The 60,948-nt window shown below is 32.3% G+C and overlaps 2 protein-coding genes across 2 annotated transcripts; both read left to right on the top strand.

The window, feature by feature from the left end:
* The first annotated feature begins 6,434 nt into the window (after window positions 1–6,434).
* LOC149911082 (LIM/homeobox protein Lhx2-like) lies at window positions 6,435–36,504 on the top strand. Its single transcript, XM_090102606.1, has 7 exons — window positions 6,435–6,544; window positions 18,357–18,598; window positions 19,022–19,156; window positions 21,236–21,469; window positions 21,876–22,027; window positions 34,403–34,638; window positions 34,960–36,504. Exons 2-7 carry the CDS (start codon window positions 18,516–18,518, stop codon window positions 35,188–35,190), a joined length of 1,071 nt encoding a protein of 356 aa, XP_089958732.1. The 5' UTR covers window positions 6,435–6,544; window positions 18,357–18,515; the 3' UTR covers window positions 35,191–36,504.
* A 3,347-nt stretch (window positions 36,505–39,851) lies between these two features.
* Window positions 39,852–54,291, top strand: LOC149911081 (otoferlin-like). The gene is made up of 29 exons (XM_090109095.1): window positions 39,852–39,956; window positions 40,245–40,385; window positions 41,243–41,387; window positions 41,869–42,019; window positions 42,173–42,332; window positions 42,611–42,797; window positions 42,919–43,103; window positions 43,590–43,731; window positions 43,951–44,098; window positions 44,341–44,530; window positions 45,987–46,142; window positions 46,292–46,468; window positions 46,690–46,806; window positions 47,020–47,151; window positions 47,766–47,915; window positions 48,547–48,683; window positions 48,785–49,134; window positions 49,483–49,753; window positions 49,827–49,863; window positions 49,934–50,148; window positions 50,384–50,575; window positions 51,020–51,190; window positions 51,391–51,539; window positions 51,707–51,879; window positions 52,324–52,493; window positions 53,202–53,262; window positions 53,509–53,614; window positions 53,772–53,941; window positions 54,187–54,291. The coding sequence occupies exons 1-29, from the start codon at window positions 39,852–39,854 to the stop codon at window positions 54,289–54,291; spliced, it is 4,593 nt and encodes a 1,530-aa protein (XP_089965221.1).
* The last annotated feature ends 6,657 nt before the right edge of the window (window positions 54,292–60,948 follow it).

Raw genomic sequence — 60,948 nt, 5'->3', positions numbered from 1 at the left:
CTGAGAATCGGCCAACATCTATTTTTCATATGTACCACGGGCGAAGCCGGGGCGGACCGCTAGTATTATATAATATTTTTATTTAACGCCATGTTTACCGATACACAACTGAAAGTTCATGAAAACGGCATTAAAATTTAAATTGAAATACAAGCTATTGTTGGACGAAGGATGTTACGAGAAACAAAGGTCCATTGTAAAAGAAGCGGCTATATAGTAATGCATAAATATTTTGAAACTGTTTATATTGTTTTAATATAAATTGAATATTTTCCTGTAAATTTTATTGTTAGCGCAACGTGTTTACGAATGAGGTAAATATTTTCAGACTTATCAGCAATAAAAGTTCATCAATGTCATTTACTAATTTAGTTTTTCCTTAATTTTGTTGTTTGGCTTAGAATGAATATTTTATTAGTGTGGTAGAGCTTATCACGAGGAAAATAACTGGTGGTCTAGTAAAGTTTTTGTTTATCTTGTACACGTTTCCTTATTTAATTGAGGGCAATAGAGACGCAACGTAATGATTTAGAAAAATAAAATTTAGTCAATCAACATTGTATTATTAAATTATTCTAGCAAATTGACTTGTAAAATATTACTATTTTTATAAATTTTTCCAATAAACTGAATAAAACAAAAATCGTAAATACAATTTCGAGGAAAAGACAATACCTTTTAACTTTTAAGAAGCTTTTTAACGATTAAAGCGTCTAGACTTGACAAATTATCTAGAACGGTCTGGGAGGAGGATATCTCTATTATTCGATTCATTACAACGGGTAATTCTCAATTTTCTCTTTTTGTTTTCTATGTTTTCTTCGATGATACTTCGTAAGCTATAAAATAATGGGGAACGTCCGCGTCTAAAAACAATTACCGGAAATGTATGAAATCAAGGAATAGGCATGACGAAAAATTTTGAAATCCTCTTCCATAATGTGTGTATACGTTTACTATACAAGAAAAACCCTATATTTCGGTAATATACTTAAACGAAGATAAAAGCCATTTTTCAAAAAATATTTATTAACTGTGCAAAAACTGCTCGCAGGTGTCATGGCGCAGTAAAATTTCTGATTACGAATTTTCGGCATAATTTTACAAAATGCCGTTTGTAATACAATCCGTCTGCGACATGTATACACACCCCCCCGTCTTGCGTACCTTCCAATATCTTAGATGTTTTACATTTCCGATTGCTATTTAGGAAATGTATAGATTTCCTAGGAAATGTGTATAAAATAATTTATTTCACACTTTTCCGTGCGATTGTAGGAATTACATACATTTCCGTTAACATATACATTGTTTTAAGTTTGTTGCAATTATTGGAAGGTACCTACCTACATGAGAATATGTGTCACCTGTTCAGATCGATATCAAAGATGATATGTATCTAGTAATTATATTGGTAATTATCCATTAGTTAGACGATTTAGAGGTCGTAGAAAAATGGAACTTGAATTAATATCATTTTGAGCTCTTTTACATTTCTAATTAATTTAAAATTGCATGCATCTGCATAAAAATTGAAACAACACACGGGAGTTATAAAAAAGACTATTCCTGTATTGATAGCATCGCAGTGTTAAAACAACTGAGCTTAAACAAGTGTAGGTATGTGTTTCGTTAGGATGTACTGTAGTAGTATTTGTGGTCATCTACTATTAGGTATATAATTTGAGTGATACAGTCCTCCAATAAAGGGGTTAAGCCATAATCCACCACGCTGGCCTTAGATATAGATCATAGATTTGCTAGAAAGTGTCACATTATTTTAGTGGGAAATAATGTAGTAGGTAGATACTTTTAGTTGAATTTACGAACTGCCAATAAATCAATAAAAAGCTATCATGTTCTATTTCATTAATAGTCTTCATAATAAGTTCAAGTCGATATTGGCTTACCAGGAAATATACATGAATGATGAATCGAAGCAATTACTAGATATATCTATATTACTAGCACAATAATCCTGTAGATACCTACCCGTAGTTCGTTAAGCCTGGATACATTGCAGTTTATAAAGCTCGTATGTAAGCAGGCTTCCGATTGACAGCTGTCGGTCATTGTACCTTCAAGTTGTCATAAGAACAGCCTCTGTCTTGGCCTCTGTGCATCATAACTCATAGCAGCATGAGAATTTCGAAAAGGCAAACCTCGCAATCCGGTCGGCATCGGCCCTGCTCACAATGAAGACTTGTTTTTATACCATCATGGTGAAAGGCGGGTCCATAATTGATATTAATTTCATGAGGTAATATTGAAATAAAAACCCCCGGCCGTAGCGGCCGAATGATGACAAGATAGCCATGTTCTGTTTTTGCTACAATCCCGATTAATACTCGATTATTCCGCTTCGTTTATGGTAGTTGTACGTGACTTAATATAGCACCACTGGCCACTACCTATTTGTAAAGTATGAATCCGTTGTTAATTTATTTAGAGCTCTATCAATTAATATATAATACTTTTCTTACGTTGCCAATAAATAACATGGTTATCTTATTTGTCATTGTGTACGAAAGTGCAATAATTATTTACAAATTAGTGTAAAAATAGCGGGTGATCTATTATGTCGTATGTTTGGGATAGAAGTGGCGCCGTCAGTCAACGGGGGCGTAATAATTGTCGATGTAGAACGAGATGAAAGCGAAGGGGTTCTATTTTAGGCACAGATTTTAGGCAACTAGATAAGCGACGACACATGTCCTGTTTGATGAGCTTTACCTATTGCAAATATTATCAAGTCCTTAAACGTATAAATCATGTATAAATATATCATTAAAGGTACTTTGTCAAAAGGATTTATGAATCCACATATTTCATATTAGAGTCATTTAGCATAGTTAATATTTCAACAGTTTTAATCATGAGATGCGACCGATACCTACGTTCTAAATGAAAACAATACGTTATTATAACGATGGGTCACATTAATAAAATTTATTTTTCAATGGCAGCGACCGTGTGTGGTATTTCTAATTATTATAAATCTGTCGGCGATGTTGGGACGTGACATTGTGTAGTTTTATTTGTAAAGAAGTGAGTAAATTCACACGAACAAGTGTTAGGGATGTTAATTATATGTTTTCGTATTTTTCCTGGCAATGAATTCGAATGTTTTGTTGCGTATCTGAAATATTGAGAGAGTGATTTGTTGTGTACACAATTGTTTTATATTTGTATAGAATTGGATTGGATTTTGGATAAAGAGTGCTGATTGAGATACATATTTTGATTCACAAAACAATGAGAAATATTTTTATAATATTGAAATTAGAAAATAGGTAAAAAGCGAAAATATTATTTTAGTATCACTCAAAAGCCATATTTATCTCTATTTCATCCACATCATTAAATTACCTTGTTTTTTAATTTGATTGTGATAAGTTTGCAAAATTTCATAGTTTCTTTATTATAACATTGTATCGCTTAATTTGTACCACGTTGTCAATACACAAGCAAATAAGCTAATTAGATGGTAATATTATAAAGCGTATTACTAAAGATTAGTTCTAGTTCCGAGCCACTAATGTAGGGAAATTAGACGTACTACATACACACAGTACAGTACTATATTTATTATAGAATTATAGCATAATAAGGTGAGGATTCGGTATAGATTAGAGAAACATCGATATGCATTAATATACAGGGTGTCCCACTGTTGGTATACTAAGCCCAAAGGAGGTTATAGATTTGCATACGCTAAGTACGTAAAAAATACTTAAAAAATTCCAGACGCATTTTTTTTTCAAGTAGATGAATTCTTAAAACTCTATGTGTACACCCATAACAAGCAACCCGCCCAACTTTGTCACCAGCACATGAGCTATCGTTTAATATTATGTTTTCATAGACAAAATGCTCACATTAGAGAAGCGGTATATGCCGGCTGCGCGAAGCTAGAGAAGAAAACATGGATTTTCAGGAAAAATTTAGCAAAAAATTTTTGACGTAATTTTGTTGTTTAAGTATTTTTTACGTGATCAGTGTATGCAAAACTACAAGTCTCTTCGCGCTTAGTATACCAATAGTGGGACACCCTGTATAGCGTACACTCTGAACTGTTTCATCGTGATTATGAGTGATTTACGGTTTGAAATTTACCACCTCTAAGTTCGTGTATTAATGTAGGTATGAATATTATTGACTCTACATCTGTTTTAAGACAAATTAGTAACTTTTTATTGACCTTATAATAATTCAAATTATTAAAGAAAGCTTTGCTGGTATTATACTGTATTATCTTTATTCACTTATTTACTTTTTATTTATAATAAAAATCTTGATATAGGTATACTTAAATAAAAATGAGTGGAACAAGTGATTTGTGTGTTTTTTTTAAACATGTTAACTATTAAATTCAGTTCTATTACCTAAGAGGTAACATTACAAAGCATAAGTAAATTAATAAAAGATATAACTTTATTTTTATACTTAACTATGTCATTTTCTTGTGTGTTATTCACAAAATGAAATTAAATTTGCCCATTTATTAATCGGATACTGAACTAAAATTATAAATGACAATACAACAGGTTACATGGTTTTTATTTATTATATTACCTATGACTATTGCGCTAAACACTAGCAAAACCAGTTTCAGATTTTTTTGGTAGATACAAAAAAATACTATTCAACGCTAGTTTAATTTCTTATTATAGGTATGTTATAGAATAAACCGTCAGAGAGACACTTTCTTCCCAGTTGCAATGTTAGACAGTGGCGCCATTTGCCACAGCGGGGATTAAAAGAACTATGATATTTACTGTTACTTCGACAGACTCTATATTGAAAATAATTATTTGAATTGCCAAATGTTCACTGATTTTCATTTTTCTAATCAAAGTAAACTGTATGTGGGTGAAAAATTACAAAGCTCATGCAAATGTAGAGAAAATATATTTATACATGTTTATAATTTAATTTATGTAAGTACTAAAAATATATATTTTTACATCAATATTTTTATTTCAATAAAACACAAGGAATTGAGTTTTACATAGTTCGTCTATAGATGGCGCTGGTTGAAATTTTATTTATTTACCATTCTAATAGGAGACTCATTCCCAAACTATATTTACCTTTGTAGGTATCCATTGAGGAAAATCCGATAAAATATCTATAAATGTCCGGTAATTTAGGTAAAGTTTAGTTAATTATCATTGAGTCGATGACTTCTGTCTATTTTTATCTACTCAAAAATAATAAATTCAATAGGGTTGACTTCTATAAAAACTTGCCTATATAGTCTTATATTATCTGTGCCTATATTTAATTATTATCATTACTTGCGTTGGACACACTATACCTACTGAGAAATGATATATTGGTTCGTCATACGATATATTGTCATCTTCAAATTGCATTTTGGTAATGATGTGCATGTACAATCTACTGTCAACCATTAATTGGTAAACGTATTGTGTTACCTACAATAGCATGAAATCAATATTATATGCATTTGGATTAATTACTGTAACTCGAGGAATCGAATTGAATTTACTTGATAGCCAAGTACATATAGGTAATTATTTCTGTTATAATTATTATAACAGAAATTATTATTTTCTTTCAGTCTTCTATAGGTACCTAAAATTTATTGAAACACCAAAATGTCATTTATGACCGCCTCCTTGGTTGACGCGTGAGCGTAGAACCGAGGGGTCCTGGGTTCGATTCCCGGTGGAGACGAAGAAAAAAAAATGTCTCGGTCTGGCAGGACACAGAAGGCTGATCACCTACTTGTCCCTAAAGAAAATCGATCAGTGAAACAGATGTATGAATAATGCATCTGCCCCTTACCCCACTACGGGGACACGGGACTTCACTACTAAAATGTCATTTGTAAATAAAATAATATTTGCCTAGTAGGCTAGTAATATTATTGTACTGGCAGTAACGATCTATTCCTGGCTTATATTTTGTCATTTGTGTAGAGTTATTCGTATAATAAAACGATCATACAAGAGTATCATTTCATAACAAAGAGTATCTTTTTATACTATTGCAGACTCCGGAACTCTATCTCGCATTTAAGCATAATCGATGCTCAACCGCGTGGAGGCATATTATACTTAAACTTGCCATTTCATAACATTGATACTTTTATCTTATAACTCAAATCAATTCAAAATAAAATCACGCCTATATCCACACCTTACAGTAGCAAATATCTAACTCCGATTTTAGCCATAGGCCGTTTTGAACGACGTCAATTCGAACATTTGAAATTAATTTCAAATAGCGAGCACATGTCATCTCGCTCTGTGATGTCAATTTTCGAGAACGCTGAAAGAGACAAAATGTACGAACCAGTTTGTATTCAGAACCACATGTGATGAGGTGACGGATGATTGGTGTACACTGGGAAAGAGGCGTGGCAACGTCGCAGCATCGTTTCGCCTCCTCAGATGTCCGACAAACTCTTGCAGTGCCGCGTTCAAATTTCGAACAGTTGAATGCGTATTGTAACTGTTTGGCGGCAATTTTAACGTGCCGCGCGACGTTGCCACTTCGCGCTTCGAATTAGGAGGTAACTAATTGAATTACGATATTTTAATACTCATGCTGCTAGTAGCGGTTGTCTTAAGTGATATGCTGTAGTTATGTTAGTAGCAATGTCGATTTAATTCCTTCGCTAAATGCGTGGGTTGACAACGTGTTTAAACAAACGTTAATTTATTGGATCTAGTGAAAATAATTTCGTTTTATGGGAACTTTCGAAATATTCTGCGAAAATTTTTCATTACATTTTATTTAAAATAAGATTTAAAAATAATCACATTATTTTGTTATTTTAGAGTGGAACATTTTTTAAAATTATTCAGGATAGTGGCTACTGAATAGATAAGAACAGAGGTGAGGTTAGATAGAGTTTTTTTTTTTTTTTGACGACTTTATTTTATAATAGTTAATCTCACTACCTATTTGGACAAATTTGAATTGAAAATTTGAGTTAAGAGTTTTGTTTGAGATTTTGAAATTTAAGAATTTTGGATTATGAATAATTTAGCTCAGACCAATAAAAATTTTATTGGTCTGAGTAATTTAGCTAACTTTTTTTTAAAAGTGCATCCCTTACTCTGAGTAGGTACTTACTCAGCTATTATCTCATGTTCGTCTATACCCACCACAGATACCCACTTAAATAGATGTCTATACCTATCTACCTAGTACCTATAGGTAGATAGAGATATTTTTTTATTGCGGTAGGGAGATTAACCTTTTGAACGCCAATGACATCTATAGATGTCATGCGCAATCGTGCCCTGTGCGCCAACGACACCTATACATGCCAAGAAACAGATCATAGATAAATACAAAATAAACATATTAAACCTTTACTTTTCCGTGTTTTATTTATACAGTTTATGAACTGAATCCCCAGTTATTACATAATTGTACACAGTAAACAAAATTGCCAAGTAGTTACTCAAATATTTGATGACAAAAATTAACTTAATTAATGGCTAAAAAAGCATGTTCTCTCGCGCCAATGACATGTATACGTGCCTACTAGTGATGTAGTGTAATATTCAAGTAACTTCATTAAAATTTCAGCGAAATTACTCTAATTCGCTTAATTTTTGTAATAACTACAAAAAAAATATATAAGCTTAGTCACTGAGAAAAAAGGTAAATACTACATTCTTTGGTATAATACCATATTGTCTATATTGTGGATATTGTTGATTTGAATATTTTCCTTTTCGCCAATCATGCGCATCCCTAGCACAGTATCGATATGCAATCCCTTCTGCGCCATTGACATGAATAGATGTCGGACTGGTGACGTCGTAAGCGCGTGCCGTGTTGTTAAGTGCGGAAAGTTGTAAAAATATTTTATCGAGTATTGCCGAGAGTGTGAGTGCCTTTATTAGAATATTCTTATGATACAAATTGTCGCTATGTCATATCAAAATATGGTAACCTACATATAATTAGTATTTGTAATAACTCAAGTATTAAACTAAATGACTGGAAAATAAATATGTAGTTTTAGAGCTATTACGCACTGTCGACAAGTCGACTGTGTGACTTACTATAGTATAAATAGGGGCTTGCGCACTGTCGTCGGAGTAAGTCCAGTCGCCGGCGACTGGTCGACAGTGCGTAATAGCTCATAATGCAATTCCCTTTATTTAAAGGTAATAGTTGTTTTGATATTTACAAATAAACACTCCACAATAATACCTATAGTTCATATAAACTTAATAAATAAACTCGATAAGTTATAATAATATACAGCTACACATCCCTAATCAGAAGCGAGAGATTATAAAAAAAAGGATGGTTGCCCGCGCCATTGGCATGTATACATGCCAATGGGGCGTAACTGATAGAGAATAGTGCTGTAACTTGCTGCAATTTTATATGTATTTTTGTATCTCAAAAGGTTGATTTTTTTTGTTGATAGTTGCTATTTAATGTGGTCTTAAGTTTTTACAGTAGGAGATGAGGTTAAATAAATATTATTTTTGTGTTATAAGCTGTTTATTCAAATATTCAGACGTGAATTATTATGTTTATCGATAACATTTTGGAATCCCTACTATTTTCAAGGTTATCTCATTGAATTTGTGGCTTGGCGTGGAGGGCACGGCGATGCGTTTTTGCTCTGGCGGTCAAAAGGTTAAGTTGTATTATTAATCTGAAGTAGGTATCTATGGTTATATACTAGGTATATACCGATAGGCTTATATGTAGTAATAGAAAAAAGGATACTTAACATGTTTTTTTCTCAGAATAATAATTTTATCAATAGGTAGTAGGTAGGTAAATACCAAACTTTCACTTGCTTTGATTTCTTTTTCAGTAATAAATTATCTATAGGTCTTTTGTGGAAATTTAAGCAGATATTGATTACAAAGCCAGGATATATTATTACCATGATTTTCCAAACCTAGGTAACTAATTACCTAGGTTTGGAAAATCATACCAATATATGGAAATACCTAAGTATTTCCATATTGCTATTTCCATAGTTTTATTATTATAACGATGTAGGTAAATAGAAATAAAAAAATTATATTGAATTTGTAGTGGATGTTTTCAGGAAAATAATTCATTTTGACATGGGATTTTTTAAAAGAATATAAATTGCCTATTCGAGTAGAGAATTTCAATTACTTGTATTCACGTTTTAAAACACTGTTAATTTTTTGATGACGCAGTAATTTTCAGTGTAAAATTGACTTTTACCTGTCCCAAAAAATATTCTTACTACTAAAAAATATTCAATTTTTATTCACATAAGAATCTATATATTTTTTTACACAAAGAACACACATCCCGACCTCAGATTATACCTAAGTATGTATGTACCTACCTAACTACTACAAAAACACTTACCTACAAAAAGATCAAACGAAAAATTTCACTTATCCACTTAACATTGAAAGAGTAAACAAATACAAAGTCGTAATTCAGGGAAGATCTCGAGTATTTTTGTTCAATTGTATTTAAAAAATTACTAGAATACCTCCTACAGATATACATAGCAATATGACATAAGCCGCGTTCACATTGTAAGCGTACCTACACGAATTTAGTAGGTATATACCCAGTGTAAGCTCACTGTCTCACCCATTCAGTAAGTAAGGCATTCTGTTGCTGGATACCAACATGTAATTGAAGAACACTTACTGGCTTGTTAATTACAATGTAAACTCTTGTACTATGTCCCTTAACAATCTAATTACCTACTCGTGCGAATGTAATTATGTAACAGCATACCTATAAAAAGATACGGATTATAAAATTTATTTCACTTACCGTCTTGCGTTAATGTGGGGCTTAATGCCAGAAGGGTATGAGAGATTTAAAATAAACACGTGTGTAATTGTTGCAAGGAAAAGAGATTTGTTTAGACTAGACGATCGAGTCTAAAACTGTATGAGAGTTGCCGCTTATCTCGAAGTGCTAAGCTGTAATTAATCTCAAGGCTTAATCCGTTAATTATAGTTTTCAATGGCAAATAGTTTGAGAGCTTTATGCAGAATTTAATTCTCTGAATACATGGTATGAAAGTGCTATTAATGTCGACGTGGAGTTAACATTTCGTAAGCTACGTTAAGTGTCCAAAGTTACAATTTTAATTACCTATGAGAGGTATATTAATTACGTTTATTTTGCAAACAAAGAGTAAAATGTATAGTAAATATTTTAAAATGTAAAATACGGCATCACAATATTTTGGTTCATTTTCTGAAGAAGCTTAAAATCGTAATTAATCCGACTCTGATTCAACACCCACAGAGTATCGAGATGCTTGTAAAAACTGTTAATATTTTATTTCGAGAATTTTGTGTAGGTGTTTTTTTGTATATTTTTTTGAAACTTCTTTATCGGGTTTGGAAAAAAATTTAGTGTACTTAACATTTTTTCGTTACGCGTGACATTTTTCCGTTACGCGCCATCTTTTTCTTATCCCTACCACGCGTGATTCGACGTATTTCTTTAAAGTCTTTAAATTATTTTTTGAAAAATAAGGTCATAAAGAAGTTTCACTTCTTACGTGTGTAACTAGTAGGTACACGCACACATTTTTTTATTTAACTTAAATTTATTATTTTTACTTAGAAATTTATTTATACTTAGAAATATTCTTCACCCTTTCATGATATAGATATAATGTATTTTAATTTTAAAGTCGGTCAAGTAAATCTACCTATTCCCTTTAAAATGACTTTTAAATGCGGCTTCTCTCGTAGTCCAAAGGAATTCCCATGGGAAAAGGATGCTTCAATGTGGTAAAAAGTAGCCGAAGTCACTTTCTAGCTTCCTTACTTACTTACCTTACTTTATCTCTGCTGCAACATGAAACAAATAGAAACAAACACACTTTGATACAAAAGCATTATTTATTAAAAAATATTAAAAGCAATAATGATTCATTGCTACTTAACATAAGCACAAGTAAAGCTCTCACTTTCATATATTGGTAGAGTTTATATGAAAACCTTTGAGATTAAATCCTCATTTATAATATCTGTAAAGTACCAAAACTAGCTGTTTACTTCATAATTACAGATTCAATTGACATCCCTTTCACTGATACCTACATTCAAAGTCGTCCTAACCTTGCTATAACTTTACTAAGTTTTTGAAAAGCTCATGATGCAAATGTTTTTTTTTCTTTCAATTTTATAGTCGTTCATTTTATAGTTGGGTATTTATTTTTCAAGTAATAAATAATTGTGTTTTAAGGAACTTTACAATTAATTAACATAGTGATGTCAGTGTACCTTTTGAATCAAAATTATTATTTTTCTGTATTTTGACTCAAAAGTGCTTCTAAGCCAAGGTTAGTTTAAAGAATTCAAACAGAAATTGAGTTTATTTGAAAATATACATTTAATTAATTGGGCACATTTAAAAAAAAAAAAAACATTTTTTTTTAAATACGATATGCGCGAAAAAAGGTTGAATACCGTATACACCAATAATATACTCAAACTGAATCACTCAAAAACTCAAACTGAAACTAAATGCTAGAAATTTCCTTGATTCCCGCGCGTTTCTCTATACCTACTAGTACCATTAGTACCTATATGCCTTAATCGTTCCGTATAAGCTTTAGTTTTCTCGGAATATGATGGCGGTACCTATTGAGAAGATTAATAACTCAACAATATAATATCCAGCCTTTCGACGCGTGTTAAATCCATCCACATCAATGACTTTGTACGTGTACAAATAATCTATATTACATAAAATTCGAAGAAAAACTATTTTCCTAATTCTTATCTTCCCCTATCTTCCCTTTTACTCGTAGGTAGGATGTTGTGTCATACTATTAAGTATTAATATAGGTTGATATGCCACATTTTATGTACCTATAATTTTTACTTGTATCTTTGTTTTAAATCTTCTTATATTATATAAAAATGAATCGCAAAATGTTTTGGTAAGCGCATAACTCGAGAATGGCTGAACCGATTTCGATAATTCTTTTTGTATTATATTCCTTGAAGTACGAGGATGGTTCTTATGTAGAGAAAACGTAAATATGTACCACGGGCGAAGCCGGGGTGGACCGCTAGTTTATAAATAAAACTACTTAAAGTTAAGTCAAACATAAAAATTATGTCTAGTTTACTGTCAGTTACTATATTCATGTAGTAGTAGCAAACTATTAGTTTTGAGTATAGTAGGTACCTAATGATAATACTGAAAAAAAAAAAGTAATTAAAAATATTAATTAATAAAATCGCAGAACTAATACAGCTTGGATAATACATATAATAAGAGACTATAGACATAGCATTTATACACAATTAACTAAAAAAAAATATATATATATATATATATATATATATATATATATATATATATATATATATATATATATATATATATATTTTAATTATTTTTATTAAAAAAATTATTAAAAAATTATTTTCAATTTTTTAAAATATTTTTTTTAATAAATTTATACACAATTAACTAAAAATAATTTTGTCTGAATGTTAGTCGAAAACAAGTGAAATTAAATTCAAACAGTGAAACTAAATTGCGTTGCGTCCTGTGAACAGTGAAATAGGAAAAAAATCCTCGAACACGGTTTGTTTTCGTTTCACAGACTGATAATAAACTTTTTATTTTTATTTTTAGCCATTCCTGTATTCCCTTCCTCGTTCTCTCGTTAATAATTAAAAAGTTACTGAACGTTTGTTTGGATTTTTTGATGTTCGCAGTCTTTTGTTATTTTTTATTCAATAATAAACAATTGTTATTTGCTTCGAACAGTTCGTTTAATTCTTGACATTATTTGAGTCAGGTGTGTCCCGTTTGATCGAGACTTCTGTAGGCTCTGATTGAAAAAAAAAAACCGTGAATTGTAGCACAATTTAGGGAGCGTATTACAACCAAATAGGCATTAAATGGGACAGGTATTATAATTTTTTTCTTATCAATATACTTAGACTCATTATATCGTGCTTCTGTAAGCTTACACGTTACCCGGGTGAAATATCATTACATTCAAAAATCTACATACGCGAATAAGCATTCCGGTATGTCATAATCATAAAGTTATGATTCCTCTTTGGTATTAAGTACAAGAGTCTAGAGGTCCGCCCGTGGTACATATTTCGCAATAAAATTCCTTTAAAATTTCCTTTCTCGAGTATCAAAATATCTCCATACCAAATTTCATGCAAATTGGTTCAGTAGTTTAGGCGTGATTGAGTAACAGACAGACAGACAGAGTTACTTTCGCATTTATAATATTAGTATGGAAGTATGGATTAACGATAATGGCCTGAATTTTACCATCTCTTTACAATAATATAGCGTTGTTAATGTTATGTAATATTAAGCCTACAAAGAGGAACATCGATAGGGTTTATGTAATGTCAAACTAATCTGCTTACCGCCAAGGGTTTTACCATAGCAACACCTTTGATTTGGCGAAATACGCGAAGGTGAAATAAATCCTGAACATAACCTTTTTAAACATATCAAAGGATTCAATATAGCTACATAATGATTAAACATTGCTAACAATAATTAGAAATCACTTTATTTTTTGTCCTTGCATATTCTGCATAATCACAATAATCCATAATTTATGTATCGTATGAATTATGTATTTAATTGATAATTTATATTGTTCATATTTACTCAAATACCTTATAAATAAATATATCGTCATAATTGTCACTTAGTCAATGATATATTTTTTTCATACGTTTTATGTAAGTTGGTACCTAATACAATTTTATGGTAGGATTACTTTGACTATTACTTGTCTCATGACATGAAGTACAGTAGATACTCCCAAACTGATAATGCGCATAGAAAAATTCGTCACTTTTCGGCAACTTTCATATTCCCCGAGCCTCCGAAGACGATATGTATATAGAGTGGATAAATGTATTTTCTTCAAACATAGTTTATTAGAATTATGAGTTTTATTGTGATTTTATTGTAAAAGAGATAAGTAACGAAATTTGTTTCGATAATTCAATGTAAGTTAATAGCGAGGATAAGCCACACGATTGCGAATATATAATATATTTTGTTGTATTGATTTACTTGGAAAATTCTATACTTAGAACTATTGAAGTGTCTTACTGAAGCTGGCGTAGTGATGGATGTATGGAAGGTTGAAATAAGACAAAGTTTATATTTAAAAAAAATATTTTCAAACACTGGTTTACATTTAAATTGTGAAATCTAATCATTAAAATCTCAGTCCAAAGGATTTACAGAATCAGGGATTATCTCTTTCTCTGATATCGTAGAATGATCAGAACTTTCATTATGCGCTTATTAATGTTCACTTTCCCCACTGCTATCTGCTACCTGTGTAAATAATCATTTTACCGGAAAATTCAACTTTGAAACAAAACTAAGAAGGGTATGTAACTGGTAACTGCAGATCTATATAATTCCATACAGAGATAATACGTGCGGTCACCACCAATATATAAAGACGACTGACGGATTTTTGATTTTTTTTACTGACAGGCTACCGTCACCTATCGCCCGAATTGTTTTCGAATGTGTATGACTCTGAATTGATTCCTATTTATTTCGAACAAGGTGCAAGATGCAAGTGCATTGTTTAGGGCACTTACGATTCAATGATTCGTGGTGATTCGGCTATTTCTGGAAATACGATAATTAGCGAAGATCTGCATGCGCATTATTAATTTTGGAGTACTTACTGTAGGTACTTTTGACAATTCAAATAGCTAAGCTTCTAAATTCTATTGCACAGGATTAAAATTCTGCATAACTTCTAATAACATTAGTGTCGTAGATATCACAGCGTTATCAGAAATAACAAGTCGCTCCCGGAAAGTTACCCCATTCTAACCGCTGGGTTTTCTTAGCAACAAGCGCTCAGTTCTCGCATTTCGAAGGGAGTGGTGAGGAGGGGAGTCTGCGAGGGATTCCGCCCAAAGGGGTCGAGGGCGTACTTTTTGCAACCCTCATTCGCGCGAATGCGTTGCAGTTGCAAATTGCGTACTCCAATATTTTATACGTTTCCCTCCGTAATAATTTCGCTGTAAAGTGATTTGTATAGCTCTAAGCCCAGTGTGTGCACATAGAACTTTTTCAATGAGCTGTAGTGATAGTGTTTTAATGAAGCAATGTTTTTATTATGTGACACTTAATTATCTCCAGGTAACGCCGAGATTTAATTATATATTTTCAATTTTGTTAACGTTTTCCTTTAGCCGCTGTGCTGTGTAATTACAAAATATTAATTTCAAAAGTCAGTGAGTACACAACGATATCTATAACGGAACCGAAACTTTAATTATATGTCGATAGTAAATAACGCGTATTGCTATTAATAAAACAGAACAAAAGAACAGTAAACGTTACGAGTTTATTGCACTTAATTTTAAAACCGAAACTTTAGAACCCCGATATCGAAACCACGAGTTAAAACGGCCATAAAACTATTAACGGTCAGCGGTTAATAAACGCAATAAATGATAAAATTTTAGGAGTTATTTTGTTTTTGATTAGATAAAGGTTGAAACTTTTATGTTACGAACAATTCCTGTACGGCTCGCTTTTTCTATTTTTCTGCATTTATTGCCCATCGTATTACAATTACGTCTTTATTCATAGTCACGACATACCTAATTGGCTTTATTTCAACAGAAGGTAAGGAATTTTTTAATAGAACCATTCTGTGATTTAGTGTAGAGAAATAAAAATGCAGAATGTATTTTATAAATTATCTTATGCAAATTATGAAAAAAGGTTTATTGCTTTAATATTTTCAAGAATATAAGTACCTAATTGTTATTGTTATTTCCAACCAACAACCAACCCCCAAACGGAATTGAGATAAAAAATATTGCGTTAATACTGCGTTTTATTATGATTAATTCGTTATAATGCGCGATACTTTAACAATTGCACCTGCTTATGAAAAACTTGATCGCTCCTTGAACTTAATGTACCACCCACTGCTACCGACCCAATAATATATACTTTAGTAGTCACATCTATTATAGTTTTAGAAAAACCCTCCATATATTACTCATTTCTTCTAATTGTCGATTGTCGAACTTCACACCCCCGTAGGTACAATTCGTACCTATAATTTTGTACGTAAGATTTCATCCTGTAATTAAAAATGTCAGCCCGTTACGCACCGTAAGCGACGGTATGAATTACATTTAATTAGAATCGTATAATTATATTATTTATGACCAGTTTTGTCAGTTTTAATTAGCTATATCACAAACTTTGTCGGTTTTTGTGGGTATCAGCTCGAAGACTTTCAGTAGTTGCATTCTTTAAGTGCTACCATGACGGTAACATGTCTCTTGTACACGATAAGTTATTAATTAGTGATCCATGTGCATGTGGAAACGTGTGGCAACAATGAGTCATAAATTTGATATATTTTTTCTCGAGTGAAGTCTGAAAAATTTCATTCCTAGTAGAATAAAGGGCATATAACGGAATAAAGATTTAATTTATGATTTATTGTGAACAGTCGGCTAGTGGTGGGATAAAGCCACCGGGAGTTGATTCTCTTGGTGGGTTTTAATAATTTGTTATCGCACCAAATTTTGGGGTACCTAATATAAAACTTGTGATGAAAAATGTCAAGTTCTCTCTATTAAAACTCAGCTCAGGAAAATATCCAAATTTAATATCTATGCCCTTCGAATTCCACCACTCCAATACTATCTTTATTATATTATTCTCTATAATGTTATCTCTCCAAACTTACCTATAACATCCGAATTCTCAACATCAACGTCACAACCGAATTCCTGTGTAGAAATGGACTCTCAGGTCCATTAATTTTCTCAATATAATTCCAAAAAATCGATGCCGTTAATTAATATCAATATCATTGAAGTTATACCTAACTACGTGGAAGTAGTTATTGAATTCCCGTTTCTAGCGTACAGAGCTATTCATGCAGTTAGCACGACAGCATATATCGCTCGATTGGTCATTTACGGCCCTGCAAATTGCTATATTAATTGCCTCTTTGTTACGCTTTGGCGTTTCGCAGCCTATTCATGGAATAATTCCCGTGTAAGATTTATTAAATTCCTTTTGCTGTTGCAGTGTACCGAGTTTACGTGGAAGTTGGTACGGTGCTGTTATTTTTGCATTATTTTTTATTCAAATTAGTAATTTTGAAAATTTTACGTGTTCTGAATTGGTATTGTAATAGTATAATTGCCTTTTTTAACAGTGTGTTCTTATCAAGGATTGTAATTTTTTTATTTTGCAGTTTTCAAACAATCTCTGCTGATTAGTGATTACAAAGGTATTTCAAATTTAGATTTGTTTAGGTATTATCTCATTGAAAGTCTGATGTGAACATAGTCTAAAATAAGGACTTTATTTTTCTTTAATTAGGCAAATAGGTACGGCTTACGGCTTAGCGTGGACGTGGCAGTCACGACTTTCGCCTTGTGTTTACGAAAAAATTATCTGCGACAAAGACAAAGATTCTATAGAAGAGGATATTAGTTTTAAAATACGGTTGGAACATTTTAATTAATAAATAAATAAATAGCTAAAAATATAGCCCATGGTTGTTCCCACAACTGGTAGGTACCTAAATAGGCAGGATATGTCATATGAGGATACAGTTAGTTACTCAAATCAAATAAAATATACAACAAAAACAATTAGAACAGCTATGATCAAATTAAGTAAAATATTCAAAAACAGTATTTATTATTTATGATGATTAAGATTGTTCTGTGCGTTTTTTTTTATCATTTTATATTTTTACCAAGTAAAGGTAGGTAAATATGACTGGAACATAATAAAACCGGTATCGCAATATAAACCATTGAGATTTAATATTTGACATAGCAGCGCAGGAGCTGATTACAAAAAAAAAGACGAAAAAAGAACTAAGTTCCATTGTCTCTTCCAATAAAACGGCGGCGCAGACTTGCACAGGAATCTTTAGAAAACCCATTGTATACTGTTTCTACAGTCAACAGCGGAGAATAATAAATGATATGCTAAGAGGGAACACGCTATGTGTTCCCGTTTATATGGAAACCATACAGTTTACAATTCAAATGTAACTTGCAGAACATATTTTATTGTGTTTTTCTTTCAAATGTCAGGACATGCGTATACATATTACAATATTCATGTTGCCTCTCTTTTTCAACTTTTTGCGACGCGCTTGCTTATAGATACGAAAATTGTGCAATTTTTTTAATTAAAACTTTTAAAGAAAATCGAATAAATCAAATTTTTTATAAAAAGTAAAATGTTACTTCAATTTTCGATCACACATGATATCTTGATGGTGAATCATATTGCAATCATATCTCATCACATATATACCTAACATTGTATGTTTTGTTGATTCCTAACAGGTTCCATCCATAAGGAATCCAGCCCTGATTCAATCAAGCAAAAACATAACAGCTATGTCTGTCCCAAACTCCGTCGAAGAGGGAATGATGCAAGATGAAATGAGCCTTGTTATTTGAGACAAAGAGTCGTGTCCAGAAGGCAGGACGGATCCAGAAACAATGCTCAAGGAGCGGGAGAGCTCGGAGGGGTCGCCCGCTACCCCTGACGAGTGCGCGGGTTGCGGGGGTAGGATACAGGACAGGTGAGATTGCCAATTCAGCTGTTAACTGTATATTTATTAACTCTGCTATTGAAAACGTGGGACTACGTACGAAAGCATACACAAATTATCAAACATGTTAATGACAGAACAAAAATAGCTTGTTAACAATTAACACAATGACGACGTCTGTTATGGTATACCGTATTTTAATTATCTTCTAGCATGAATGTTGATTAAGGCTATATTGGGTTTAATTGTTTTAAGTTAAAAAAGATCACTACAAAAAGTATCTACATTCTTAGCAATTCTTAAATGTGTTATCTTTTTGATCTTAGATCATTAACGCGTAGGATATAGCGTTCTTTTCCTGTTTTTTAAGTAAATAAATTGTTTATTGTGAAAATTTTAATAAATTTTACCAATTAAAACTATCTTTTGTTTGATATTTCAATGTTTGTACAGGTATTATCTCCTCGCTGTAGACCGTCAGTGGCATGGTTCCTGCCTGCGATGCTGCGAGTGTCGTTTGCCTCTGGACTCAGAATTAACCTGTTTTTCGCGAGATGGCAATATTTATTGCAAGGAAGACTATTACAGGTGAGAATTTCAGTGATCTCAGTATGTTCTAGAATTTTCCATTAAGATTCTTCCAGAAAGATGTTTCTAAATTGGGAGTGATAAATTTAGATATTTGTAGAGGATGTTTATAGGTATAAATCCTCTTATGAATATTTAAAGCATTTATGAAAATACCCTTTGAGTACGTCTAAAACAAAACAAGATTTTCACAGTTGTGATTTTAACAAGACGCAATTAATTAGTCACTCATTCAGTGAAACCGGTCGAAGGTAAGTTATTTTATTTAGGTGGTTGACACAGGTAAGCCTCAAATATCACTGAAACGGCGTATGTTCTCCCAATATTTAGCGGTTGGCGAAACCTTAATTAACCAGTCTCTGATGTTTTCTGCAACTGCGAAAGTGGATAGCAAATAGCGAATTTATTATATTTATTCAGACGTCATTATGGTCGCATTAATTATTGTGCTAGCGATACGATATTCCTTTAAATATTATGTATTTCAGGTAATCCAAAACGCATTTAACAACTTTTATTCCACGTTATGGAATATTGTATTAACCTTTTGTTTTGTGGTTTGTACAATTATTTTGTAAAAGAGCCAGTATTGGTTACACTCGTATAATGGAATTTTCATTTAATTAATTGACGTAACTTCATTATGGTTTCAGGATTGTTCAACAATCAACAATATTATCGTAATTGTTCAAAAATCTTATTAGTTTGATTGACTATGGCCCTCTTCGAAATTTATGCCATTTTTTTATTTGTTTTATATATGAAAATTACCGTGTAGCCGTATGTAATGCTTATCGTCAACGATAGCTAGTGATGATTACCCAATTATACTGTGTACCTACTATACAGTATACAATATACAAGTGAGTCGGACGCACATTGTGGCAGTTGTCACGTGTCAACTCACGTAATTATGGTGAAGTGCGTTTGTACTGTCCGTCAAACCGAACACACTTGTGAGTTTCACACACCTGTCGAACCAAATACATTTTACATCTGTTTTTGTACTCGCGTCCCGCTACACTTTACCAGGAAAATGATATACGTGATACTATTTTGCACTTATGCACCTCATTTAAATGAAAATAGACGAGCATGTTAACTATGTTTGTTATTCGAATTTTCGCTACGAAGATGGGATGGTCGTGAAGTAATTGCATTTTCAAACTATTATAAGTCTGTATGGGAATACAATGTGAAGGAAGTGTGATCGTTTTTGAGCAATTCATTTTATTTTATTACGTACGTATTTTCAATTTTATTACGTACAATCGTCTTTAGATGGCTACATGTTGCGTTCTATATTGATCAAATTATATATACCTAATATAATTTGATCAATAGATTCTTTTAAATTTTACCTAAAAAAACACCTGCCTAATCAAAAGTAAACTCTCTTACATTTTTACAAAACATAAATATTTATCGACTGTCATCTCTTTTCCGATATAATAATAAATTTATTGACAAATTTCTTGACATAACCGCACCCTCAAGTTTGGGTTATTACACCATATGCCCTTAATAAACCGAGGGCCAGTGATTGTTTACCAAATTATGTCAGATTTAACCCCTAACGTCAACAATGTCAAGAATTCCATATGCTTTCACTGATGCACACTAACCCCAATGTTTAAGCCACTATGAGCTTTCAATTGTCACACAATAATTATAACCAATAAACATCAGCCCATATTTATGCGGAATACTTAACTTACAACCATGCAAATATTTAATCAAATAATAAACCATTCATCATTAACATTAACGATTATTATTTATCATAAAACATATAAGTATAATAAGCAATACCTACTTTGCAAGAAATAGAATACCAAATCATTAAAAAATATCTGGTTGTTGGTCAATAATAATTATTCATAATTTAGAGCGTTATTTGATTGACTTGATTAATAAACTAATTCATAATAATCAGGCAATATTTCAATCGTTTGCAAATATTAAAACTTGTATCTATTTGCATAAATAATTCCGAATAATTAATTATAACATAGCAATAGACACGTTTAGAGGCAATTATGCCCTGTTATTATCACAACGGAGGTTCATTTGTTCCAGACTGTTCTGTGTGAAGCGCTGCGCTAGGTGCGGGAACGGGATTACTGCCAATGAGCTGGTGATGCGAGCCAGGGACATGGTGTACCACCTGACGTGCTTCACGTGCGTGGCCTGCGGCAGCCTGCTGTCCAAGGGTGATGTCTTCGGCATGCGAGACGGCCTTGTGTACTGCAGACCGCACTACGACAGCGCATGCTTGGACGAATATTGCGACGAGGAGATGAACATGTATAGGTGAAGTACAGACAATATCGTCTAATGAGCGCTAAGCGTAATTAAACACGAGGTTCAAACCACAATTATGGGATGCTATTCATTATCATCCCCGGTGCTCATGTTGAATTTAATGTTACATTTATTTGATGAAATTGTTGTTACATTAAATATTGAAACGTGTTGTGTAGGTGTTGTTTTGTCGTCGTCAAGTTAATTGTCGATTGTTAAGCTTTTCTGCACGAATTAAAGTAAATAATAACAAAACAGTTCATCGACATCTAAATGCAACTTTCAATTTTTCTTCTGCAATTCTCGGTCTTTAAATGTAGGTACTCTACACTTTTATAATTTTTATTCGGGAAATGAAAACGCAAGCGTTCAATTAAATTCAACATATAATATTAAGCTTATATTTGTACTACAGATGTCAAGAAATGCATAGTGAAGGCGATTCCCCTTCTCAGTACTACTCAGGTGGGCCAAGCCAAAAAGGACGCCCAAGAAAAAGAAAAGTCGCCCAAGGGTCTCCTGAAGACATGCAAGTACAAACTATGAGAATGGCGAGCACAGCATTAGGTAAGTCACGTTTCTTACTTACACCAAAGCTAAGCCCTGCGAATATATATTTTCTTCTGCGAATTTTTATTACAAAGAATTACTGTAATTAAAAACCGTTTATTCATTATACTTTTCGTCTAATCGAAAGCTTCTTTTAGAAAGCTTATTTAATTCCCTCATTTCGTAATTCAAGTCTTCGCTTTTTATTTTCCTTTGAGACGTAGTTCTTAGATGGCCACAGAGAAAGAAAAAAAAGCCAGCCAATAAATAAATATTGGTGTATTACGAACGAGCTTGGGGAAATTTTCAGTTTTTGACAGTCGTTTAAAATTTATCAGAGACCTCAGAAGGGAAAACACGACGATTCACTCGATTCATCCCAGTCCGACCGTAATCACGACTAATGAATAGATGACGCGCTGTCAAAAGTGGTATCGTCTCTTTCCCGCGCGCTTTTTTCCACTCAGGATAGAATGAGAAAAGTAGGGTCGAAAATGTTCAGCCCGTTCTTGGGGTCGTTTGGATTATTCTTTGTAGCGTTGAAATACGAGGCACTCGTCGAGGTGAATTCAGGTTGTGTGACTTCTCGACCCCGATTAATCATTGCGAGCCTGAATGGACCATGGAACGTTACTTCGTTATAGCAGTCTAGACGCAGCGACAGTTGTATGGGATGTCACTACAACTTTTGGCTGCGTGAAGACACGGTTGTTACGTTTTGCATATGGACTTGGCACAATTTTGAATTTTGAAAAGTTGTATAGGTAGGTACTCTCTTTTGATTTGTAACCTTTAAACTAGTTTTGAAGTGTTGGTTTATATACTGATTATATAAAACGAGTTAATACTTAAAATGCCTGAGCTTTGAATGAGCGGCAGATGTAGTACGTACTTATTAGTTATTTTAATATCTAGGTACCTATAATCATAATAGTTTTAGATGTTGTACAGATTTATTTTAATTCTCCTGGGTATTGAAGGTATATAAATTACTTTTTTTTTTTTGGAATGCTAAAGAAGTATCCCCTAGATAGAATATATTTTTATCATCAACATAAACGCTACAAATTAAATAACTAGGTACGTAATGCTTAGCTAAAACAATGCTACACGCTTAATTCCAATGAATTTATCATCATTATTATAATGAATAAAAATAATCAATGAATACAGATATTAAATTCCATAGACATTTAAAAATTAAAAATAAAAGTGGGCGGCAATTTTCCCGCGCTATGTTGACAAAACAACGCCAGCGAAGAGCGCGCGTGACAGCGATAATGCAAACTTACTAGACCCTTGAAAACTTTTCGTGCCCTATCTGTTATCGTGCCATCATTATGCTCATTTTGCACCTTTGCATAAAAACCCTATCATTATTGGCCGAGCAGTCAAGATATTAGACTAGACTCAATTAAAAAGATACTCGATAAGCGCAAATTTTTGGCAGTATGGATAGTTACTATTTGTTAATAACTGGGTATTTGACCTTGATGAATTTGGTATAGACATGACTTACTCCAAATCCAGACTTAATATTCGCTTATCACGCTTATCTAGGTAATAAGCACAGGTAATAAGGCAATTTTTGTTATTATACAAAAAAAACTTTATACCCATTAAAGTTTACAAATATTCAAAAACTAATTACATCTGTGTCTCGGAAGTTTATCCTATCATTGTATCAAATAATAACTAAACGTCTTTAAACTACAAAGAAACATGCAAACAAAGTAACCTCTTCGCTTTCCCATTAACAATCAATTATAAGAACATAACCGCGGACCTCCCACTAGCCCAAAATTTATTAATTAGGCCATCACCTTCGAACAAAAGCAGATGCACGTTGTATTACGCGAAACCGGGACTATAAGTTAAGTCGAAATTTTAATTAACGAAATTTAATAAAACTGTGTAATAGACCGAACGTTGCGTGGAACTAGGAACGACATTCTTAACTTTATCTGATATCCGATCAACGAATAGGAACAGAAAATTGGGTATTCCTTTGAAATTAAAGTTAACTGTATAATTAAATACGGTCATTAAGAATTTATGCGATTATTGGAAGTCTGATTTACCTAACTTTTGTCGATCTAAATAGGTATAGGTGCGGTTGCTATTATTGACTAGGTATTTGTATTTTGGACTAGGTATATTATTATTATTTATATTGCACAAAAATAATTAAAATTGTTTGTTGTTTTTGGTAAATTTGAAAACTTCAGTATTTTTTTAATTAGACAGAACTTCGAAAAAATGGTTTTGTGAAAATTATAGTTTGCCCTAATAACATTAATTCACTTACACTGAAATGTTAACTATTAGGCAATTTATTTATTCTTTATTTTATCATTTATTCTCTTTTTCATATTAATTTTATTATTTGTAAGTGATTTGTAAGAATGTTGTAAATTATTGTTAATAATTTTTTAAACGTAAACGTTATGAATTTTCTTCAACAAACTTTAAAATAATATAATACCTAAATACACTGACAAGTTTATTTGAACTAAAATTCGTTCAATATCAAAAGCAAAACAACAAAGAACTTTCTTTTACATTTTTCTGCAAATTTTTCTCAACTTTAATTAATTTTATCGATAACAAGAACGGAAACTGTTTTTTAAAAGATCCTTTGTAAGAAAAAAGCATAACTCATAAACAACTTTCCATTAATTAATAAAGTTAGTTATTATTTATTCTTTGGACATCATTTACGTACCTTTATTTTTGCTATGTTGCAACAAGATGAAAAATAATAATCATTTTCCGACTCTATATGAAATATCTAACTGCAAGTAGGTTCCTTCGTTGCTTAGTGCAAGACCAACAAAAAATCAATTTGTAATCTATACTAATATTATAAGGCTGAAGAGTTTGTTTGTTTGTTTGTTTGAACGCACTAATCTCGGGAACTACTGGTCCGATTTGAAAAATTCTTTCGGTGTTAGATAGCCCATTTATCGAGGAAGGTTATAGGCTATATTTCATCACGCTACGGGCAACAGGAGTGGAGCCACGGGGGTGAAACCGCGCGGAGCAGCTAGTCTACAATAAATTGCATGCTGTAAATGTAATGTTATTTTGTTATTCCATGTTACATCATAAGATTTAACGATAAATAAATGGAAATATTAGTTCATTTTCCAAACGACCTGTACAGTTGTAACGTGTTACAAAGCCCGGCATTTTCATGTTTACATTTATCTTGATTAACCTTCCACCCACACTGCGTTAAGAATTAATCGTGTCTAAAGAGCCGCCAATACAAAAACTGTATTCAATATCATCAATCGTTTGACTTTACAAAGATAGTTAAATACCCAGTCACCTGTCGTGCCACAAAAACTACATTTCCGTTACTTTCTTTTTAATCAACAAGTTAATAATTAGCTGTGTATACTATTAGTTGTAATTAATTGGATTATGTTCAGTTATTATAGCCAGTGAGCGCGATTAGTTATATTTTATATCCATGTTTGTGTGAATGTTTTCCTTATGAGAGTGGAAGGCAAATAAATAAAAAATGTTATCGTAATTAAAATTTATGTCAATGTTTAACCACAGTAAACGAAACAAAACTTAATAGGATTAAAAACTGACGTAGTTTTTTCGCTCTACATAGAAATAAATGAGCTTGTGGAAAGTTCAAGGTGTCGATTTATAATACAAATATTAATGCTGCCATTTCTTTGCGAAGATGTGAATATAATAGATAATATTAAAAAACCACTTAAATCAAAGTGCGTAAAAAATTACTCATAACATTGAGATTGATTGATATATGCAAGTAAATAAAGATTGATACACATACATGATAAAATTTTGTTTCTATTTATAAGTGACTTGACGGACGGCTTTCGTTTCACATCAATAACTCTTTACAAGGTTTACCAAAAATTTATTAGACTTCGTGTCCGAAGTTATAGAAAGAAGCGGAAAAAATCAATAATAGCGCCGCAACAAATATTATTGAAAAAAAAATAACATCAAAATCTGATTAGTATAATTATTATAGCTCTGATTCCCATTGGTACCTAGTATCTATTCTATCTACCTACCTGATAAAAATCTCACTCATTGATGACATATGAATTCGTAAAATCAACTTTTAATTGAAATAATATGACATCTAGAAATTTCGTAATCATTAGCAAGAATTTTTTTTCAACACAATGCAAAGTCCTTAATCTAATCAATACACAATTGAAATCAGAACAAAGACCGCGCACCAACTTATTTTCATAATTTGTACACGCTAGTGCTCGCCAACGAGGGCATAACATTGGGGCGCCTGTCGGCGCAATAAAACACGTATGCCTCTAAAGCTCCTTTATTTTTTTTATAACCAGTCATTAATATCGAAGCCTTTACGACCGCGATGCTTTATTACTGGATTTTCGAGAGTAAAAAAGAACACTTTTACGTAAAGTCGGTAACATGTTAATTCGGCCCATAAAATGAAACATCAACATCCAGTCGTTTGAATCTAATTCGTCAATTTTATAGCGTGGATAACTGCTCTCGATAGCGACATGTTATCTGAGTTCTTAAATCGAACGGTCTCGTAGAATTTATAATTATTCGGTATATAACTTGTCCCTTACAGATATACTTATATGGGTATTTATAGCTCTGATTCCCATCGATTCGAGCTTGGTTAATCTTGGTTAATCTTTATGTTAATACTTGATTATGGTTGGAAGACTTATTTAGCAATCGTATAATTCGAACAGTAATTTTAAAGTAAAGTCAATTTCAATAATATCAAGAATTTAGAATGTTGACAAGTACTTGCGAAGAGTAAATTAAAATTGAAATTTAAGAACGAACAGATAATGTTTTTTCTGTTATTTCTTATGAATGATTTGCATCCAAAGGCACGAATTTTTATTTAGAACGTTGCCAAATCTAGCGTGTCGCCTGCGAAGCCACATCCTATAGGTTTTTTCTTGGTGACGGGAAATTTAGATCGACGCTACAATTGTAGATCCGGTTGTGGTCAACTATCGCGGAGTAAACTTTTTAAGATTTCAGAAGGCTCTTAGCAGAATCAATAGACTGTATCGAAAAAACTGCTCTCAATTTTTTATTTCAATATCTCTTTATCGTGAGGAATTATGATTTTTTAAATGCCAGTACCGGTACCCTAATAACATCTTTAAAGAACTATGAAACATAACCTTAAATTATATTTAATTTGAATGAATAAATTTATGAAATATGATGTGTCATTCTGACGCAGTACCAAACTATTATAAACTAACTAGAGATATCTTAGGTGCAGCGCTAATAGACATTAACAAAATGGACCTTAATTATTTAATAGTATTTTACAATTCCGATGTAAATTGATAGATAAAACAAAAGCTGTCTAAGTTTTGGATTCCCTTATCGATCCTACATTTACGTGCGAGGCACCTAACCATCACTTATATGCCTGTCAAAACAAATAGGACGAAATGATAAATGCGATGATAATTTGACATGTTCTTGATTTCCGACGATACCACAAAACAGTGGAGCTAAAAATACCATTTATTAAATGTTCTCCCCAACTAAATTGAATTCGTGATAGTAACGGGTGGGATGACACAGGCTGCACGCGGCCTATGCGACCAGCGATGCAAGGAAATATTATTATTATTATGAGGAAATTAAGTGTGCTTAATAGAAGGCAATTATAGTAGTACAACTCTTGTTGCATTGTCTACTGTTCAAAAGCTTTGTTCGTTTGATCAAAGTCGTCGAAAATGGAATTTCAAATAAATATTCCCGATATTTTAAAATACATTTTCAACAATACACCTCGAAATAAATAAGACTTAAATCCGTATAAATGCAAATATATATCATATTATATGTAAAATTGTTTCATAGTAAAAAGTCAAGAGTAAAAGCCTGTATAATATGAAACAAATAAAGAATGTTAAATAAAACTTTACTCGTTCACCGTTATAAGGTATTAAGGTATTATTGAAGATAATAAGTAACCGAGAAATCACGAGCATCTGTAATAAACACATCAACATTGCACTTAAACCTTGTTCAATGAATAACATCGGACTGCAAAAATATTTAATTTTCTATATCATTCGTAGTTTCTTTATGGATGGAATTCCAACTTTGGCGTAATAATATTTTATTACTTGGAAGGTTTTATAAGCATGTAGGTATATAAAACCTAAGAGGTATCGTTAGATTCATTTGATTGTGGGAGTGACACTGAACGTTTCTGATGATAAATGTTTTTTCAAAAATGAATTTGATGTGTTATATTTTCAGGCAGTGGGGTTGATTTTCGAGTAACTTTTCGTAATTTAAACTATCGCTTGTTCAATGTGTTCTTTGAAACACATTGAACAAACGAGGTCTATAAAAAAGCGAAAAATAAGAAGTATAGGTAAACCAGAATCTGATGGCAATTAGGGAAATCAAAATTTTGAGTGTGCAACCCTAGGGAAAATGGACTGAACGATCTTGATATTGCTTATTTTTTATTTTTTTATCAATATCATTAGTCACATTACATAAGTGGACAATACTCTACTTTATAATGAGATATCCACTTAATATTATGTAGGTACCTACATACTTACATGTACATATAATATACATATTACTTTTATATAGGTAATACATATTATTATTTACACATACCTATATTTTTATATTCATTATCGTTATGCCGTTTGAAAGTATGGATGTAATGATAATGCAGATCAAATCTAGATTGCTTATAATTTTTTTATAAAATAAAATAAAAATAAAATAAAACTATGTTTATTTTCGTAAGTATTATCAGATACACACATTATAAAATTGATTTGGACAGCTTGGACTTGACGAATAGCCGTATTGGAAACTCCTGTAATAGGTTTTCATAAAATTATATTGTAAACAACAAACAATATTATAGTGACCTACATATAATATTTTTAATTTAAAGTATCAAAACGGGTAAGTTCAATTTACCAATAAAATTTTCAAAATTGAAAATTGTGATGTGTTTGACCCTTCTTCATAGAATGTTTTTCTGTACACATTATAAACAACACCTCTTGCTTGTGATCGCAGCGGCTTTTTCGACATTTTCGAAGATTTTTTAGACAAAATCCTTATAATTATTCATCAATTACAAAGAAGACAAATAATTTGACAACCAATTTGATGGTTGTCAAATAAAGTTGCCACATGAAAATCCTTTATTTATTAAATATAAATATGCCATCAGATTCTGGTAGACCTATACTTACTGTGAATTTTGTCTATTTTGTTTTGATATAAAAATTGACTATTTTGGCGTCTAATACCTTTTTAAATAGATATTAAAGTTTTGAGTGAAATATTTTAAAGCTATATTATATTCATTCATTTTATATTCTTGTCATATAATGGAGGATTTGCAGGCTTATTCCAAAACGTGTTATCCAATTATTCACTGATCAAAGTTCAACACAGAATACTATTATCTACCGATCGGAGTATTAGTAAACAATATCTCAACTAGTTGTTCAGTTGATCAAATGTATTGTAATTAATACGAGTTATTACATTGCTAATTGGTAATTGAAAATGTTTTGATATTTAAAATGTAACAAATTATTGAACATGGAGTTTATTTAAATTACTAGCTGTTGCCCGCGACTTCGTCCGCGATTACGTCGTTTTTCGTCATTCGTCGTTTAAAAAAAATACGTGACACTTTATTTTTGAATGTTCTTAATTGTCTCTTATAAAAATAAACTACATTAAAATTGAATACTCTGATAAGAAAATCTTAAAATCGGAGGACATCGAAAATCTGAGGAAAACATGAGTGAATTTGATTTAAATTCTACATTACTTAGTAATTCAAATAATAATCTAAATTAAATGTAGATTAACAGTTTGAGCGCATCATTATATAATATGTACCTAAGTATTAAATTACGTTAGTTTACATAGTAATTTTACTAAAAACACGATGACTTTCTTTCGCGCTCGGTACAACAAACTAAGCATGTTTGTGGTACGTGGCCCGCGTCACTTGACCCCCTGCGAGTTCCCCTCCGTTACTATGCGAAAATACATTCGTCGCCCTACTGTAGGAAAAATTGCAAAATTTTAAATTCGAGAAATATTGATTTCTTGTATTCGACTATTCGTTGTAGTCGAATATAAAATATATTTGAAGAAACTTAGGTTGGCCTTCAGGCAAAAGGGATCCTATCAAATGATAAACTTGACCTTGTATCTTAAAAGTAAGCATGAAAGGATCCTCTGATAATTGTTGAGCACCAAAGGATAATTTAAAACGCACTACTATAAGAGCGAATATTGTCTAAGAACTGTTTAGATTGCACATGTTCCTCTAAAAGTAGTGATTTCAAAGGTTCTGGTGTATATTCAAACGAAAGCCGACTCCTTACTCCTCTTTAAAGCATTACAAAAAGAACATACTACGTTAATATCGCCTATACAGAAGATGATCTGTAATCAATTGTGAGGTTATAAGCAAACCCACTTTTATATTTGTCGGACCACACCACCGAATTCGTAGATTGATCTTCTATGTTTACCTCTTAAGTCATTAAGACTGTCGAAATCTGTCTACAGTAAGACGGGCCTCTCGCTATTCGTCCGTTTCAAGAGACCAAATAGTTTCAATTCTTAATCTTTCATTAAACAAACTTATTAATCGTACTTGTCTCAAATAATCTTGTCTCAAATAATGGTAATATTCGCGTCCCTACTCTAGTCATTGCTTATGCTCATGTTCATCTTCAAGAGATCGAATAATATTATGGTGCACCCTATCGGTCCTATTTGTCAATCGGTCTTCATATTGAGTAAAAGTTTCAGATTATCGAGATAAAATATGCCATTTGCGATCAGCTGTGAGACGTTATACCCTCTCAGTGAAGGTTTCGGTCTCACAGGATAGTACATGCCGTTCGCGGTCAGCTGTGAGCCGCAATTCTCGTTGTGAAGCGGTTTCAGGTTCTCGGCATAACACAATATGTTGTTTTCGGTCAATAGTAAGCCTCTTACCTCTAACGATCCTTGAGAACTCTTATTTCTCATTTTCTTAGCTTTGCTCGAATTTCGATATAAAGATTTTTTAGGTGGCACTGATGCGAGTAAATAAAAATTAAGTTAAAACGGACTGAGAGTGTTATAATCATCAATCATCATCATCATCAATACATATAATAAAATTGTGGAAAAGCGATGTCTGTACAATGAAAATATGTAGAAAAAAATTAGCAGGTGTTATTATTAAATCGATCTTGAACCCAAAACTGTAGTTAAAAATTTTTTTGTCTGTTGGTCTGTATGTTTGTGCACGCTAATCTCAGAAACGGCTTATCCGATTTAGATGCGGATTTCACTAATATATTGTGGTAATGTTCATTTAACAGTTAGTGTTTATTTCATGTCAATCGGTTCATAAATAAAAAAAGTTATGACAATTTATAAGTAATCACGGCGAACATTTGCTAAGGCATTCTATTGTACACTGTACAGTGTATTTTATTTTATTACAGTGTATTTGTTTATAAAACGTAATTTATCTGTTAGACGCTACAGTTATTCCTTTACATGTCCAGATGATCATATCAAAATTCCCCAAGGGTTTGGGGGTAAGCTGAGGTAGTAGGGGGGGCGGGGTCAAATTAACATTATGGTTACTTCTAATAGGTAAATTTGCCACACAAAATGCCCTTTAAATTATGTCGTATTATATTTTTAACCCCCGACGCAAAAAGACGGGTGTTATGTGTTTGACTGCTATGTATTTCTGTGTGTGTGTGTCTGTCTATGGCACCGTAGCTGGCTAACAGGTAAACCGAATTAGATGCGGCTTTTTTTTGTCAGGCAGCATATTTTCCGACGCTGGTTCTTAGATAAATTGTATCGAAATCGGTTCATCCACTTATTATACCTACATAGGGGTAAAAGTGGGAATGAAAAAAATGACATAATAATTTATTTTTAAAGATCGTTGGGAAGTTTATGAAATTATTTATTCCTTTTTCTATACACTTTTCTTCGTCTAAACGGTTAAGTTACGTCTCTCTCTCTTCAGCCTTTAGTTACGTGCGTGAGACAGGAAACATCTAATTTGGATTTGTTGCTGGATTTGATAAAAATTGAGTATCGATTAAGCTGATCAGTGGCTACACCATACATTATTAAAAACACCCATTTAAGAAAGGAAGGAAATAGAATTTGCTCCTCTCCCCCCCTGGTTCCTAAAAAATAATATGACATAATTTAAAAGAAATTTTACGTAGAATTAGTTAGGCATTTCTTTTTTGATTTTCGATATTATAATATACTAATCATAATTTTTAATTACAATATTATGTAGTAACTATTTGGTATAGGTTAGGCATTTCATTTCTTGATTTTCTTTAATAAGTTGGTACGTAAGTTTTTTAGCTCAGTTTAGTAAGAAATTTTAATAACAATTCTTTTAATTATTTATGGTAGTACGTATTTACTCAATAATTGTATGATTTACACTATTAATACTATTTTAACATTAACACAAAATATAAGACTGTGAGTGTGTAAAAATAAATCCAGCTAGTTTCACATCAAACTTATGTTTTTAATTAGGTATACGACATGAAAATATATTAATTACCAAGCAATAATCATACAGGTAAATACTGAACAAAAGTATTAACAGTCAAAGTATATTTTTACTTACAACCATCGAGATATATGTACTACTACATACTATCTCGATGCTTACAACATGTAAATGATGAAGGAATAATAATTATCAACGAACTAACCTTTTTGTATTATTGTTTATAAATATAAATTCATAAACAATAAATTTATAAAGAATAGAAAAAATTCGACCACTTAAGAATGCTGGTTCGAGTCCCGCCTCGTTATCGAATTTTTAAAACACGAAGATTTTTAAAAATGTAACCAATGAACACAATCAATATTAGATTAACTGTAATGGTGTCTAGTTTGACTTAAAATAATAAACATCTACCCTCACTTTTAAAAATGTAGTATATTCACACGAATTATAAGCGCACCTTATAGGGAAGGGAAGATATGGGTTAAAGAGTTAAATAAATAAATAACATAATTATATTTAAATTATTAATTTTTAACATTGTGTTCAGTAGTGTTAACATGTAAATTGATTTGATTTTTACGAAATCTCATAGATGGCGCTGTTTCAAATTTGTATACTAATAAATTCATTAAACTGATTCTCTGCCCAAATTACGTAAATGACATAGTTTTTATTGTGTAAAGCTAGATAATAGCATCGCTTACCCGAAACCAACATTTAAACATGAGTCTTTAGATTGTACGCTGTCGTAATACACGGAATACGTAAGAAAAAAGAAGGTTCACAGCTCCTCCCCCGGAGGTGATAGCATGATAATATGTTTAAAAAAGCCTCACCCGACCTTTTAGTAATATTCATGCAAAATTTGAAGTCAATCTATGCAGTACTTTTCGAGATTAGCCTGGACAAACATACAGACAAACAGACAAACAGACAAACAGACAAACAGACAAACAGACAAACAGACAAAAATTCTAAAAACTATGTTTTTGGCTTCTATATCGATTATAGATCATGGATTATGTATTCTTTTAAAAAAATATTCAATGTACAGTTTTGACTTTCCTACGATTTTATTATATGTATAGATGACATAAGTACTTATTGGAAATTGGTTATAGATTTCTTGTGCCTTTTATACAATATTAAATCAAATTGACAGTAAATCGTCTAAAGGTCCCAAATTTCCTATTATGATATAATAAGTAGGTATACATATACTATAGGTTGGTACCTAGCACTACAAAATTTCAGACTATAACTTTATTTGATTTACATTTTCGATCTATTACTGAATGTAATGTTGCTGTATGAATAATGTTTTACTTTTCTTTATACGGCAACACGAATGTATGAGATTGACGTAAGCTGTAGTACGTTTATCTACAGCTTACGCCAATCTCATACATTCGTAGTCTATTCTATTGAACGCTACGCTAACAGAAAGCCACTTGACTAGGGGGGCTGATATTCTAACATATACTTACGTTATACTCGTACATACCGTACTTTTAGGTAAGCACGCCTAACCTGACGCAATTGAATCTCCAGCATAAAGGACTCCTCGTTGGCCTTTAGCCGGCCAATTTCATGTAAGCTGTGGTTTTACCCTCAGTGCTCCGCTCCTGTTGGCCTTAGCAAGATGATTTATAGCCTATAGCCTTCCTCCATAAATGAGCTATCTAACACCGAAAGAATTTTTCAAATCGGACCAGTAATTCCCGAGATTAGCGAGTTCAAACAAACAAACTCTTCAGCTTTATAATATTAACTGTATAGATATTGTATCTTTGTTGCAGATATCCTACACCGTGGCGACTTATCCTCTTCCATGGAGTCCTTGGCCTATGACTCGTCTGTGGCATCTCCCGGGAGCGTGACCAGCCACACGCAGCGTACGAAGCGCATGCGCACGAGCTTCAAGCATCACCAATTGCGTACTATGAAATCCTACTTCGCAATCAACCAGAACCCTGATGCTAAGGACTTGAAGCAGTTGGCGCAGAAGACGGGCCTGTCGAAACGGGTGTTGCAGGTAAATTGCATTTCTGCAGTGTTAATTTCTTATGAAATACCTAATTGTGTTGCTTAATTAACTATATACCATTACTACGTCAACGACAAATAAAATAAGATTGAGCTAAGATAAGCCAGAGGAGTAGTAACGATACAGAGGAGATGTTTAATGCTCAGATAAAATTATCGGAATTGTGAATTCTCGGCTTTAATTTGGAACGCTTAGAGCCATTTTTAATGAAAATTGTGAAAGTTGTATGCGTGTATATCTTCGGAAAATTAAGCAAAAGTATAATTAAAGTTATAACAAACAATATATTATGTGATCTTTTTTAAACAGGTTTGGTTCCAAAACGCCCGCGCAAAGTGGCGTCGAAACATGATGAGGCAAGAAACAACCGCTCACGGTCAGATGACTCCTAATGGCAATGGGGCTCACGTCAACGGGAACCTGGTGGCTGGCTCTGTCCCACCCAACGTGGGCCCCATGATGATACCAGAACCACTCCAATCCATAGAAGACCTGCGCGTCCATACACCTCACCCGATGGCTTTCAATGAGATGTACTGACATGTAGTCACATAATACTGAACTCAGAAAACTTTTGTTTGCACCTTCCCGTTACTAAATAGAAGTAAGTGAAAACTGCACCATAAAATAACCGTATAGAAATCTAATTTTGAAATATTTTCTTAATCTCACAGCCTTTTATGTAACTGCGTGGTTATAGAAAGGTACATGCGACCCCTATTATTATCGTAAACAAAGTAGATATTAATATGATGTTGTATAATTAAATTATAAACCAAATAACTATATTCTGAAATTGTTTTAAGTTCCACGTAGATATTTATATGGCAAAGTTAATTAAGTTCAAATTATTACGTAGCTCTACTATTTATTAAGTTTAAAAATAATCGATTATTTATTTTGCTCCTAAGTTATTGTTATCTATTATTATTAAATGTATGTGAAAATGTTTAATTTATAGTTAGTTTTAGAGTTAGTGTATATTGTATAACTACCGAATTATGCATTCCGTAGATTTAGTATAAGGTTTTATCTCTATGTAAATACAGTGATACTAGTCAAACTTGTAGTAAGTAGGACTCAGAACGTATATTTCTATGAATACCTATGGATATCGTTTAGATAATAACAGTAGTTACTGAACATATCTTTAATATAAATTATTTATAGGTATATGTGCGCATGAAATGGCGAGGAGGTATATATTAAATTAAAACTACTTTCTACTATCGATTGATATCTTTTTACTTGCTATTATTTTGACAAGGTTGAAGGTGGTTATAATTTCCCAACTATTGAAATGAAGTAAGAGATACAAAGATTCTACTAGCATACCTACTCGCAAATCGCAATCATATCAAATTACAGAGTCTACCTATAGGTTACTTTTTTAGTTCCTTTTTTGCTTTCTATTAATTTCTGGCAAAGTTTGTGGCACGTGTTATTTTACTTGTGATTCAAATAATGAAAATGAGTATTATTTACGATATTTTCGAACTAGAGCTCAATAAAAAGAGGCATGAGCTTATATGACATGAAAATACTTACTCGTAGATTTTTATCATATAAGGGCCAATTTTTCAATGCTTGGTTAAAACTTCCGTCCAATAAAGTAGGTATTACACGATACTATTAAAATGTCACGTAAACTGTCAAATATGGACAATTAGAATACGTTTTTGAGATGGTAGTTTTATACATTATTCGACGAATAAGTTTTAACCAAGGATTTAAAAATCAGCCCTTAAAGAAAATAAAATATCTCGTAACATTTTAATTAAGGTTACACAAGATTGGTAGAAAAATTTCATAAATTAATATATTTCCCGTATTTTAACATTTTAAAAGTTATAATAGGTACCTATAAAATATCAGTTTTGAATGTGAACAGTTTTAACTTCATCACTTGTGTGGTTAGCATTAAAAATAATAAATTTATGAAGCAAACGGGAATCGGTTATTCCCTGGAAATTGTATAATATTCCACACATTTAAACCTAAGGCAATTAATTGCGAAACCTTTAAGAATTCTTACGTAAACAACACTTATGCGGTAACAGATGAGTTGCAAAGCTTCGTAAGTCATTTATTCTTAATTCACTTTGTGTTTATTAAATTTGCATTTTAATAAAAGTTGTTCATACATTGTTATACTTGATTTCGTTTGCGTTCTTATTATTATTGTGTTGTCACGATGCTATAAAAGCGAACGAAAAAGCTTCATAACACACCATTTTTATGTGTTAAAACCATAGGTAAAAACACATAAAAATGGTTAAGTCAGTTTATAACTGAATGAAATGGATTTTTACGACCTCTGATTATTCGATTTGTCTCCGCTCCAAATAGCTGAACAATTAAAACCGAAAAAACAAATCAATTAGACCTTAATGTAATTCAAGTGTTTTGAACGAGTTAGCGTACTCGAGCATCCGGTATGTAGTTGCAACACACCTTATTCAGGTTTTTAATACGAAATATTTGTATCAAAACAATATGCCCTCATAAGGCTGTATGTTCACTTTGCTCGCCACAAGCTGCGGTGTGAAAGCTTTGGTTAATATCGACCGCGATCTAGTGAATAACCGCCTTTATAATTTGATTGTTTTCTATAAAAATGTATCAGTGCAATGTTTTGTGTGTACTCTTAAGTTTCGGTTTCAAGGATCGATGAATGCGAAAAAATTCGAGTTTGTTACTATTGAAAACTTCTATAAATACTTCTTATTTAAATGTAGATTGAAGATGGGATATTTCGTTAAAATATTAAAATACTTATTTATCTAATTAAAATGTAATAATACAATAAAAATTAATTTTGTTTTTTTCGCTACGCCACTAGACAATCGTTTGTAGGAATGTATTTTCATAGATGTTAACTCGATAATTGGATTATGTTAACTGTACATTAATATTATTAAAACTATAATTATAAATATGTAGTAATTGTATAACCTATTTATATACCGAAAAGACCTTAATATATAAATGAAAAATACTAATTATTTTATTTACCTTAGCTATAATTTAAGTACCTACCTACTTAAATCTAATTTCTGTTATTTTATGAAAATGAAATACAATTGCGAAAGTAGATATTATTTTTATATTTAGCCAAGCTAATTATATTACATAATAGTTGAAATGTACTCTAGAAATGTACGAAGATATTAATTATTTAGAAGAGCTATAGCTACAAATGCTATTTATGGAACACTTAAGAGTGACTTTCCATTTTCCAGCTTTAATAAGAGTTTATCTTCTATTTATATTTGAAATATGAATTATTATTAGTATTTACTAAATACGATTTAAAAATACACAATACACTGCAGATATAACAGGGCCGACAAGACTGTAGACAGCATGCATAACGTCTTAATAACTCAGGCCCCGGAACCACAGACACAATAGAAAATCTATTGTGTCTGGGACCGATCGGGCCGCTTGGGGCTCAATGGGTGTGATAACCGACAGTCAAACATTTAGAAAAATTGACTCGAATTTTAGCTCTAGAAACATTTATTAGTTGAATCGTAATATATGACAAATGTTTTTACCACTATTTATAAATACCATGCTTAATCACAAATTAATATCTACGACCATAATTTTGCCATTACTTTCTTATAGATATAACGTGTGAATAACAAGACACTCGTTTTACTTGACGCTAAACAAAACAAGCACACATCGAATTGCGATCATAATAATTAATTTATAGTAATTCTTAATATGACATTTTCTTCTTCAATAAAGCTTTCACTACATTTCTGAGGTCATCAATCAACCAACGATTATATAAAATACTAGAGGTCCGCCCCGGCTTCGCCCGTGGTACATATTTCGCAATAAAAGGTAGCCTATGTCCTTTCTCGGGTATCAAAATATCTCCATACCAAATTTCATGCAAATTGGTTCAGTAGTTTAGGCGTGATTGAGTAACAGACAGACAGACAGAGTTACTTTCGCATTTATAATATTAGTATGGTTTGAAGCTTATTTAAGACGTTATTCACTGCAATAATACAATATCATGTACTAACAATTGGTATACAGTTACCCATAGCACCTAGTTTTGTACAGTCATGGTCATCGTATCGCGTGACGTAATAAATCAATTAATGTCGGCAGCATGTTTTTATTATTTCTTTACAGTAGCAATGGAATTCATTAAAATATTGACGTCCCGTTATAAATCTAGCTAAAAGTATTTTAACAAGATGCCATAGCGAGCGATTTTCGTCGGATTTTGAGTTACCTCTCGGTAAGTTTTCGATTCACATCCACGTGGTATCGAGACATCAAGATTAAGAAGTATCATGGTATTTTAATGATGTTGACGGCGATCGGTATCGATCGGTGTGGCTGCTCAAACATTTCGGTAAACTTCATTAGGATTTCGCAAAATAGTCGCACTCGATTTATGTCTCGATCGGCATTTATTAATCTTCTAGTTTAGTATTGTAAAAGTGCCGATTTTCAAAACTTTGATGTTACATAAGTTTTGAATTATAAAATATTGGAAATACTCTGTTTGATAACTACAGCGCTGATAAGGCGCTACAATATTTAACCAACATATTATTACCAATTATTTTTGATTCGATAAGGTTTTTATATTCAGGCATTAATATGTGATAGAAAAATATAACAAAATATTTATTCGACTGTTGATACAACATAAAGCCAAGTAAATACGATATTGATATCTAGGTACTTACCTATTTACTCACTTAATATTCACAAAATTTACAATTATAGTATAAATGGTTATTTAATCACAAAGTAGGTATAAAAACTTAACGCACTAAATCAATATCTTTTTTCAAAACAAGACAAAAGAGGACATTATGTATTTTATAATTATTATTATTGAAAGTTAAGGCCCAACGCCCTGCATAGCATTCGTTAATAAAATTTAAATCGATATATTATTATGTGTATATGACGAACATTTAATTACAATATTTTATTCGCGCTAAAAAGGTGACATTTGGAAATTTAACTGTACATTAATCGACGAAAAAATTTTCTGACCAAAAAGTACGATGTCAAAATTGTCAAACTCTCATTGTCATTCACCACAATCAACCTGTCTCCGATGACAATACAAAAGAAACTCGTCTTACCATCTGATTTATTTATTAAGCACGGCGTTCACAGTTTCAATGCGTTGATTCATTATAAAAATATATAAGATGCTCTCGCAGTCGGCGCAGCTCGGGAGACAAAAAGCGGTCGGACCGCCGACTTACAGAGTCGAAAACGAGTACAATCCGGAAGCGATGCCTCAGTATTTTCAGGTTATGTACAGCCAATTCTTATAAATTATTTATTACGGCCCCTTATTGGTCGGAGCACGCGTTTATCTTTTTGCTCGGAATACAATAGACGCCCGATGTCGTGCCGGCCACTACAGTTGATGTAAATTATGGCTCGCTGCTGGTTTAACTGCATATCTCAAAATATGTAACTCTGAGACTTCACAACTGTATTTATCCTCCGTTTGGTTTGGTTGTTATGTAAACTTCTATATGAACAAAATAATTGTGGGAGGTTGTAATGTTAAAGGAAGTCTATATTAATTACAGATATCGGTTGGTATCATAGAGGGAAGAAAGTTTGCATGGACCAATCCGCACTCTGCAAATTCCTACGTGATAGTTATTTTTGGGAAAAAGAAGTATAGGACTAGTATAAGGAGACACATGATTGAACCCTATTATAATGAAGTAAAGTAACTTTTGATTTAAAACTATGCTAGTTAGTTTTTGAAGAATTTATTAATTTTTAAGAAAAATATTGCGTATACTGTAGAGCAGTTAATTATTACACGCTGAACTTGAATCGCAAAAAAAAATTAATTGAATTAAGTTTAATTTTTTAAATTAATTATTTGAAGAATTGAACCTAATTAACTAAATTACACGTATTTTAATGCATTTCCTTTTTGGCTATGTTATTTTGCTACAGCAACATTCTACGGATAGGAAACTGACATATAATTCAAGATTCCACTTCTCCTTTTCGAGGATAGATTTCACTCTGTAGATTTTTTGCAGTGAGTCAGAAGGGCAAACGGTTCACCCAATAATGTGGCACATGACCATGTGCCCATAAAAAGGGGTCTTAAAAAATAGTCGCGGATGTAGTCTTTAAATGGATTGGATGGATCCTTAAAGCTCGGCCACATCAATATAGCCAAACTGTAAGACCATGCCGTCATGACTCGTGAGCTTTATTAAGACAGCACACTATCATCGTTCATTTGCGATTATCGATATCCGTTGAATTCGAGAAAATTACCGTTCTCTCCGGAAGAGAATTTAGAATAGATAGCAAATATTCCAGGAGAAATTTGAGATAATTTAAATATAGAAATATTGATGCGAAGTCCATTAAGTATATTCCGATTACAAAATTTCTTCGTTTCAATGCGGTAATTTATAGCAACTTATTGTTACTAAAATATATCTGGGCCAATTCTGGGGTATTGAGAAGATCGAAATTTTTAACTTAAATGAAACTTCTTAAGAGGACGCATGTAAGTTCTATACGCTGTATATTTCATTATACTATCTGTCCGTAGAATTTTATCCTGGATATGTACTCTAGTATACAAGTACTCCAACGAACTAATCTGTGGCTAGCAGTGATGGAATTACGATGTTGCGCTGCGCCTCGAATCCTGGGCGAGACTACCATTGATTTGGGGCTCATTTGGTCCCAGCCAAGTGAGTAATACGTAGATTAGTTAAGGTTGTCTACACCTATCTATGTATTGATCTATCTGCCTATGAGCGACTTATGTCAACGTTAGCTTCAGAAGATAATTTTTCCTACCAGTTTATGGCCAGTTACATTTAAGGTGAAATTAAATTTGATTAGTATATAGATAGTTAGTATATAGATAGTATATAGATAGATTATAGATTAGTATAGATAGAGGATAGATTTTGCGTAGGACTTGTGATCAATCGTAGTTGCAAAATTTCATTTGGTATACACTGATATTATGTGTCCGCTCTGGAGAAGGTTTTTAAAGATTAGGGTAAAGTAACTTTACCGATATAATGTGATCAAGTCGTGGTAGCTTGGTAGTAGTAGTAAGCACAGTTAAAAATTATGGACTCGTAACTGGTGTTCATTTCATATGGATTTCGAGATATTATTACATAATACATTAAAGTTATTCATAAATCATCAATATTCTAGACCACCAAGTTATTCATAAATGGGCCCAATTATACCAACCCCGAGATCCATCTCTAGGACCAGTTGGATTCTTAAAATTAAACATATCAATCGCGTTTAGAGGAGAAATTCAAGTTATGTCTACCGTCGTGAAAAACGAAAAATTGGAAGAGTAAGTAATTACACACATAAAATAATATGTTCCTTTTTCCAAATTTATAATTAATATACAACCAACTAATCTAATAAAATTATACATTTAAAAATTATATTTATTAAGAACTAGTTCTATTTGAGGTTATTAAAATGGTTCCTTTAATTATAGAAATCTTCTTCTACCAACGGGTTTAGAACAACAATGTGCAAACTACCAGATAACTATTTACGAAGCTTTTGGCCTCCCCTGCGGCACTCAGAGCCAGGGTGAGAGACGGTTTGGGAAACCACCAAGTACCTTTGTGAAGGTCACCTTTTGTGGATTGGTGGTAAGAGATTAAGAAATTATAACATAATTTTATGATGTAAATACAAAAGCAAATTAGATTAGTACAGATAGGTGAAACTTCTTTGGCAAGATTCAAAGATACAAAAATCATCGCATTATTCTATGACGTGACGGTATTGCCATGCGCGACCTTGAAATTTTACTCTGAACAAGCCTTCTACGTACGAGAATTTCTATATTGCACTTCAATAATAAGAGCGGACCTTTATGATCCTGTTAGAGAACCGTTTATTTAACTTTACGCAACAATTAATTTAGGCGAAAACAGCAGTTCAGCACAAAACTTGCAATCCAGTGTACAGTGAGAATTTATCGATTGTGGAAATGTTCCCGAACATGAACCGTTTGATCGGTATAGAGGTGTGCACAGCAGATGGATGTTTCAATAAGGTTCTAGCCAGCACTCACCTGAAACTCGAAAACATCTCACATGATGGAGAAAATGGTAATCAAATTCTTATACAAGACACTTCTAAACGGGTTAATAACAACTGATGAGTTTCTTTTGATAATAATTCTTATTTCGAATCTACAGTTTTAATATTTACCTTTATCAAAAATTGCAGGATTTTTGCCAACATTCGGTCCTTCGTTGCTTCATATGTACGGCTCGTCCACTATTATAGGGCCCGTAGGAGAAGAAGGCCCATATCACCGCGGTTGCTTACTCGTGGCCCTGAATACTATTGTCCCATATTATCAGCAAATAATACGGAGCGTCAATGTTGAGCCGGCCAATCCTATTCGCCACGTAATACAATATTTAATATCCAAATATATTTATTTAAATGTGTATTGTTTTGTGAAGCGTAATATTTATGCAAACATACCAACAACTCAATATTGCAATAGAATTGTAGAAACATTTTCCATAATGTCAGTTATGTTTATTTAGAAATATCTTAAAACCGGACGTGCAAATAATTTAAGACTGCGTTGAATCTAGGTAAATCAAAGCAGCTAAATAGGCACTGCAATCAATCAAATCTATATCGCCTTCTGTATCTTTATGCCGTGCCGCGTTCGTGAAACGTGCCTGTATAGTGTACAGTAAACAGTTGTACACGCAGTTGTTATTCTATGCAAAGGTCAGACATTAAATATCATTCATAAAGTGAACATAATAGAGCCATTTCTTATAGCTAGGATTTAAATTTACGATCTTTTTTGTGCACATTACCGTGACAGTATACACTAGGAGTATTTTATGAATTTGAAGATGAATTTTGTTTTCTAGGAAAGTTTGTGGCAGATCCACGATTTCTGTTTGTTCTGTCCCATTCTAGAAGTTTCTATGCTAGATCGACGAGTTACAGGAAAGTATTGTGGTGTGGCAATAACACTTGGTGATATCCCGGCAACAAGTCCTGCGGATGAGGGTAAGCGGTTCATTAAAATTGTCTCTTTATTTATTTATAAAAAAATTCAAACCATCAACGGTAGGTATAATAATTTTCCTAATCAAATACTGTGCATAAAACGTTTCTATTTTTTCAGAATTCATTACAATGTTGAAAGAAACACGTAAGTTATTTTCTTAATTCACTGCATAGCTATTAGCATCGTGGATTACTATGTATATGCGAATTACTTCACAGGTATCCGAAAACTACACTATACTGGATGTTTAAATGTTAATAAAATACCACCATATGGATACTTAGACTTTTGCAACTCTTTTCCTGTACTTCAACTGGCTACACGACTTCCCGATTTTAGATTCAGGATTTACAAAAATAATATGCTGTAGGCGATTATCCTTGACTTGGTATTACTTTACATCTCACATTAATATGTGTAGTCGTATAAAAACAGTAACAAACTACTTATAAACGTCTCAAATTTAAAGTTTATGCTGTGAATCTCTGCCTTGGCCAGGTCAAACATAGACAAATGGATAAGTGTGATCACTCCTTGTTCAATTGTTAAACTTAATTAAGGTTTCAATACTTTTTTAAGGATACTGCGGTAAAAAATATTGAGCATAGATTACAAAGTTACGACTATGAAACTCCTAATGAACTGTTGGACGAATTGAATGGTGCCCGAAATGACGCGGCATGTAACATTCTCAAGTTTATGAACTTTATACAAAATTCGCGGAGCAACGAAAGTTTATTTCAACAATGTAACACAAAGTTGGATCAAAAACAACTTGCTCTACAAATAGAAGAAGTTGTAAGTAATTAACGATTTAACTGTTAGAAATTGTAATAAAAGCGCTTTTATGGACGCAGCGGCATATTTTAGTTTCCCAGAAGTTCAGTTAAAATTTCCCATTTAAATAAAACTTAAATATCAGGTAGGTACTGCGATGAACAATTAAAGCGTCTTGTCGTTTTAATTAATGTCATACTTTTAGCTCTGGACAATGATGTCCATTTATTTTTCCTTTTAAATTATATCGATACCTACTTGTATCGATTTTTTCAATTCAATCATTCAGATTGCAGGATATCCTATATCAATTTATTTTGATTGCATTTTTAACATCTGAAATTTCCTTAATTAAAAAAAAACTGTTCATTATAATTTCTAACGTAATTAAGTTTCTTCTACTTATTCCTGTGGTATTTTGTCAATCCTTCTCCTTTACTTCAATATGTTATAATATAGATACAATACTTGCAGCTTGTTATTTGCTTTGATATTTAAACTAAAATTTAAAGCAATAACTATCATGGCGTTTCGAAATATATCATAATTGTGATTGTTTCGTTAAGACAGCAGTTTCAAATTAAACTTTGTTTTAGGATAAAATATACCATCAAATATCACGATCATCGTCGTCTATATCTATGCAGTGTATTAAATCCAAATGCAGCAAAATAAGTAAAGACAGTCCTTCAGTTACAAGAAAATCAGTTAAATTTGTATTATTGGAGACCAGACTTATAAAGGAAAGCCTGAGCAAACTTTTATGTGATGTACTGAATGTATCTTAATTAGATTTTTATCATGTCTCTGTAATGAACGAAGAGTTCTAAGGAGAAAATATAATCGAACTTTATAGGTGTTATACATAAACTAGTTGACATATTAATATAATTTTTAATTTTGCGTTTCAAACATTCAATAGGAAAACGTTATTGTTAGCCATATCCGTTCTGATAACCTTCGTGATACCAAATCGATTAGCTGGAAGGCGTTATTCGGCGTAATGGGCCAAATAGCATTGATAATTTGGTGTCAGATAAGAAAGTTATTTGTTTTCCATCTGATGAATTTCGCCTAGGTTATATCATACTAGGCTACCATATATTATTATGTAAACGCAAAGCTGTGAGGATGTAGGTATAGTGTGAGAAGTCTCGTGTCCCTTTGTGAGATACGTTATATATCGGCTTCACTGATCGATTTTCCTTACAGACAAGTAGGTTAGCTTTGTATCCTGACAGACAGAAACGGGAATCGAACCGAAGACCACTCACTTCTACGCTTACGCGTTAACCACTAGTCACTAGATAATATACAGTTGATTGTTTCAACTTGTTCGTGTAATATCTGATACAATCTTGGTGAAATGCGGTAGAGATATTGATTGTAATCGGAAGTAGCATGTACTGGTACTTTTTATCCGGGTACAGAATGCTAATTCCTATGTAATTATTTCTTTAATATCATTATTGATAAGGTGCAGTTACATGGATGGCCAGATATCGTAGTCTGGTTTCTGAATGAAGGATCGAGAGTCGCATATGCAAAACTACCCGCAGAGACTATCATATATTCTGTAATACCCGAGCAGAGAGGCAGATGTTGTGGACGTTTACAAACTTTACAGATGAAAGTAAGTTTAATGCAATATTTGGAATTAGATGTTAATTTATATATGAAATTTGATAAGTCCGATAATGTGCGTTATCCAATAGTGAAGTGTGAAGTGAATATTATTTTTATAACCGCATAATAATAGTCAAATGATATTACTATTTCTAGCCTCTAAAATGTCCAAATCACGTAAATTCCACCCACTGCTGTTGTACCGCTGGAAAGGTGGAAATACTAATGTGGCTTGGCTCCTACCGCCAGCGAGCAGTGTTCGATACTTACATACCGGCTGGCTACAAACTGAAGATCAAAGATTATGATATATGTTTGAAATCTTCGGCAATGGTAAATAATTTCGTATATGTTTATTCAAAAGACTTTGTACTGCTGTTACACGTACAAAAGCGTGAAGTTTAAATACTCTCATAGTGCGAGAGCAAAGGAATATCTATGAAATAACTATTTTTTTAATAGGTGACATACATATGAATTATTAAAAAACATATGGGAATTCTTTACAAACCTCTTAGCATTAGATAAAAGTGATATTTGGTATAATATTTTAGATGGTGGAATGTCGGGCTTTTGTATATAAAGCTAAATTACTAAGCAGCGCTTTGGGTGCTAATCCTGCAAATACATTTCTACGCGTCAATATTTTAACTGCGTCTAAAGAAACCAGGGTAAAATTTTCTTTGTGTTTTTTATGAATATGTTTAGATACAACCTTTATAAAGAATAAGAACTATTTATTTCTGACATTATTTATCTGATGTAAACTGTCTACCCACGCGTCGTTTCTCGGGGCAAAGTGATGAAATCTCTTTTTAAATACGTTGTAAAGTAATCGTTGCATACTTATGTCTCATTTATTACAATGGATGTTATACGTTTAGACGAAGAAGGATACCCTGACACCGATCTGGAACCAAGTATTGAAGGTGCATAAAATGATTTTCATGTCGCCAGAACGCCTGACGAGTTGTCCTCCAACCGCAACTATAGAAGTTAACAATGTTGATGCTGCGGTAATGTATTTTATGAATTTGAAATTTATTGTCTTCTCGGTAGAGTTTAAATTGCGGCTTCAGAATCTGGACTTGTTGAGACTTGATTTTTTTCCAAATATCTACTACGTACCTACTTAGTTTATTTTAGCCGAGTCTTATAATATTTAGATTTTAGGAATTTTGCGAATATTTTTTAAATTTATCTAGTGTGGCTGTCTGCAACCTTAAATGTATATTCTACCTATATCCTTCCTTGGTGCTTAATTGATATACTGCTACTGTATTCGAAAATTATAGTCATTTATCATTTTTCATGTCATAATATTCGTGCTCGAAAATATATTTTCAAATATTTTCATACGACCATAATTATCTTCTAAAGTTACATAATTATTTTTAGTGTTAAGTATGAACTCAAATCAATGCTACAACTGCAACGGTACTACCACAGAGTACCTACTAAATAATTAAGTATCTACTATACTTACTATTTAGACTCGAACACGAAATATCCTTTCTTTCTACACTACCTATAACAGTTTGAATTCTGAATTGTATTCTGAATTCCGCGTCTATGCTTTTTAACTGGTAACGACGTGCTTTAAATCAGGTACCTATGTATTATATTCCAGGGAAAAGTTGAAGTTGTTGGTCGCTTTGAATGCGAGTGCATTGTCGACGATAGACAGGATTACGAATCCGCTCCGAGACTCCAGTGGTACGGGCTGCATAGAGGGATCGAATATGTCGGCCAAGTGAATATGTCTATACAGTTATTGCAGGTTATTTTATCATATCATAGTTTGGTTGTTAGCGTGGTATTGAATTTTAAATTCGTAGTTGACTTCATCAGCAAACATCCTTGGTTGATGTATCTTATAGTCTCAACATTAATTTGTGTTTTTTGGAAGAGTGCGAGTTTCCAATATTTGAAACTTAGACGAGATTACAAGCAGAATTTTGTCATTGAAATTTTACCTGAGATATCGTAGGTATTAAATAACCAAGGTCGCAAAAGTTTCTGAAATATGAAAGTTTCGATAGATATTTTTTCATGTCAATAGTTACCTACCTGTGAAATCTAGCCTTGGTTGGAACTCTGTGTAAAGTATATTTTGTGATCTAGCTTTCAAAATGCAAGAATATAAAAAAGTTCCCCCACAAACTTTTTAACAATAAGTACATTACATAATATATTTTTTCTCTACCTAATGCCTATGCAAAAAGTCTTTTGCATAGGCATTGGGTATTTTGCTTTAAGCGCCCTCTAGTTATAAAATCTAGAACTACGTCGTTCATACTACTGCAAGGGTAGCACGAACGCATAGTGAGTAGGTGCTGAATTGTCATTATGACAATATTTTGTGCTAATAGTTTCTCTCGCTCATAATAGATGTCTCTTTTATAAACTAGATTCCAGAACGATTAATGAAGACTACAGCTTATTCATCAATTGAAGAGTCCATAGTAACTGGTGTTAAAGATTTGGATTTATCGGACAAAATCGAACCGATACCTTTAAATTTGATACCTGTTTCTACAACTTACAAGTATTTTTTTATTTAATTTTTTTATGTTTACTATAGATCTTACTGAAATTGTTTAAATCCATTTAATTTTTCGAATGAATATAATTAAGTGAACCTTTCAGAGTCGACGTATATTGGTGGGGTCTTCGTGATGTGAATATAACCCGAAAACCTTGTGTCATCCTAGAAATTGATGATATGACTTTAAAATCAGAAGTTATAGTAGACAAGAAAGCTAACTGTAACTTTCCAAACGGACGAGTTTCACAGACATTTGAGGCTCCGATGCACGAAGCTTACTCTCCTTTGCTGAAAATACGACTTTATGACAGTAGTACTTTTGGTCGAACTTTGTACCTTGGCACGAATGTTGTAAAGAACCTAAATAAATATATCGTGGACTGGCTTCCAAAGAACGAAAGGGATGCGTCTTTACATAGAGCTTCCATTATGTCATCTGATTTCGTACAAGGCAAGATTTTTAGTTTTGACTTCCTCATATTTCCATGCAGGATTATTTTACGGCACTGACCAATTTCTACAATACGTATTCTATAATATTCTAAAAACAATGTTATATCACCAATAGCCAGGATTTAAAAGATCCAGAAATAAGAAAATTTTTAGATTTATTAATATGATAACCTATTGGTAATCTCTTGGTATTGTTGAACGAATGGAAGCCTTTATTGCAAGAAAAATTACAAGCAACAATAATTTAATAGCTTAACTAGATTTCTTCTGGGTATCTTGCCTGATATTTTGTTGGTACTGTTGGAGTAAATCAAAGACTAATCTTATAAAAGGCATCTTGTTCCAGTTAATCAAAGTTTAGTTCTAAAGAGGACAAGCCAGTTAAGAAATGAGTTATCCCAGAATGACAATAAATTGCTAAGCAGCGTTGATTGCATTAGCGATTGGCAAACGCGTCGCTCTGCGTGGAACTGCAACTGTTTCAGGGGAGAACCTGATGAAGAAGAATATACACTGATCCCATTGATGACCAGCAAAAATAAAACATATCTAACCAAATCTTCCTCTACTGAGCAAAAGGATTGGTGGACACGATATCTGTATTCACAGGAGGTGCTGTTTTAAAGATACTTTAATATGTTAGGTATCTATTAAATTGTATTATATAATATTAAACACATTGCAGGATAGTGGTTGCAACGATCCTGAAGATACTGACAGGCTGACGGTAAGAATTAATTTATTAAATTTTTGTTTTAAATGTTCGATAATTGGACTATAGTACATCATATTTTCAGATATACGATTCGGAACTAGAACTACAGCCGCAGTTCTCAAAGTTCAGGGACTGGTGCGCGACCCTTAAGCTTTATAATGGAAAGAAGAGTGGAATTCGGGAGAAAGATGAACAGCTGTATTGTGGTCTTTTAAAAGCTGGTCTGGCTATATACAGGTGGCCACCGCCAGATAATACAGATGCAGTTAGTCTGAGTGGTGTGGATTTAAAGAAAGGGTATATATTTATTAAAGAAAGGGTATATTAAACTGTTATATTCTTCCCGGATTGTTAGATTTCATTAAGATTTCTTTGCTTTGCTTAGTGAACTGTCGTTCGTACTCATAGTTAACTTTTTATATAAATGGCATCATAATCTCCTATTATGCTCTTTATTAGTTAATTTCAAAAATTTATTAAAATTATATTGGGCGACTCATCGTGGATCATTTGTCTATGTATTTTCTTTTAGATATTTTGATGATCATCCCAATAACGATCCAGCGAAGTTCTTAGTAAGGGTATATATTATAAGAGCAATGAATCTTAAAACAAAAGAGCTAACGGGAAAGTCGGATCCTTATACAGTAGTGAGTTGCGGCAAGAAACATTTTGGAGACCGCTCTAATTACATTCCGAATACGTTAATTCCTGTTTTTGGAAAGTATGTCTTCTGATGGATAATTACACTTATAAATTTGTAAAAAGTTAATTGGCATTCACATATTTGTAGAATATTATTTGACGTACGTAACACCTTATTGATAATTTTTAGAATTCCATTGTTTTCTAAGCTAACCATTCTCCACCATTTCTCTATAAAAGTTGGGTTGTACTCACCAGTGTCTTATTTTAATTAAGAGGCATCTACCCATCCGAGAAAATAACTTGAATCAAGCTTTTGCTTCGTGTATAATGAATAACTCTTGTTTCGCTGAATATTGTTGGTACAGAAGGCAGCTGGCAGATGGCATGAACGTTTTTCAGAAGCCTAGTATTCATACTTCATAGTACCTAAAAACTTTCTTAGTTTGGCACTAGAGGGCGTTGAGCGAAAGCTTGGAGAAAATTTCTTTAACTAATGTAATTGATTCAAAAATCCTTTCAGGATGTATGAGTTGCGATGTAACTTGCCAGAAGATTATCTTGTGACTGTCTCATTGTATGATTATGATGCGATTCCACCAGATGAGTTGATTGGTTTCACTACAATAGATTTGGAAGATCGAATCTATTCGAAGCATAGAGCTCGTGTTGGTTTAGCTAGTGAATTTAGATTGTAAGTGGAAATTTATTTTATATATCAAAGTTTATCAGCCAATTTTATCTTTATCTTTATTTCCTTATTTATACTGCTCAGACCATAAAAACTTGGCTCTGAACCTTAAACAATACTGTTCCTTTTGTCTTCAAGTATTGACTATTTAGTACATACTTGTCAGTCTTCAAACAGTATATGACTAAAATAATGACTTCAAGGAGTGAACCATTCAAATGGCGCGACAGTTTTAAACCCTCAAAGATTCTCGAAGAATTATGTGTAAAGAATCACATTCCACCACCAATCTTTCCTGATGCATCCACTGTATTCGTCAATGGTGTCAAATATGTTGATAATAGCCAGCAAGGTATCATATTTAGATGTTATTCAAGTTATAAATCATAGTAGGTACATGAGCATAAATGAATCTCTATTTTTCGAACGTAAAACTGAAAGTAGACAAATAAAATATAATTTTGGGTAGTAACTAATATCAGAAAGTTTAAATAAACATTTAAACTATTTTGATACAAGTGCACATTATTGTCACAGATAGAAGTTACTTATCATCGACAGAACGAAGAGAAAATCTCTGTCTCAGTATTTTGCATCAATGGCATACTATACCAGTATGTGGCTATCATTTGGTACCGGAGCATGTGGAAACACGTGTTTTGTATAAGGAAGACAAGCCTGGAGTTTTTCAGGTACAAAATATTAACTGACCATTTTAAAAATAAGAGATTATTTTAATTTACAATACTCCCCCAGAAAATACATTAAATAGGGCCAAGTTTCTGGAAGACTCAAATCAAAGTGACTGTCAGTCTATTTAACACTTTACAATGGACCATCTTCCCAATTTTGCGTTGGCCCAACAAATGATCGCTGATTTTTGACGCTTTAACGGCGAATATGAATAAATATTTAGAATGACTGCCGCTCATAGGCATTTAGGCCTTCTACAGTTCTACACTATCATGATTGCTTCTACTCGTCTTTGTCCGATTGGTTGTGTACTACTCTTAAACGGCTGGACTAATTATATTTTTTTTTGTGTGAATCTTAAAATGTATTGGAGAATCGTACAATTTGAAAGCAAACTAAACCCAAGGAAAAGTAATATAGTTAATAATTATTTCTGCATTAAGGGCGCACTCCACATGTGGGTCGATATATTTCCACTGGATTGTGAGACTTCAATACCACCAGCAGTAGACATAACGCCCAAAAGTGTTGACGAGTTTGAGCTAAGACTTACAATTCTGACTCTGCGGGGTGTTGATGAATGCTCAGAAAACTTGGAACTGTACTCTAAGGTGTAAGTCAATAGTTAGATTGATATAAAAGAGGTAAGCGCACTGCTTAGACAACATCTTAGTTTAATGACCAATAAAAAACAATCTAGCTTAGTAATGTGTTTGATTCAACTGTGATTTACTCCGCCCCTTCCGTATCTACTGTCTTTACAACCCTGGTACCATTTAATACCACATCACCTAAGATTGTAACATTCTTTCTATTTGACTGACTGTGACTGACCGATTGCTATATTATGTATGTTTATCAGCCATCTGGTTTCCATAACACAAGCGAAAGCTTAATATGGGATCAGATCGTGCCGTGTGTGAAAAATTATCCTGAAAATATTTATTTATCTTAATATGTACTATTATAAAGGCGAAAGTTTGTATGGATGTTTGTTACTCTTTCACGTAAAAACTACTGAACCGATTACAATGAAATTTAGCGCACATATAGAGGGTAACTTGGATTAACACATAGGATAGGTTTTATCCCGGAAATCCCACGGGAACGGGAACTATGCGGGTTTTCCTTTGAAAACGCGGGCGAAGCCGCGGGCGGAAATCTAGTTTAAAATATTTATTTCAAACTTTCAAAATTAAAGGGGGAACTTACTCAAATGTTATATCCCAATAGGTATATGATGTATTATGTTAGCCGTTTTATAAGCTAAAACGCTAAAATAAAAATATCTAATCGCTAAGCTAAAATCTATATCAATCAGGTGGATCGGCACGAGTGACACCACACAGGACAGTGGTGTTTACCGTCCTTATGGGAATGGTGTATGGAAGCTGAATTGTCGAATGATTTTCCCTTTAATTTATCAACAAGCGGAGAGAAAGGTTTTAATCGATATTGTTTCGAATATGTCGTATAATACGAAAAATATGATTTGTTTTAAATAAAAAATAATAATAAACGTTCTCCTGCTAACATAATATTTAAAATAATCATGTCTTCAGTTATAAGTAACGATAGTTAAAATTTTTTGTTCAAAGTCCTAATCTATAAAACATATTTATACGCAGCTTCTTAGGAAAGAGATTGGTCCATTTACAGAATACGAGGAGCACATATCACCCACATTGGTTATACAGTTATTGAATAATCAAGATCCTATCAACGATTGCATTGGTAGTGTACCTATTAATTTACTAATTTTACTTATTATCTTTACTGTTTGAAATTTTGTGCTGAAAAGGAAACAATTGGATTTGCTACAAAAAAAGGCAATGTTAAAATGCAAAGGCAAACTTAAATTACCCACATTATAAGTGTTATATAATTTTAGGTACTTTACAGTTCAATTTGAACGAAATGCCGCGAGGATGGTCTAATTACAGCAACTATAGCATTGAAAATGTTGAAAAAGCTTCCAAAATTGATTTATTTACCACTGGTTTTGTCCGTGGTTGGTGGCCGTTACGCGGAGAAGACAATATTGGAAATACCAAACAAACAGTACGTTCATATTTCCTGGAAAATATGTTGATTCCAATAATCTTCATATTGCATTTTATAATACGTGTCTCGTTCTAAGATCTCAATATTATTATCCAATATATTACCTACTCGCTCAAAAATGAACTGCAAAATTAAATTCAGAGAAGTAGATGTAAAATTTCTATGTCGCTCAATCAAATAATCTTTTTAATATCAAAGGTCGAGGGTAGATTTTAATATACGTTGATAATATTTTCTCATAGGGCATCATAGAATTGGAAATGGATTTATTGCCTCTGGAAAAGGCTATTTTGATGCCCATCGGTGTGGGAAGAAAGCCAAGGTTTGCTTTACCCAAACGAAGGTAGGTAATTCTACTGAATACAATACTTATTAAACGTCTACAATAATTCTCTTATGTTGCAAGTATAGTTCTAATAGGTAATTATAAAAAAAAAAATCGCTAGCTCTATCGCTCTATAGTCTATTCTTTCTCTGTATTCTATCAGCCGTACAAATAAATGAGTTATAACATTTTATGAAAAGAATAAACTAAGAATAAGGAAAAATCATACAAATAAACACGTAATAAATGAAACCTAGTATAACGTCGTAATAAGTTTTCATACTAATTTTATTTCGTCCTTATTCCGGCTACCACCCTAGTATAAGTCTGACATAACCGAGTTATAAACCTATCTTTTATTACATTGTGCTGTGTTTTACAAGTTTTAGAAGCAATTTTCAATCTAAATTTGAGATATAATGAGAGTAATACGAGAAGTAGAAAAAGTTGAGCAAATTAATAATTTCACTAAGGGCCGATATTTCAATGCTTGGATAAAACTTATCCGTCCAATAAAGTATTACACGATAATATTAAAATGTCACGTAAACTGTCAAATACGGGCAATTAAAAAACGTTTTTAAAATGGTACTTAGTTTTTTTACATTATTCGACGAATAAGTTTTAACCAAGGATTGAAAAATCAGCCCTAAGTATTGAAAAAGGAAAATTTTGTATGAAATGTCAAAATTGACTGATACCATTTTTACAAAGTCAGTCAGATTTAATCTAATGCTTAAGGCTGCAGTCTAGCAAAATTGCGTTTTCAACAAGTTATTTGACAATTTTTTCCCGGCTAATGAAATGATAAACTGAATTTTTTTTTCTTGTTTATCAATTAGTGTTATATACGCAATGCGCGTGAATTTTTTCACATTTATAAAGTTACTTTATGTTACCTTAATCAGGCCTTCAAGATAAGTCTCTTTCCCCCAAAGACATTTCGAGCTAAGTTTGTGCACTCACTACGTTGCAACCGATTACAATTTACACAATCTGATCAGCGCATTATTATCCTTATATAGTCGTTATTAAAAACTGCTGAATACAATTGCCGAAAAACTTATGATTTTCTTAATTAGAACGTTATAAATTCATTAAATTTCCCATTTTTTGCCTTACAAAATCTATTGATAAATACTGCTAAAAGTTATTTTTTCCATTAATTTATTCGAGTTGGTTGAAGACCAATGAGTATTAATTCTTTAAAAAACATTTTCTTTGAATTTTGATAATTCTTTAAATATTAAAAAAATATTTAAAATAATTAGGAAAAATCCTAGCGAATTTCTTTAGTCGCGCTCCTTGGGCCGGAGCGTTCTGACGTGTGCTCTACGCTCGATTTTCCTTCATACCGAAGTGAAAGTTGCTCTACTTCATTAAATTTAATATTTTTGTTAATTGATTATTTTTATCTTAGTTTTGTGCAAATATTCGTATTTTTAAACATTTGATTTCGATATGGAAAATAAACGAAAAAAATACGCGTGTAACTACATACTAGAAAAAAAATTATCTTCGAACATAAAGTTAATGAAACCAAATAGATTGCAAAGGTGATTGGCAACAATTTCTTTATTTTACGGGGTGTCAGTAAAGGGATGTATATTTCTTTAAAACTAAAGTAAGCTCATAAATTTTCTTATAATATAATTTTTTTGAAGTACCAAAAATGTTTATTTTTGGTTTGAGAAATACGAAATATAATATAAACTTGTATTGAGAACTTGAACTTCCCAAGTTCATCCGGGGAAATCCCCATACGGGGAAAATGATTTGTTTACTCCAAAATTGATCCGAGGTGTTTTAATTTTTTCTTCTAGTCATTTTCAACGTAGCGGCATTTTGTTTGATTATTAATTTTGTAACTTAAATACAGGATGTTGGTTTTATATTCTGATCTTACAGAAGCGCTGACAAATTTAGTCCGCCATTTCTAGTTTAGTCTACCAACTCTAAGTACCAATATTAAAACGAATGGATTATCATCACATCATCAAAACTCAGATGTAATGGAAGATCACAATAACATAGAAAATTCAGTGGGTGTTGAGAACTAAACAAACAGAAGTAACAGAGACGCGAAGAATAACAAGATAAAAAGTAAACAACTAAAACCCAACTACGACAAAAAACGACGCTGAAAAAGTATAAAACAAAAGTTAAATTGATGAACTAATAAAGAAGCTATGAACGAAAAGATGTGAATTATATGCAATCAGCCCATGAATACAGGTAAAGTCACAAGCAAATGCTAGTAATATATATATATTCAAAATGTGCAAGTAAAAAGCTTTCAAATGATACCAAACACGGCATATTTATCTTAACTTTATTTTTTTACTCTGTATGTTTTGTCCGCTAGAGGGCGCCACATTAGATTTTGTGAAACCCCATATAGCCTATAACCAGCGGACAATTAAGACGCTTCTAATGATATGTCATTTGTCGAATTCTGATAAGTAGTTTATAAGTTACGAGGGAACAGATGAACATACATACATACATACATACATATTATATACATACATACATACATACATACATACATACATAGCCTGTCAAAATCCTAACCCTCCTTTTGCTTTGCCGTAGTCGGGTAAAAAAAGAGGACGAAAACGATAATTCGTTGATGCTTTCCCTTTTGGACGTATTGTTAGGGTACATCACCAATCTGCAAAAAACAAAACTGATGATTCCCAATTGCTGATTAAAAAATGAAAAACAAATAATCGACAACAGTGGTGAAAATTTGCTGATCACAATGAAACATCCTTCAGAGGTAGCAGATTTACTCATTTCAAATGTATCGGTGAACAGCGTAAAGGAGAGGAGGACAGGAAAACATTATGAATGTGGATGGTGGATTGTATACTAAGGGTGTAATCGATAAGTATGTGCAGGCGATTATGACGTTATTATTGCAGGTATCATAAAACTTAAAACTGATATCGAAATTACTTTACCTAATGAGCAAAATGACAATAATAACTTTTTAAAAGTATAACGAGAAATATCTAAAAAATTTACTTTATACACTCCCATATCAAAAAGGGAAAATGGGACTAGTAGAAGTGAAATGTCTAATTCCGGCAAAAGACATGAATGCGGAAGATGCGGTTAAAAAAAAATTTAATATTTGAAATACAATGCAAAAAATAACACTTTTGTCATAGATAAGAATCATGACTATTTTTTCTAAATTCAGGGAGAACTAAACGTTGCAGAAGCAGAAGTCTGCTTATTTGCTGTTTGGACTGGAGTGAATAATTCGTTAAAAATAGAATATATAAAAAAGTATGTAACGTTTAGGCAAAATAAAATGATGGACCATTATCAAGATTTTACATAAATTGCCTACTGTCAGAATTGATTGATTCGAGACTTCAGCATTCGATGCCCATCAAGGACCCATATCCTATATCATTCAAGCGATTGAAAAAAAAGAGATAAATCCAGTGCAACCGATAAAGCATCAGAATGCTAGCAAAAGATTTATTAGGTTTATCAATATAAATAAATAAATAAATATTATAGGACATTATTACACAAATCGACCTAGTCCCACAGTAAGCTCAATTAAGGCTTGTGTTGTGGGTACTAGGCGACGATAAATATAATATTTAATAAATACATATATAGATAATAACACCCAGACCCAAGAACAAATAATTGAGTTCATCACACAAATATTTGCCCTGACCAGGGAACGAACCCGGGACCGTCGGCTCAGTAGGTAGTTACTTTACCACTGCGCCAACCGCGTCGTCAATAAATCTATATATTACACATAATATAATAAATCTGTAGAAGACGCGAAGACTGACATCCGCGCGGACGGAGTCGCGGGCGGAAGCTAGTCAGAAATAAATATCTTTTGTTTTCATTTAACACAAACATTACATTTTTTTTATTATATACAAAATTTGTTTATCCGTTTTATTAGTTAAACTGAACAACTTTCACTAAGAAACTTAGGTCGAAAAAAATGTATAGAGTTCTGCATTTTGTATGGAAAGCTTATTTTTTTTATATTTCGTCCAAATTTCTTTGTAAAAGTTGATCAGTTATATAAACATGAAGTTGAAGATATCAATAGAAAGTATTCGCAAATATTGTGTACTGATAAAAAAAAAATCACCCGGTGTAATTTTCACGAAAATTGTTTCAAATTGTCATTTTTGGTACTTATTACGAATATTAAATTATGCATACGAATGATTTAATTTTTAAAAATTAAGTGGAGCAACTTTCCCTTAGTACATTTGTATTATTTACATATAGGATGACAGGATGCATTTGTTTGCACAACTAGACCAAGCCCTTAAGTAAATTAAGTATAATTGGTAAGAAAACATTTTTAATTCAGTTTATTTTACAGCCATTCCGATATATGGTCGAACCCATTCGGAAAATTAATACGATGTTTGAAAGCAATATGTAAAAGTGAAGATTGTAAAATACCAATTAAATTATTTCTTTTCATATTAATTACCATTATCATAGCATCTATATTATATTTTGATTGTACAACATTATTAATGGACTTTATAGATAGGCTATTGATATAAATAACATTTTTAATAATTATATTTTTATGTAAGTATTATTAGATAGTTGTATTATTGTTAAATATATGCTTTCGTTTTTTATTTATTGTTTTATTTTTTATAATACTTACTATTATATTCGTCTCTATATAATCGAAATTTTGAAGAATTGGGATACAATACCTATTTAAAATGGACTTAAAAACAATTCAAACCCAATCCATTTATTTTTCTATGCTGCAAAATTACGAACATGGGTGAAAGAAAAGTATTGAAAGACATGTAACTTAAAGCAAATTATTTTGTTAAAACTATGTGATTCATATTCGAGCACATCCGAATGAGTTTTATTTGCGTGTCGCATTAATATTATATTCTGATATTAGGTATACTACTTGAATAGTATATTTTTGGTACCTACTTGAACAATATGATTTTACGAGCAAAGACTCGAAGTAACTTTGTAGAACAGAGTTCCGAAATTTTCAGACAGATGTCGTTACCCAACACCATTTGAATCCAAGCCAGGAACCATTTCATACTTTAACTAAAATGAAGTTGTATCCTTTATCGCTATTTTGATTTCAATGTTTATACCTCAATATGTTTTAAAGAGATAGAATGTTTATTTTCTCTCTATTCGAATTCAAATATACATTAGGCTGTATATTTTCAATAAAAAAAATACGAAAAATGTTTTTTTTTTTATTAAATTTTAATAAAACATAAATTATAATTTATATTTAGATAAATATATGACCTGTAATGATTACCAAGATTTACGTCATTTAATTTTCAGAGGTCATATTCCATAAATCTGAAGAAAAAATAAATGCTTCGCAACTCTAACTTTATCATGGGAGAAAGACAACAACTAAAAGAGTCCTTTGAATTTATTCAATCGGCTAGCAAATGCAACACGCATGTGTGCGCCTGTGACAGCTCTACTGTTATATTAGGGCGTATTCAGAAAGAAAGCTTGAAACTTATAAGCGCTTATCGGCGCTTGTCATGTTCATATATTTTCCTGTCATTTTCCTGTCAACTGACAGGAAAATATATGAACATGACAAGCGCCGATAAGCGCTTATAAGTTTCAAGCTTTCTTTCTGAATACGCCCTTAGGTATCTGTGCTCCAACTGACATTCGCGCCGCGATGACCAAACCTGACACGCTCTTGTAACGTTCCGAAACCGCTATAATCCGCAATTAAAAGTTTATATGCAAAGGAAATTCTACGATTCCGAACGGTGAGTGTAGTGAATAATTACTCTTGGAATGAACCTTTGTCTTGAAATCAGTTGTTTTTGTCTGAAAATGTTGCAACTAAAGTTTTAATTGTGACGGTATGATATGATGCAATTAATACCACATATTTACAAAATAAACAGTGATGCAAATAAAGCATTAGAGTCTAAAATCGATTATCACGAGGTTGTATTTTTCGTCTTTGAGCTGAGTTTAGTTGAGCAGTTTTTTATTCACAGGGACCACTAGAGGTCACTTGTTGTGTACCTACTACCCTACAAAATGTAATTTATGACTCTTCCTTTCTCAGCGATGGAATCATGTCATAATCCTTTTATTTTGTAATCTAAGATCATAATGCTACGCTCACAGAGTATCTTAAACTAGTAGAATAACAATTTAAAATTAAAGCACAGAATACTAAATAGTAGCTAACGCTAATTAAAGATTATTAACTAAGGTGATGTGATGTGATATTATAGTGTGTTATCATAATATAAAATACCTACATAACTAACACAATTTAATTTCACAATAACTCAGCTCTACTTTTACTAGGTAGTCCTAGGAATGGAAAAATGAACTATGACTGCACTGTAAGTAGAAAACTACTTAGCCGTAACGACGCGACGCTTGACAAATGGATTCATTTAATTTTGTATCACATGTCGCATTTTCTCGTAATAAAATAACTGTGTACATATTATTCTAAAACTTTCTAACCTTCATGAAAATAAACAAACAATTAACATAATATTTCTTCCTTTTTCTTCATAATAACAGGTAGGTGTCTCTACATCCTAAAATAAACAATATATAATTATTATTATAAACGCGTATACTGGAAATTTCTAGACTTCAAATTGGTTACCTAGTTCGT

This window comes from Colias eurytheme, chromosome 1, assembly GCF_061535395.1.
Source record: "Colias eurytheme isolate Ceu_HAF_F1 chromosome 1, ilColEury1 Martin Lab GWU primary, whole genome shotgun sequence".
Classification (NCBI taxonomy): domain Eukaryota; kingdom Metazoa; phylum Arthropoda; class Insecta; order Lepidoptera; family Pieridae; genus Colias; species Colias eurytheme.
Note: the sequence above shows the minus strand (reverse complement) of the source record. Positions and strands in the feature narration are given on the sequence as shown.

Coding starts and splice junctions, on each gene's coding strand:
- LOC149911082 (XM_090102606.1), top strand. CDS start 18,516: ATGCTCAAGGAGCGGGAGAGCTCGGAGGGGTCGCCCGCTACCCCTGAC. Junction 18,599..19,021: donor GGGGGTAGGATACAGGACAG/GTGAGATTGCCA, acceptor ATGTTTGTACAG/GTATTATCTCCTCGCTGTAG. Junction 19,157..21,235: donor TGCAAGGAAGACTATTACAG/GTGAGAATTTCA, acceptor CATTTGTTCCAG/ACTGTTCTGTGTGAAGCGCT.
- LOC149911081 (XM_090109095.1), top strand. CDS start 39,852: ATGCTCTCGCAGTCGGCGCAGCTCGGGAGACAAAAAGCGGTCGGACCG. Junction 47,916..48,546: donor TGTCTATACAGTTATTGCAG/GTTATTTTATCA, acceptor TTTATAAACTAG/ATTCCAGAACGATTAATGAA. Junction 48,684..48,784: donor CCTGTTTCTACAACTTACAA/GTATTTTTTTAT, acceptor TGAACCTTTCAG/AGTCGACGTATATTGGTGGG.